Source organism: Helianthus annuus, chromosome 15 (genome assembly GCF_002127325.2).
Source record: "Helianthus annuus cultivar XRQ/B chromosome 15, HanXRQr2.0-SUNRISE, whole genome shotgun sequence".
Lineage (NCBI taxonomy): Eukaryota > Viridiplantae > Streptophyta > Magnoliopsida > Asterales > Asteraceae > Helianthus > Helianthus annuus.
The window spans coordinates 158,883,288-158,955,376 of NC_035447.2; the positions used below are offsets into that span (position 1 = coordinate 158,883,288).

At 37.7% G+C, this 72,089-nt stretch overlaps 1 protein-coding gene and 2 long non-coding RNA genes across 16 annotated transcripts; 1 reads left to right on the forward strand and 2 right to left on the reverse strand.

Annotated features, from left to right (window-relative positions):
* Positions 1-25,580: 25,580 nt before the first annotated feature.
* LOC110912831 lies at positions 25,581-29,065 on the forward strand. Of its 13 annotated transcripts, none has more exons than XR_004881218.1 (7): positions 25,582-26,301; positions 26,391-26,674; positions 26,744-26,842; positions 26,964-27,051; positions 27,256-28,360; positions 28,601-28,691; positions 28,872-29,065. It is a non-coding gene; the product is annotated as an uncharacterized LOC110912831 (long non-coding RNA). The 13 variants fall into 13 exon arrangements; XR_004881221.1 differs by having other exon boundaries at positions 25,582-26,185; XR_004881220.1 differs by having other exon boundaries at positions 25,584-26,301; positions 26,391-26,442.
* A 2,107-nt stretch (positions 29,066-31,172) lies between these two features.
* LOC110912833 lies at positions 31,173-33,021 on the reverse strand. The gene is made up of 3 exons (XR_002578185.2): positions 32,448-33,021; positions 32,166-32,354; positions 31,173-31,896 (listed from the first exon to the last, which is right to left on the reverse strand). It is a non-coding gene; the product is annotated as an uncharacterized LOC110912833 (long non-coding RNA).
* A 968-nt stretch (positions 33,022-33,989) lies between these two features.
* Positions 33,990-40,940, reverse strand: LOC110912834 (glycylpeptide N-tetradecanoyltransferase 1). 2 transcript variants are annotated; one of them, XM_035983992.1, is made up of 3 exons: positions 40,803-40,940; positions 38,974-39,029; positions 33,990-35,469 (listed from the first exon to the last, which is right to left on the reverse strand). In XM_035983992.1, the coding sequence occupies exon 3, from the start codon at positions 35,454-35,456 to the stop codon at positions 34,176-34,178; it is 1,281 nt and encodes a 426-aa protein (XP_035839885.1). In that variant the 5' UTR covers positions 35,457-35,469; positions 38,974-39,029; positions 40,803-40,940; the 3' UTR covers positions 33,990-34,175. The 2 variants fall into 2 exon arrangements, with proteins under 2 accessions (XP_035839885.1, XP_022013339.1); XM_022157647.2 differs by lacking the exons at positions 38,974-39,029; positions 40,803-40,940 and adding an exon at positions 35,924-36,076 and having other exon boundaries at positions 33,995-35,469.
* Positions 40,941-72,089: the final 31,149 nt, after the last annotated feature.

Sequence of the window (72,089 nt, forward strand, 5' to 3'; positions counted from 1 at the left end):
GAATCCAAGATAGTGTTTGCCTGAGGAAACACTTGTGATACCCTTGTTAGAGCCTAAAGTTAACGACAAGTTGCAGTGGTCGAGGAACCTATCGAAAACAAGGACCTGGAAACCAAGGTTACTTAACTTGGTCGAATCCCAATTGCGAGAGTTCGTTGGAACTCAAGACGTGGACCGGAGTTCACGTGGGAACTTGAAGATCATATGAAGCTCAAGCACCCTAACCTGTTTGGCACTGTTGAATGGAATCCTTATGCAACTAGTGAATTTCGGGACGAAATTCCCTTTCAAGTTGGGGATGATGTGGCACCCGAGGAAGATCCACAGTCATCTTGATCTATCACTTCACACTTCTGAGTTTGCTTATCAAATTTCGGGAAGAAATTTCTTTCAAGTTGGGGATGATGTGACAATCCGCATATTTTTCCAGAAACCTTTCATCGTGTTTATCCTTTTTGTCTTGCGTTCTAGGTTACGTGAATATTATACATTTGGTTATAAGTGAATGGTTACGCGTTATGTGTTATGTGAATATGATATGTATATGTTTATTTGTATCTCGTCGCACCAAACCATTTGGGCCGTACACTACACCTGAACTATACTTTATTCACGGGCCAAACCTCCTCCTTGTGGTAATTAGGAGCTCTCGGCCCAAACCTCCTTCGAAGCCCAAGAGGGGGCCCGGCTCGCATATGTGACAACGTATACACACCCATAATTGAGAATGTCTCTTATTATCTTTCAAACACACACCAAACCCTAGCTTTTCCTCCCTCTCAAGCGACCCGGCGGTAGCCTTGGTGTCTCTCGAAGAATCCCTCTTGTTCCTACCTTGTTTCTCGGTTAGTATGATCCTATCATTGATTCGAATGTAATCCTTTTATTATTCATGTGTTCGGTTTCATGTTGATGTGCTAGAATTGTATGTTAGTAGGGTTCTTGATGTAATGGTGATCAATAGTTTGAACTGAATGATTGGTTAGGGAACTAACTTATGCGAATAATGAAACCATAAACTATGGCCATGAGAATCAATGATAAAGTTGTAATCAAAAGGGTTTGGATTTCGGCTGAGGATTTGTGATATTAGGATGGTTATAACCAGTGTCGTAAAAGTCGGATTCCAAGGCCGAGTACTCGGCGACTACTCGGTACTCGGAACCTAACCTTGGAGAGTTACTACAAGTCGTTCTTTATAAGTCGGAGGCGGTCAAACTCGGCCTACTCGATGACTACTCGGAATACTCGGCCAACTACTCGGAATACTCGGGAAAATACTTGGTGGGAACCTTAGAATACTCAACGACTACTCGGATTACTCGGACAACTACTCGGCCTACTCGGCGACTACTCGGGATTATGCTAATTTTGACATGAGTTATGCTAATTTTGACATGAATAATGATAGTTTTGACATGAATTAAGCTTATTTTGTGTCACGACCCCCGACCCCATCTAGCCGGAATCGGTGTCGTGAGCAGTCCAGTGGTACCGGTGATTATTTTTTTAAAACATTGCAGCGGGAATTTCATCAGGACCGTGAGTTAGGAAAAATATCAGAGTTTAGAAACACCGGATTTTATTTAAAAAGATGGAATAAATTCCATGTTTTACAAAGGTAGCTTTTAAATAAAAACAATATTTCTTAATTTGAAAATAAGCCACTTCTTGAAGTCCTTCAGTGTCAGATCCAATCCTTACTTCAATCTATTGTAATTACCTGAAACGCGTTTTAAAAAGATTTTGTCAGCGGGAAATACTGAGTGAATTATTCATTTTACTGAAAACAACACATTTGTTATAATTCACAGTGGTAAGATCTTTTACAATGTTTCTGATATCAACCAACTACCCACAGTACTTTACCACTCGACCCATTGGCCCATACGTCCAATGGTGTCTGTGATTATGGTCATATCACCCAATGGCTGCCCCAATGGTGAAGATTATCAAGTAATGTGCACAATACCCCACATACCGGCTGTAATTTGGTGATTCACATAAACTTAATCACTGTGAGTTATAATTCTGAAAATAATTTGGAGTATTGTAAAACAGTTGATAAAAAGAGAATAACTCACAATTCAGCATGCAGGATTGAGTTAACAAACTTCTTGATTCTACTTTTCCCGATAATTAAGCATGTACTTTATTATTCTGGATCTTCTGATGATTTAATAGTTTGTTTGATTGTAAGGGTGTAGTTGGGAGTGTTTTTGGTAGTTTAACAGAATAGAATACGTATTGGTGTAAAACCCAAATCAAACCTTAACGGTAGTCATGAGATTCGAACCTTAACGAATTTCATAAAAACCGGGTTAATGATCAATACAGTTTTTACGATAATTCACGAGATCAAATTCTCACAATGAATGACAAAGTGCAATACTTCAACTCATTTATCGTATTAACGACAAACGACAAAGTATAGTACTTTAACTCATTATCGAATTATCGACAACGACAAAGTACAATGCTTCAACTCATTATCGAATTATCGACAACGACAAAGCATAACCCAATGTGGGCGGCACTTAAACATTCTTTGGATATATTGATCGCTCGGAAACTGAATCGTAATAGCGATCGAGTGATTATTGGTTAGAACACCAACGTATAGAGAGAAGAAGAAGAGAAATGAGCAAAGAAAAATGAATCCTAAGCTTCTTATTTATAGCAAGCAAGCAGGCAGCTCAATTCCTTTTTCTGTTCGATGTGGGATTCAAGTGACGTGCTTGCTAGCTAGCTTGACGTGCTAGCTAGCTAGCTTAGTTATTTTATCTCAGCTGCTTAACTCGTTTTTCTTGTATAACTTTTAAAATATGACGTTTTATAAAACGACGAATATGTCAATAGAACGAGCATATTTTTATCTACGTTTTAACCTAAGTTTCATTAAAAACGGAGTAAGGAAAAAAAATATATTTTATTATTAATATTAAACGTTCTTATACGACCTCATATATATCTATTTTTAATAGACCTTACTTAGCTTAATTAATCTTGTTAGCTTAATTAATATTGATTAACTGATTAATTAATCATACTAAACTTAATTAGGGTTCCCTTATTGCATAATTATCATACTAAATATTAATTTTTTGTGAGGGTTGTTACATCCTCCCCACCTTAATAAAAATCTCGTCCTCGAGATTTGAACTATGATATTTTCTTGGGGTTATGTTTTTCTTTTAATTAAGAGGAATAATGTAGCGTTGAATGGAATCAAAAGATATTTTGAGGGGTATGGACATTTAAAAAAATAAAAATGATTTGTTAATGATGATCCGAAAATCAGTATTGTTTACTTAAATGGTAATGGACAACAGGATTTAGTGTATTGTAATCTGAGTACATAATTGTACCAAGAATATGACAAATCAAACGAATGACTCATGAATAGGGTTTAACACAGGCTACAGCTCTATTCGGATGCTACAAGGTGTTTGTAATGATTGAAAGAATTCAATAATGATCGAACAAATTCACCGTTGTTCGAAATTGAGAGTTTCAAGGAAGTGAATTTGGATATTTCAAAAGATGAAATGTTTAAACGAATGAGATGAAATGGTATAGTTTTTCAAGGTGATTGGGTTCAAGCCAAAAGATATATGATCTGTAGATTCTTAAAATGAATGTGAAGAACTTTTTGGAATTAGTAAAATTCTTTGTCAGAAGAAAACTTACCTTGATTGGTACCTAAGGAAGACTTAGAATTGACGGGTTCAAAAGGAAATAAAAGCATAAAAATGATTTGTCAAACAGTAAATTATGATAATGGAAATTCTATGTGTTGAGATGAGTGAATTGCAAAGATACACCAAAGGACAATAGAGTTAGTGTATTAGAGTTCCAAATTGTTTTAAATGGTGAAATAATGTGATAGTACCTACTATTAGTGACTATATTTTTCATGCTATGTCCTAGAGATGGAAATATAATAAAAATAAGTTGTTTTGACATGATTAACCATTATATTATATTTTGTAAAGCCAATGTAATATATATTATTTGTTTCGCATTTTTTACTATATGTAAATGGTTACTACTTTCAAATAAATATTATTTTAGTATTTATTATACTATGTAAAATAACTTATATTTATTATGTAATATAGATTACAAAATACTATAGTGAAGTTATTACATTTACAAAATATTTTAGTATTATGATGTTGTAAAAGAATCACTATTATTTATAACTTTTAAATGAAAGTTGTGAATAAAAGGGGTAAAAGTATTTGTAAAATATTTTATATAACACTGGGTCAATTCTATGTGATTACTTATTTTTATTTTGAAACCATATAGCGTTGTAAAATGTAGTTACAAATGTTGTGGTGACTATTCTTTATGTATTACAATGTTCTTCTATCCCAGTGTAGTCGCTGACTACTATATTATTCTTATATGGTTATTTTCTTGCTAGAGTGTTATAGTACAAAATATGTGATACATAATTATTTGTATAATTTTATTCGTCCCTCTAATTCTGGTATTGTTTTATAAAAATATGTCTTTTCTTTTTAGTACAAAGTAAAATATTTTTATATATAATTAAAATTTACTAAATAAGTATGATGACTTAACTAACTAGTCGTTATCACGGCGGATATTGGTTAGTGTTGCCTTGTTTAAGCATAGGTGGCCAGTCCATGCCTAACTAAGGCTAGGCTATTCAATACATGCCCCTGATAATAACTTTAGTATCTGAAAATAATACTAATACTATTATTATTAATATATTATTACTAATAATAAAACTAATATTAATTACCAATAATAAATGCATAAACTTAAATGAGAATATACTTTAAACAAAATTTTATACGTAAAAATATAATTTCTTTACCTTAATGGTTTTAACAAAAATTTTTTTAATTACAGAAATACTTTATTGTAAGTTTCTATATATAATCAATTAAGTTTATACAATGTTTTTCGATTAATGAAAGGTAAGAAATATCACGAAAGGCTCGATTGGTTGTAAGGACTACGGAATGAAATGGTGGAGCATTATTATAGCACATAATTGTGTTAAGATTGCTTTTATAAAATAACTCAATAAAGCGGATTCAATATATATAAATAATTAAATCTTAGATTAGCGCAATCTTCAATTTTGTGAAAATGTCATCACAAAGTGATCGTGATCAAAGAGATGATTTGATGAATTAGAAGACTAAACAAGCATATTATGGTTTTAAGAGAATTGAAGTGCTTGTTAGGATTATTTTGAATATGATGGTTTCAATCCATCATATGGGACTTTGAATTGAGTACGTATTGCGAGCAAGTTAACTGGGTTTGGATAAAACGAGTTTTAATAAGAAAGTTCAAACATGATCACAAAGAAACCATGTATCCCTTTCAAAAGAAAATCGAGTTTTTCAATAAATTCATTGATTCGATATTAAAGAGTCATTGCTTTGTAAAAACGCGGTTTACAATGCAAAGATCAAGTATAGCGGAACGATATTTGAACTTTTGATAAAACAATAAATTGAAATGATGCCTTCCTAGGGTCTTATAACTCAAATGAACCACATGCGCAACAAATAGTGCATGTGTATCGTGTGGATTTACCAAGAAACGAAATGGATCAATATTTGCTATTATGAAAGAATTCTTTATGGTATGATGACCATTAAAAGAACAAGAAAGTCAACTTATTATAGGCAGAAGTTAGAATTGCAACGAAAGAAATATAAGAACTTCTTATCTGAAATTTTGTGTGATAACTATTTGTTAAATAATATTATCAGAGAATGTCGAATGAAGTGAAATGAAATCAGGGATTTGCAAAAATATATGACTTCTTTTGTAGTGCTAATAATTATGACTCAAGTTAGACTATGCACCGATGTTTGTGAAATATTGTTCCAACGTATCTCAGCGACATTTTGATCGTTTGTAAGATCATGTGGCAAAGTGCCGATTTTTGATTTAGGAGTTCTTTTACTGATGGAATTAGTGTAGGTATCATCGTGCCTAATTTATATTTTTCAAAGATCTTGCCTTTGGAAGTCGTGTGTGATAAACTTCGACATCTGTGGATGTATAATTTAAGTTTCATGTGTTTTCTTGTGCATTAGCACAACTTTAGATGGTTCTTACTTGCGTTCATAATTTATGGCGTTAATAATTTATGGTAACGCATTGGTAATTCTTATATTTTTGATGGTGTTCCAACTTATAGAGTTTCCACTGTTTATGTTGACGCTCGAGTTACGAGGTAGATGATTAAACGAAATAATGATTGACATCGATGTAGGTAAGAGATTCTTGTTAAAGGAATCTAGATTTATTATTGACACATATACTTGTGCTTTATTCTTAATTATCAATTGTTATGGCTTTTGGATTTTCTTATAGATATACATATCTATATAATCATACATTTCACATGCTGTAATATACATACCTTTCATAGGGTTAAATGTATATAATAGATTCATATTTCCAAAAACCAGTCAGATATTTGGGCATGATACTATTTAGGGAAATCTTGTCACTTGTTTGACATTTTATATACCTCATCTTACCCGGTTCGCGCCGGAGAGGTAACCTCAGTATATCCGGACAAGCTGGAGAGTCTGCTACTCTATACCCAGTTTTGCCGGAGAAAATTTCCTATTTCCCATAAATAGTATCTTTTTCAAAAAGTGCCTCTTTTTATTAGGGCTTTAATCCAGAATCAAGGAAAGTTATATTTCCATAATATATTTTTATTCTTGACCAAATAATATCAATAAGCAAGAATAAATAACAATTAAGTACTATTGCCTGCTAACCGTCATACCAGTATTCATTACATTATACTTATATAAGTAATTTACGTTAAAGTTTATTTTAAGGCAAAATTCTTAAGTTCAAGTCTAAATATCATTCAGAATGTTATCAGATAATATTAAGTTTCTAATTCTCCGTTTAAACTTAGGTATTATTATAACACCTATTTGCGTAAACAAGTGGCTTAGCGTATACTAAGGCATCTTTTCTTATGTTCAAGTCTAAATGCTATCAGATGTGCTACCAGTTAAGTTAATAGTAATCTCCTAACTCTTTTATTTAAGCTTAAGTATTGTTATCACAACACTTATAGGCTTAAAGCAGTGGCTTAGCTCTGATACCACCTTCTGTCACGACCCCCGACCCCATCTAGCCGGAATCAGTGCCGTGAGCAGTCCAGTGGTACCGGTGATTATTTTTTTAAAACATTGCAGCGGAGATTTCATCAGGACCGTGAGTTAGGAAAAATATCAGAGTTTAGAAACACCGGATTTTATTTAAAAAGATGGAATAAATTCCATGTTTTACAAAGGTAGCTTTTAAATAAAAACAATATTTCTTAATTTGAAAATAAGCCACTTCTTGAAGTCCTTCAGTGTCGGATCCAATCCTTACTTCAATCTATTGTAATTACCTGAAACGCGTTTTAAAAAGATTTTGTCAGCGGGAAATACTGAGTGAATTATTCATTTTACTGAAAACGACACATTTGTTATAATTCACAGTGGTAAGATCTTTTACAATGTTTCTGATATCAACCAACTACCCACAGTACTTTACCACTCGACCCATTGGCCCATACGTCCAATGGTGTCTGTGATTATGGTCATATCACCCAATGGCTGCCCCAATGGTGAAGATTATCAAGTAATGTGCACAATACCCCACATACCGGCTGTAATTTGGTGATTCACATAAACTTAATCACTGTAAGTTATAATTCTGAAAATAATTTGGAGTATTGTAAAACAGTTGATAAAAAGAGAATAACTCACAATTCAGCATGCAGGATTGAGTTAACAAACTTCTTGATTCTACTTTTCCCGATAATTAAGCATGTACTTTATTATTCTGGATCTTCTGATGATTTAATAGTTTGTTTGATTGTAAGGGTGTAGTTGGGAGTGTTTTTGGTAGTTTAACAGAATAGAATACGTATTGGTGTAAAACCCAAATCAAACCTTAACGGTAGTCATGAGATTCGAACCTTAACGAATTTCATAAAAACCGGGTTAATGATCAATACAGCTTTTACGATAATTCACGAGATCAAATTCTCACAATGAATGACAAAGTGCAATACTTCAACTCATTTATCGTATTAACGACAAACGACAAAGTATAGTACTTCAACTCATTATCGAATTATCGACAACGACAAAGTACAATGCTTCAACTCATTATCGAATTATCGACAACGACAAAGCATAACCCAATGTGGGCGGCACTTAAACATTCTTTGGATATATTGATCGCTCGGAAACTGAATCGTAATAGCGATCGAGTGATTATTGGTTAGAACACCAACGTATAGAGAGAAGAAGAAGAGAAATGAGCAAAGAAAAATGAATCCTAAGCTTCTTATTTATAGCAAGCAAGCAGGCAGCTCAATTCCTTTTTCTGTTCGATGTGGGATTCAAGTGACGTGCTTGCTAGCTAGCTTGACGTGCTAGCTAGCTAGCTTAGTTATTTTATTTCAGCTGCTTAACTCGTTTTTCTTGTATAACTTTTAAAATATGACGTTTTATAAAACGACGAATATGTCAATAGAACGAGCATATTTTTATCTACGTTTTAACCTAAGTTTCATTAAAAACGGAGTAAGGAAAAAAAATAATATATTTTATTATTAATATTAAACGTTCTTATACGACCTCATATATATCTATTTTTAATAGACCTTACTTAGCTTAATTAATCTTGTTAGCTTAATTAATATTGATTAACTGATTAATTAATCATACTAAACTTAATTAGGGTTTCCTTATTGCATAATTATCATACTAAATATTAATTTTTTGTGAGGGTTGTTACATTTTGACACATATAAAATATCCAATAATTAATTTCTTTATATTTAACATGTCCGAGTACTCTCCGAGTACTCCCCGAGTACTCCCAACTCCCCACTCGGCCGACTAGGGAGCGCCTAGCGACTTCTGCAACACTGGTTATAACTAGGGTTTGATAAACAATATGCCACTGAACTAAAATGTGATTTACAAATATGTTTGTTGATTGAATTGTTGTAAGTAGGATGGCAGGATAAAGTACTCGTTATTTCTGACTATACAAATAGTTTGTGTCGATGATGACCTCTATGAATTATGAATGACTGAATACATGGAGATAGTTAGGGTTGCAACGATGAACTGTTGAGACAGCGACGAACCATCCCCCCTGATGAAAAATTGGTCGACGAAACTCTTTGATTCTTCGTCGACACATTCCCGACGAAACATGGTATTTCGTCGACACGTTCTCGACGAAACATGGTATTTCATCGACACATTCTCGACGAAACATGGTATTTTGTTGCATGAGGTTGTTCACCGAGATTGTTCACATGTGGTTTGATGTTTTGTCCCTTCTGGTTATGTTGATTGGCATGTGTTGTGATTTTCTGTTTAAGGCATATGGTAGTGTAAACTAATTGTGAGGATCTTGACCCGACTCGTATAGGTAGCCAATCCAATTGTTAGATGTTACCTTGATAACTGAGCATCTGATATGCAATTCGAGATAATCATGTGATAAGTACAAACTATGTGCGATAAGTAACTTGTATTGATCAATGTGAATCAACTAATGTGAATAACCAACTCAACTGTTGAATGCTAATATATGTTATGCACGTGGGACGTGGTCTTGTGTGCATGCTAATTGTTTAACATGTGTTATTGGCTGATGTATACTATATGCAAAGTGTCGATTATGTGATTTAAGGACATGCGAAACTTATTGTGATGATAATCGTACTAGGACTTGGTTGATCAACGTGAAACAAAGTAATATAACATACCGAGCAATCTCAGGTGAGTTCACTTCTCTCAAAACAAGCATGCGTCCGGTGGGGACAATCAAACTGACAAAACTTGTAAACAGATTTTCGTAAACCCATATCCTTGTAGGGGATATGAGGCGGTTTTCAAATACCCACATCCTTGTAGGGGATGTGAGGCGGATTTCACAAACGCATATCCTTGCAGGGGATATGCAACGGTTTTTAGTAAGCGTTGATGTTGGATAATACACTCACTTTCTATCACTTAAGTCCCATCATACCACCAGGTTAGTGGCTTGTAGGGCAACAGGGTTATTAGTTGATAGCGCTATTAGGTTTGGCACCCTCATGACGTACCTGGATATGACGGGCGTGAACTAATAACTTTAAATCATGACCAATGTTTGATAGAGCATTGGAGAAGGGCAAAAAGGGCCGTCTGCGATATCGAGTTATTATCAACATAACATAACATGAATCAGTAATCGGTAACGAACGGTTTAACAAATCAGTGAACTCACCAGTGTTGTCTGATACACGTTTTTCTGCATGCTTGCAAGCCTTTAGGTACATGTTGTTGGGACTTGCTGTCTGGGATGCTGGAGTGGTCATGGATCAAGTTACAAGCAGTCATAAGACAAGTTTAATGGCTTTTATACAATTGGGTTATGAAACTCTTAAATAATGTAGTATGCTTCCGCTGAAATGCAAACAATGTTTTGTAATGAATATTTTAATAAATGAAGGTTTTATTTGAATTAATATTATGAGTTCAACGTGATTGGTAGCTGGATCCTGGTACGTCACATGCCTCGTGGGGTTTCCCACATGTGGTATTTTGGGGGTGTGACAGTTATGGTACCATAGGATCTGACAAATCCCGTTATCGGACTGCAGCCATGGTTATGTATAGGGGTTATATGGGTAACGACTGAACATGATGATTGTTAACTTACCCTTTGGTGGTTTGTTAATACGAGTTGAACGATGGACAAGTTACGAAGGTTTGAATGCATTCCACGAGAAGACCAAAAGTAGTTTTCACAATTAAAACGAGAACGATTTGAAAGTTTGAACGATTGAATGATTTGAACGATTAGAACGATTTAAACAAGTTAAATGAATTGAACGAATGATTGGTTTTTGCTTTGTGATTAAATAACGGGACGGGTGTAATGTGATAAAAGCATGGTAGATACGCCGATGGTACTTCTTATATATAACTGCTTTCATCATATTACATTCCATAGCATTATTTAGTTCACTTGGATGAACGATTTTAAACTATGTCACGCAACGATGTTTACTAAACGATATAAACCATACGAGTTTTACTACGAGAACGATTTACAATTTGGTTTACTGAAACAAATGTTTTGGGTTAAGATTCATGGCAACGAGATTTTATAAACTATAACCATCTAATTTTGAATTGGTTAATCATATTACAATACAAATATTTTACAAAACCAAGGTGTTCTAATATCGATTAATGAAGTTGTACGGGTTATTTCAACATGTAAACGAGCCATGAATCTGACACTCTCACAAAACCTATGTGCTCGCCGGCATTTTTATGCTGACTTTATTTTCACGTATGTTTCAGGTGGTGTTGAATGATGTTGATTGCGACTAGGATGCATGCTCACTTAGGACCGGACGAGGCCTTAGTGACTTAATAACGATGATAGTCGATATGTGAACTTCTTTCTTTTTATTTTAAGACAATGTAAATATTAAATAACTAAATAAAACGAAACTTTTGAATCCATGGTTGTGAAATAGTAATTCTGTCGCTCCACTCCCTGACGTTTCCGCCGTGGTTTCGTTGTTTTACGCAGTCGGGGTGTGACAGAAGAGTTGGTATTAGAGCTCATGGATATAGGGAATTAGGTTATTAGTAATGCTTTGACCTAGACTATAACTTTTCTAGGACCCTAACGCGAGTTTTCTTACGTTTAGATTTTTAAAACAATATCGTCACCTATCTTTAGGTGACAACCACAACGAGAACAAAATAACAAATCCACTTTGAAAATCGATCATCTATTCCTAGATGATTTATTATAAGGTTTTGAACCTTCAAAGTTTTCAAAATCTCGTCAAAGTATGGGTCTAGATAATGAATCTACAAGTGGACGAAACATTACACTTCGTGGAGAAGCCTGTCGAGATCATGGATCGAGAAACCAAGAAGCTCAGACGCTTACGCATTCCCATTGTGAACGTTCGCTGGGAAGGCAAACGAGGCGTGGAGTTCACCTGGGAACTCGAAAGTTACATGACGGCGAAGTATCCACAATTGTTTGTTACACCTACGACCTAATTTCAGGACGAAATTCCCTAAGTGGGGGAGGCTGTAACAACCCGCGTTTTGAAAGTCAAAGTACAAGTCAAAGTCAAAGTCAAAGTCAAAGTCAAAGGAAGAAAATATTGCTAATTGCGATCTGTCACTCCTTGCTTAATTATTGATTGTACCCTTTGACTTGTAATCGAATTCTTTAATTTGTGTACTTTGGTTGTATTATGTGGAGTATCTATAATAATTGTAGTTTAATCGATGTTTAATCGCTAATCTATTTATCGCTAATCGCATTGCAATCGCATTCGCAACTTGAATTATAGGTTCCGTATATTATTTTACGTGTGTGTGCTATTTATGTGTTACTTGTGCATGTTTATTATATATATTTGTGGTGATTAATCGAAAACGCAATCGCAACTCTATCGCAACGCAATCACATCGCGAACTGTAAACGCAAGGTTAATTATGTTGTGTGTTAGTTATGTTATTTGTGTGACTATTATTTAAACCTATCGCATCGCTTAATCGACACTCGGTTAAACGCATCGCAACGCTCAACGCACGAAACAAAATATTAAAACTCAACTCGCCGGAGCTCTTCGATCGAATGGTCATCCATCCGGATGACCATCCGATCGGATGGCCATCCGATCGGACTGCCCTCCGATCCGTCACCTGCACCACCTTTCACTCTCCTTCACCTATAAATAGCACCTGTCACATCACTTGAACAGTGATGTGACTGCTCTTGTGCGACCCTTCGACTTCTCAGCCTATTTTCTCTCGATTTCTCGCGATTCTTGTAAGTTTTCAACTCAAATCTTGTACTTCTATCATCTACACACACTTCTTTATCTTTTTCACCTTTGAATCTTACTTTTAACCATGAAATCGGCTAATTTGAGGTGTTCTAGGATGATGCCATCATGGGGTTCTTATGAACTTCAAAATTTGACCTCATTTCACCAAGAACAACTCAGATCTAAGAGATTTCAACATGATTAAACACTGATTTCACCTAAATCTAACAATTTTCAAAATTAGAAGGATTGAAAGATGTTTTCATAACTTTTCTTTCAACTCTTTTACACTCTTGCACTCAAAACTGGTAGAATCGGAGCTCATTCAGGCCTTCCACTCTTTCTCCAGTGATGTGTCGGTCTGAGATCTGTTTCCTATCGACGAGATAACCGACTTAGCGGGTTGAACATGAACAACCATCAAGAACAGTTAACTGACCAGATGGGGTGATTCCCATCCGATCAGATAACTTGGACTTGGTGGAGTTCCCGCTGTTCAATACGTTGTCATACCGTCTCGATCAGACCGCTAACTTTTCAAACTTAGCAAAATATTTCAAGTTTCAAACGATAAGGTTGTTCAACAGATTGTCGTCCGATCGGATTGCCATCCGATCGAACGACAATCCGATCGGATGACTTATGGTCCCAAACACTTAAACTTTTTACACATTTTCAATACCTATCAAAATCCAGCGAATGGACATCCGATCGGACGACCATCCGATCGAATGACCATCCTGCTGTGAACTTGTTCTTGTAAGATGTCTCGCTGGACGCATCGCCATCCGATCGAACGGCCATCCGACCGGACGACCTGAAAGGTAGAGATACTTATATGTTTTTTTAAATGCTACAACGAAAACTTCAAAACCATCATACACAAACACATCCATCCCAAACGAATGACAATCCGACCAAATGGCCATCCGACCGGATGACCATCCATCCGGATTGTCATCCGATCGAACGACCATCCGTCCGGATTGTCATCCGATCGAATGACCGTTCGTCACTCAGATCACACGACACCGTTTAACGCACTGTTCATCACTTAAGCTATCGTTCTGTAGGCTAACTTTCCAACGCTCCTTTCAATCCTATCCAAGGCTGTGTTATTTAGCTAACACAATCTGTGAGTATACTGAACCCTTTTTGCTTTATGCACTTTTGGGTGTTACATACGTTACTTATTCAAATCACAATCGACGCGCAATTCAAACACTTTTATACGCTGACCGTTATTGCATGTTATACGTGTTATTCGATGAATGCTTGTATGTTATGTTTACACAGTGATTGTTGCCTGACACCTTAGCAACGATAGTACTATAGTTTGGACTCAGCACCTGTCGTGGACAGGGGTTGTTAAGGGCTTTACTTCACGTGTCACAGTGGTGATATGTGTTGCGTATTCTACAACTCGCAGTCACGTCTGTGCATATTTCATTTTCGATAACCTACTAGCTTCACTTTACTACATGTTACATGCCGGTTATGCGTAAAACGATTTCGCTATCTATTATACTATTAAACTTGTATGATCACCTTTACACTATGTGTATTGACCTCTATTTTAACGTATGTGACAGGTATTTAGGATGCTGTGCTTTGCCTTGCTTTTGTGGAATCAAGCTAGGAGAGAGAATCTAGAAACAAATTGAATAAATTCTGAGTTGTCGAAACAATTTATTTGTCTACAAGATATTATGTCTGTATTAACTGATTTGCTATGTATGTTATGGTGTGGGACGTAACTTTAAATATTTGGTAAAATTAGTTGTTATGGATTTCTCCTGGACAATCTGTTTCGCTCAGTGCCTCACCCCGATGTTTCCGCCATCGGTTGGGGTGTGACATCTCGGATGTGAACAAAGCCCTTATGACTTCTCATATTTGGAGTATTATTACTAATCGAGAGTCCCTTTGGTTGCAATGGATTCACTCCTATAAATTAAAAGGGAGAAGCTTATGGGATGTGCCATACCGTGGCAACTTGAGTTGGGGATGGAGAAAGCTTTTATCTATCGAAGCATTGTTCGGCCATATGTATGGAAGTCAGTTAATAGTGGGATTCAAACAAATGCTTGGAGCGATAATTGGTGTTCATGCAGCCCATTCGAGATTTTATCACCCCAAGAGCTATAGCTAATGCTGGTTTTAATCTTCGTACAACGGTTACTGAGCTTATCGGAGATAATGGTCAATGGAAATGGCCTCAGGCTTGGTATGATTTACATCCGGTTCTCATTAACGTTCGAACTCCTTAGCTAGTTCCTGATACAGATGATCAGCTTAATTGGAAGGACTTAGATGGTAAAGTCTGCCAATTTGGTTCTTGGGAAGCGTGGAATTACATTCGGAATCGAGAAAGTAAGGTGGTTTGGGTCAATATGGTATAGTTCACCCAGTGCATTCCTAGACACTCTTTCCATCTATGGCTGGTGATTTTAAAACAAACGGAAGACTCAGGATCGAATGGCTACATGGGAAGCGGGAAGTGCAACAAATTTAAACCTCATGTGTTGTCCTCTTTGCAGGTATAACCGAGATTCCAGAGACCATCTCTTCTTTCAATGCTCGTTTGCTTCTAAAGTATGGAACACTGCAAAAAAATGGTGGACATGGGGAGCGTTTCGGATACATGGAATTCTATTATGATGTGGATGGAGCAAAACTCAAGCACAAAGAAGCTAGACCACATTGTTTGCAAACTTGTAGTTGTTGTTTCTACGTATTTTATATGGCAAGAAATGAATAACCGTTTATTCTCTCAAACCCATCAGAGTGCACACATTCTATCCCAGGTGATTATAAGTACGGTGCGGCTTAGACTTATGGGGTTTCAGGTTGGTAGAGATCCGAAGCACAAGAAGCACTTGGAGAGATGGAAGATCCCTCTGAAGAACATGGGAAATGGACCGGGTTAATGATTGTATAGTTTTTTTTATAGTTTTTAGTGAATAGTGATCGGGGCTTTGCTTTGTGTTGGTCGTTTGTTAGGCTGTGTTTTTGTCGGGTTTTGTTTGCTTTATTCCTAGTCTTGGTATGCCAAGTCTAGTAGTGTGTGTCAATGTACCAAGTCTAGTAGTGTGTGTCAATGTTTTGTCACACCCTGTATTTTTTGGTTGATTTATAAAATTTTACCGGGATAACCCTTTACCCAAAAAAAAAAAGTTTTAGCCCAAATTTGGTTTTTGCTGTTAACTTAAATTAAGTGAACCAAACCAAAAATCGTTAATCTAACTGAATAAACTAAAGTGATTAACTGAAAATCGATTGGTTAATAAAATACCGGTGACTTTGATTTCGGCTTCAGTTGAGAATAATAACCAAACCATACACAACACAATGAAATGGATTACCCGATTAGTTTACGTATATCTATCACACTACAATAAATATTATATAAATAGTATCAAAATGCGATAGTTAATCCAAATAAAGATGACCGTAAAAATAAAACATGTTATGTCATTCTCCATCATTATCTTGATATTAAGTTGACAGGTGGGATTGTGATTGGACTTGTGAGTAAACAAGCAGAAGTGAAACGGTTATCTGTGACACCGGACGGCGGTGGGAAAAAAATGGCTTACCCGCAGTCTGCTATTGCCACCGGAAAATCACTGTTATTGCTTGCTCCATCTCATTCTCCTCCAATTTCCAGGTATCTCTTACTACAGATTGTATTGTATTGTATTGTGTATCATGATTTCAATACGCAAATGTGATTTAGGGTTTGATGATTTTTACATCGATTATGAATGACCAAACGGACACATGTTATTTCAAATTGGTTATCTTAAATCTGAAACTAAGCCATTTCATGTACACTCTCTCGTCTCTTTCTTTCTACAGAACAAATATAAGCTTCAAATGTTATTCAACTCAGTCACCATTATCAATTTCAACCAAGGATGCAGCAGCAGCAGCTAAACATGTGCTTGCTGCTGGCCTTGCTGCTTGCTTCATGCTTCTGTCCCCATCAAATCAGGTTGCTGCCTTATTTCTTGAAACTTTGTTTCTATCTATCTCTGATTTTACTTTAGTAGAATAATATAGAAATTCATGACCATACCACCCATTCTGCAGGTTTTGGCAATTGAACTGTCACATAATAGTTTGTGCCAAATTGCAAGTGCCTCTAACAATGTTCCAACTCTTGAGGCTTCAAATTTGATGATGATGAGAGGCATGACAGCAAGAAACTTCGATCCTGTAAGATACTCAGGAAGGTGGTATGAAGTTGCTTCGCTTAAAGGTGGATTCGCCGGTCAAGGTCAAGGAGATTGCCACTGCACCCAGGTAGATAGATTCTGAGGCTAAATTTGGAAATTAACAAGTTTTATACTAGATTATTGTTATTGCAGGGAGTATATACAATTGATATGAAAACACCAGCAATCCAGGTGGATACATTTTGTGTTCATGGAGGGCCTGACGGTTATATCACAGGTATAAGGGGTAATGTTCAGTGTCTTTCAGAGGAAGAAACAGAGAAAACCGAAACTGATTTAGAAAGAAAAGAGATGATTAAAGAAAAGTGTTACCTCAGGTTTCCCACACTACCCTTCATTCCTAAAGAACCGTATGATGTGCTTGATACTGACTATGACAATTTTGCCCTTGTTTCTGGAGCAAAAGATAAGAGCTTTATTCAGGTACACCTAATGTAATGCACTTGCATGAAATCATTGAACTCTACAACTACGAGATATATATTATTGTTGATTAGAGGTGGTAAAACAAATGGGAGGACAGGTTGGTTAACGGGTCAAAAAGTATAGTATTAAATACTAATAATCTATGTTTCTTGCATAAAATGATGCACAAGGTTGTCAGCGTCTGAATACACTTTAGGTGACTGTCTACATGTTTGGCCCATATCCCTTCTTATAGCTATGTTTTTCTATTTTAGTGGTTTGACAGTTGAAGTTTTAAATTTTTGGAATGGTCGGCCTCATTAGCAAGACAGGGAGCCATTATATTTGTTTGTCTATAACAATTTTTCACTTGCAAATATTTATTTGTTAATGGATATTCTCACGTCTCAACAAGGTTGTTCTTGATTATTATTATTATATATACAGTTGAAGATTATTGACTGCAGACAAGATGTGTTTATTTTTATAGAGTTAATTACAAAAATAGTCCCTGTGCTTTGTGAAACCGAACATCAACATGAAACCGAACTATTTGTGAGTCATGTTGATGTGCTAGAATATTGTATTTTTGTCATTTAATCACTTACCCCCCCCCCCCCCCCCAAAAAAAAAAAAAAAAAAAAAAAAAAAAAAAAAAAAAAAAAAACACTTGTTTCCTCCGTCCCTCTCCCTCCAACTGGTGTTACATGATACACAAACGAGGGATAGAATCTTTCCTCATCATTGACTCTCTAATCCAACATTTGGAAAACCTCACCCTCGTTTCCTAGTTTGCAATCGGATTGAATATGTCGGTCGGCAGCTGGTAATGGTTTTCAATAGGCTTGAATTTATCGATCTGATTCCACCACCCTCCCTGTTTCAAATGGATGTTTCCAGTAAATCTATAAAATGCTAAAGGGTTGAATGCGGTTGTTCAACAACCGCTGATATTGTACTTCATGGTTAGAGGAAAGGATTGTGGTGGTTATTGAGCTGGGTTTTCCATGGTCGGAGATGACAAAACATGAGAACATAGGGAGTGATTGCTGGATATGCGTAGATTGTGGATTTTTGTCGTTTCAATTATGAAGTTAAAGGGGATAAATGACAAAAATGGCCTGATGTGCAAAGGACATATAGGGACTTAACAACCCTTTTCTAACATCGTTAAACAGGGACGAATCTTGTTTTTGACGGAGAAATTTGTGACAATCCTTGGCATTTCGTTTAAAATGGACCATATGTGCAAATTTCACAAGTTTTCTTTTTCTTTTTCTTTTTTTTTTTTTTGGTATCTTATAAATTTGACAAATAGTTAAGAGTTGATGGATGGGTTGGGCAACAGGTAACAACAAAGTGGTGTCTAATATGGATTGCAAAAGCTACTGTTTTAATTATAATCTTTTCTTTTAAATATAATGATTTTGAAGGCTTTATGCATAGAAAATACACTCTTGGTGACTTTCACCTATTTCCTATTAAGTTATTTTTTGACCCATATGACGAGTTAAGAGATTAAAAATTATAACACTTTCTTTAAGTCTATGGGCTCGATGTTTTCAGATTTACTCAAGGACGCCGAATCCCGGGACAGAATTTATAGAAAAATACAAGCTTGTGTTGGCAGATTTTGGGTATGATGCGAGCAAAATTAAAGACACCCCACAAGACTGCGAGGTGTCGGATAGCCGATTAGCTGCAATGATGTCGATGAATGGAATGCAACAAGCTTTAACCAACCAGTTTCCTGATCTGGAACTAAAGTCTGCTGTTGAGTTCAATCCCTTCACAAGTGTATTTGACACCTTTAAGAAGCTTGTGCAGCTATATTTCAAGTAGTAGTAAAGGGTTTCGTTTTGTATTAGAGTGTGTGGATTTGCCAAATATATGTCTTGACATCAGTATATAGACGTGGTTGCAAAATTTACTATTGATTTGAGTAAACTCCTTTCTTGTTTTCACATGAAAAAGTTCATTTGATAATAATACATATAAAGTAGTCCTAACAAGATCTGGATAAGTTTGATGATCGTCATGTCTTGTATAGTCGCACAGATGGTTCTTGTGCTTTGTTATATTACTGTTTTGAGGTCAAGTTATTCTACAAAGGCTCCTAATTGTAAGAAGTGTAAGAATGATTTATAGAGTGACAAGTGTCTAATAACCTAAAATTAAACTCACTACATCACCATCCAAAACCTAAACACCCACCCCACCACCACTCAAAAACCTAAACCCCCCACTCCCCCCCCCCCCCCACAAAAAAAAAAAAAAATCTAAAAAAAAAACTAAACACCCACCCCCCACCACCACCACCACCCAAAACCTAAACCCCCACCCCTTCGGCAAAAAAAAAAAAAAAAAGTTGGGGGTGGGTGATGGGGGAGGGGGTGGGAGTTTAGGTTTTTGGTGGTGGTGGATGTTTAAGTTTTTTTTTTTTTTTTTTTTTTTTTTGTGTGTGTAGTGGGTTTTTTTAGGAGCCTTTGTACCCTTCTTACAATTAGGATCCTTTGTATTTGATCCTAATCCTACTGTTTTGGTCTCTAAATTTCAAAAATCGCCCATTTAGACAAATAGTTTCGAAAACATAACATGCTAAAAAAAGAAAAAAACTACCCCTTAATTTCAAAGCACAAGAGGTTGGTATTAGAGCATCTCCAAAGATGGTCAAAGTCGAAAATCCAAATCCAAATCTTGCCACATTATTCCAAACCTTACTTATTCCAAACCTACGTTTTCCTCTAACGCTAAATTACTCCAAAGTTACACATCATGGGCATGTTTGGCTAAGCTTTTTGACTTCTCCTTCTTAAGAAGTCACAATTTGTGACTTCTCCTTTTCTCCTTCTTGAAGACAAAAAAAAAAGCTTGAAAAGTCCTTTTCCTATTTGTGTTTGGCTAAGCTTTTCTCATTTTCCTGACTTCTCAATAATGTTTGGTTAAGCTTCTCCTTCTCAAAAGGACTTTTAGCTCTATATAAGTCAATAAGTCATTTTGAAAAGGAATCCCAAACACCCACCATACCCCACTTTTACACACATAAAAAAAAAGAAGTCATGTGGTCCCTACTAAATCATATCGGACGGGCTTGGCACACCAAACCGGATGACTAAAGTCAAAGTCCTCGTGGTATGAGTTTGGAATTGAAGTTTGGATTCCAAACTTGATGTGTCATCTCCCATTGAATATGCTTTTAGCAATCAACAAAAAGTTGTTAAATCTCAAAACTAGTTGTTAGGGTGAACGGAGTGGTAGCGGAAAGTAGGGGCGGTGAGTTGGGTTACCATGCGGTAACACCGTCGCCGTCACCTGCTTACCACAAGGTGAGTGATGAAAACGGTAAGCTGGAGGGTGTGGTTGGAGCCCCCTAGGGGCTTTATCAGGACACGTAAGCAACACGTAGGATCTACGTCAGCCAGGGGGCTTTATAACGCCCCCTTTAACTTGCACAGTGTGGGATGAAACCCCCTATTAAACAAAATAAAAAAAAATTGATTGGATGACATGTTGTGAGCCCCACCTGAACACATTCATTTACCTCGTTACCATGGTAGTGCTTCAACCATGGCGCCCCCTATTGAATATGATGGTATGGATGATGGCGGAGGGGTGGCCCTATAGATGGCTGAGGTGGAGGGATGGTGCCTCCCACACCCTCCAACCTAACAAGTTACCGCATGGGGGAGTGAATTTTTTGACACTTTGAACAATTATAACAGCTATAATGTTTGAGTGGATTCCACCCCTTAAGTTTTTGTGCAAGAGTGGACTTAGAGAAGGGAGTTGACATGGCAAGAGATGATTGGGTGGATGGAAAGTTTACATCTCCATAAGAGATGACCACTTTTTGTTGAAAGATAATATTCACACATTCGGTATCATAAAAAAGAAACATACGAATTTCTTACAAAACTGATTAAATAGTATGGATGTCGGGTTTTTAATAATCAATACATGGGTATCACTAATCCTTATCTTTTATTATTATTATTACTATTATTATTATTGTTATTATCATTATCATTATTATATGTTAAAAGATAGAGCTTATAATGATAACTAAGATTTATTAATCCATTCCACATGTCGGGTTTTTATTGTTATAACTTTTTTTTATTTCTAACACTTGTTTTTTATATAACTTTGTTAGTTCTGAATACTTAATTAATTGTTTGTGCAATAATTGATGTGTTCTATCTATACCAATTAAATCAACGTTCGAATACAATAAAATATATATCTCATCTACTCCTTTCACACTTTTCTTTTTTCCTCTTTGTACCCCTTTTACTATTTCCCTTTTTTTTTATTTTGACTAATTGATTTCTTTTAATGTTTTCTTCACTTGTTTTGCTTGTGTTTTTAATTTTTTAAGCTCAACGGAGTATAGTAATCTTCCCATTCATTTTGCCTCCCTTTATATAAATAAACTTCTAATATATAAATCTGTCACACGTATTACTCTCGGATGCCTTCTCATCATTAATTTTCCTTATGTCTCTCTTATTAAATATTAATTAAATAACAATATTAAATTATAATATTTATGTTTTTCTTTCCTAATAAATAACATATCAAATCATAATTTTCCCGTTACTCTCTTATTTATTTAATTTTTTCAAATATTTCCTTTATTGTATCCACTTATTAATAGATATGTAATTTAATATTTTATTGATCCAACCTCGTTTAATACATGTGTTTTAATCTAATAATAAATAACCAAAACAAGGAAAACATGTTATAATAAGTAAATAATACATCAAAGTTCATTTTTAAAGACATGTTTTGACTAACGATGGCAAAAATACCTGAGTCCGTCGGGTATACCCGAAACCCGACACAAATGGGACGGGTATACCCGATACCTGACGGGTATTGGGCCGGGTATGAGATTAGTTTTAAAAAATTTCGTGGGTATGGGTCGGGTATGGGATTAGGTGATACCCAACCCGATTACCGGAAACCACATACCCGTTTACCCGATCACATACCCGATTTTTTAATATATATTTTTATTTTCCATTAACCCTTGTTTATTAGTGATTTATTTTAGTATGTTCATAACGTGAAAAAAATAAATTTCCTTTTAGTATATGCATTTGATAATAGTATTTATATTTTGTATGTTGTGAAGTATATAGATGTAAGTGTATAAGTATTATAAAGTTATTATTAATTTATGATGTTCTATAAATAAAATAATATAATAATTACGATAGTAAAAAATATATTTAGAAATCCCAACGTATATATCTTTTAACAAACTAATAGGTATACCCGATACCCGACGGGTAATTACCCGACAAATATCCGACGAGTATTGGGTCGGGTATAGGACGCGATTTTATAACCGGGTATGGGTATGGGATTACCAATACCCGACCCGACCCGACCCATTGTCATCCCTAGTTTTGACGATTGTGTGTGTTAACTGATTAAATTATATTTTATTCAACTTGTGTAATACATGGTTTTATTCAGCCCGTGCAATCATGGGTTTTTTATAGATATAATTTTTTATTACTTAATATAGAAACTTACATTTATTCAACTCGTGTAACACACGAGGTTCTAACCTAGTTATCTTATAAAATTACGAAAATCTATACTATATATAATGCATAACACAATGGTATTTAAGATAATTACATCATAGAAACGAGTATTTTATTCCATTACATCTAAAATAGAGCTGATCAACATTGCAACATAAACAATCGAAATTATCCATATCTGAACTTCCCCCAAATCATACACTTCCTGACCACATGTGAAAAGAGAAATCTTGTTTTTTCTTCAATGATTCTTGATCTCTATTGTACCTTTTAGTAGGATTTGAACCTAAATGAATTCTGACCATCTGTCAGAGAAAAAAATAAGAACTAATCTTGTATGATAGTTGAACTAATAAAATTAAAATTAGGATATGAATTGAAACATGGTTTGGATTAAATGGAACCGAAGTTGACAAAAGTATATACAAAAATCCAGGTTGTTATGATCAATTTAGTTAACCATTGATGAAATTGGAAAATTACTTTTTGTTTTTTTTTTTTTTTATTATCAAGGGTGTTATGATCAATTTAGTCAAGCCTAACATAAAATTTAACTGAAGTTAGTTTTAAACTTTACACAACCTACAAAACTGAAACCAGATAACTTAAACTTCGAACTTTTGAAACTTTGACCATAAAATTGTGACATGGGCCCAATCACGAGGACCATTTATGCAACTAACTCTAGTTTATTAAAAAGATTTGTGTGCTGTCAAAGGAATTAGAAATTGCAAAATAACTAATGTATAACTAAACTCTTCCAAATAATTTGAAATGTGTGATACATTTGGTTGAAGAAACATTCATACTTGTTTATAAAATTGTTAAAGATGAAATGTTGAGGCGGTGGTGCAAAGACGTCAAACGGGCATTGGCGGACCCAAGCTTTGGCTTGGGTGGGCGGGCGCCCCCTTGAAAAAAAAATTTAGTGTATTTTCGAGTTAAAAATCTCGACTGCACCCCTTGAAAATTTGGTTGAACCCTTCGTTCGCACCCCCAAAAAATAATTTTTGGGTCCGCCACTGCAAACGGCATTATGTTTGGTGGTGGTGAGGGTAGCGACAATGGTGGAGGTCGTGGCGATAGCTGAGGGAGACCTAATTTCTTTGGGTGAACTCTTTCCCAAGTTTGAATGAATGTTGAAATCTTTTGATAATATCCTTTACAAGAAGAAATTTAAGGGATTGTCTAAAAATTTTGTTTTTGATTTTGTTTAAAATATTTAACTAACGGAAGTTACCTGTTGAATTTATATTCCAGTTGCATTAATTATGAAAACAAAACAGTAAAAAATAAAATTTGGATACGAAGTCCATCGAATTGCAATGAATCTAAAAATCTAAGAGTCAAGTGTATCAAAACGTACTAAGCTTGACACTTATTGTAACTGTATATAGAAATTAACGACTCAACTGTTAACAACTCGCATTTCATGTAACAAAACAAACCTCCCAACAGTTACCTTTTAATATAGTTGAAAACCAAAACTAGTTGGTAAAAATGTGACATGTTTAAATCATCATCTTTGTCCTCCTGGTCATCCTCAAACGTCAAAAACTTGCTGCCTAAATTGTGATTTGATTTGTGAAATGTTTTTACAGTTTTGTGACGTGATAGGGTAGCTAAAGTGACACAAAAATTACTAACAACGTAAATATAATATAACAAGGCCGTGCTGTGAAAATGAATGACAGTAGAAGGGTTACTTCTTAAAAAGAAAAAGATTACGCAGAAGCCACTAAATATCAGAGCCAGGTTTCGATCCTGGGACCTGTGGGTTATGGGCCCACCACGCTTCCGCTGCGCCACTCTGATTTTTAATATAGAAATTAAACTAAACTACAGGAATATAAATTCAAGTATAAACTGATCATTCATGGACATCAAAACACTTAAACTCTCTATTTTTAATATAGAAATTAAATTGAGTAAATTGTCATTTTAGTCCCTGAGGTTTGGTCTAAATTGTCATTTTAATCCAAATAGTTTATTTTCTCCTCTGGCCCCTGACTTTTCCTTTTCTTGTCATTTTGATCACATTGCCTAACTCAGTTTAAAAATCTGGTTATAAACAGGGGTATTTTTGGCATAAATGTTGTGTAGTGATAACCAGGGGTAGTTTACAACTTTACAACATAATTTATAAACCTTATAATAATTTAATGCCAAAAATACCCCTGATTATAACCTGGTTTTTAGACTAAGTTAAGAAATGTGATCAAAATGACAAGAAAAAGGAAAAGTCAGGGACCTAGAGGAGAAAAAAACTATTTGGACTAAAATGACAATTTAGACAAAAACTCATGGACTAAAATGACAATTTACTCATTTAAATTAAAATGTAAAAATTTGTTTTGGTTTTTATATTGTTTGAAATTTTTTATTTATAATTATTATTATTATTATTATTATTATTATTATTATTATTATTATTTTATTATTATTATTAAGACTGTGGAAATGAACAGTGTTTGTGTACGTGGTTTGTTACAATTTTCCCTTGAAACACGTGTCCTCATGTTTACACCTTACTTCTAAACAGTTTTACTTCAGATGAGAGAGAACCGGAAGAGAGAAAAGGGAGAGAAGAGAGAGGGGCGGTGACCGGAGGGCCACTGTCGTCGCACCACCACCACGGTCACCATCTCCGATTTCTTTTTAGGGGTTTTTTCCTCAGAAAATAGAGAAAGGAAAGAGGGAAGGAGAAGATGGAGGGTGGAGGGTCACCACTGTTACACCACCACCACGGTTACCATCTGGCGTCTCTGTTTTGTGGGGGGTGACCTCCATACGAACCTGGGCTCTCTCGACGGTCGGGAAATGAACAGCGTTTATCTTCGTGGTTTGTTCCGATTGACTTATTTAGGCAGTCATCTCCCCTGTGTCTTCCTGCTTTGGTCATTGGAAACGATGCCACTGAGACGACGATTGGTTTCTTAGGGTTTTGCTTTGGCATCGTCTTTTGTCTGCTGTTGGTTCCTATGCCTTCATTGGTTAGGTTTTTTGTCTTGGCTTCAAGGATTTGACTAAAAATTGATGAGCATGTAGCCTTGGCGTGACCAGGATGATGGATGGTATGTTTTTACTTGCAGCCATGGACTTCTATTTGGCTTTAGAACTCTGAGCCTGGGATGGGAAGTGCAACCATCTTTTGTTGTTTATGATTTTTCAAGTTAAAAAAAAAAATAGAGTAAGATTAGAGTGGTTGTATTCTATTAATTTTTTACTTATATTATTGTTCAAGTCGTTGTATTCTCTTATTTACTTACGAGTTTCCAGGGAGCTAATCGTTTTGTGGTTGCTTGCTTGCTGATGAACTAATCGTTTTGTGGTAATGTTATTGATCTAATTGGGGTTTGTTTGATTGGTTTAAGATAAAGTGGGGAAGAGTGGGTCAAAAAACGTTCAAATATTGACAATGCGAGATTGCCAAAGATCAATAGGGTTTCGCAGCCGAGTAATGTGATTGATCTGTTTTGTTGTTTTCCGTCCTTTTGGTTACAAAAGGGAAGCACAGTGACAAATATTGATAACTAAAAAAATCTGAAAATGTGTCTATACATGTGAGAACGTTAGTGCCTTATACTGGACAATATAGATATTTTTGTGGATAACTTAGATGTGCATTGCAGGAATTGATGTCTTTTACACGATCTTATATGGTTCTGGAAGGATTTCCTGACAGTGTTGGCCCTTTGTACCTGTCGTACATGACATGGAGAGCTTTAATGGTATACTATTTGAATTAGGAGGAAAAATCTATGTGATACTATGTAACGTGGTGTTATATGCCAGCATCTCCATTACTCTGTTGAAGATCGATTAACTATTATGTATGTATCTTTGATGTAGCACTTCTTTGGGGGAGCAATGGGTGTCTTCACAACGCAAGCACTTCTACACTCTGTTAAAAGCCAAGCTATGCCATGTGTTGGTTAAGGTAATGGTGAATGACAAGCAATACCTTTTGGTTTTGATCGATCTTTGAACTAGGGCTTCAGATCTTTATGAATGTTATCTAATTGCAATTTGGCTTTCTAATACTTGATATATCATTATATGAAAATGATACTACTTTTCCTTGTCAAGTTTTGATGTCGAAACGTGTCATGAAGTGTTATAAGCTTGAGATTTTAAATTGTAGCAAGGATGGTGTGATCATAGAGGAACATAGCAAGATGTTAAAGCCAAGATTCAAATAAGGCAAGGAGGTGCCTTTAAACGTGAATGGGCGCTAGCATATGATCTTGCTCAAGAGGTAATGAATCCTTACATTAGGGGTGTGAATTTCTGACGCGACCTGAAAACACGACATGAGCCTAACACGAAATTCGCGGGTTTGGGTTTAGTCTAAACGGGTTCGGGTCAGTTTCAGGTTGAACCCGCCAACCCGTTTAGCTAAACAGGTCAGGTTCGGGTCAACCCGGTCGGGTTGGCGGGTTGACCCGTTTAACCCATTTCTATAATATTATATTTTTTACAATATGTTTTATGTTATAAATTAAATTTGGTGTGTATTTTATGCTATACTTATAACTTAAAAATATAAATTGACATAAGATTTTACGATTCTAATGTAATTTTATTATCTAATTTGTGTTTTTTTAGTAGATGTTAATTTTAATATATTAATTTGCTGAAAAAAATTTGGGTTGAACGGGTCGGGTCGGGTTCGGGTCAGCCTGCGAATATTTGGGTCAGGTTCGGGTTCATATGTATGAAACGATTTTCGAGTTCAGGTCGGGTTTGTGTTCGTCTAAAATTTTCGGGTTCGGGTCAGGGTTTTTCTTCGTTTAATACTTTCTCGAGATTCTGTATTTTTTTATTTTAAAGTCGGGAACATGCATTGAAGGATCAATGTTGTGAGATTCCAGACATTGTTTTACAGATTTTAGATCAAATAACTGCTGCTTCATTTCCTCCAACCTAAATTAAAAAAAACCACAAACGCCAATTTTAGAACATTTTACTCAAAAGGCTATAGTATTATTAACAAGAAACTTGCAAAGGCTTTGGTTAGACCTGTCATCCGTGTTCCTTTAATGTCGTCTCTTGCATTTTGGATAACATCTATAGATATGTGCTTTATAGTAGTCTAGGGGTTCACTGGTGTTCTACAGAATTCTAGAAGATTTGGATCCAGAAAACCTGAATTTCTACGTGTTGAAGGGCTTGGTGAATTTTACAGGGACGAACTTCTTAAGATCGACAGTGGGGACGGTGTATGATTACTGATCGTGGACATTTTGGTGAGTGGCTTGCTGTTAGTTGTTATCATCCCATGTTTTGTGGAAAAAATATATAAGATTACAAATGAGAAGACCAAGTTGTTGTCTTTGTTTTAGAAGTTTGGAACAGATTGTTATAACTAGACACAATCGCATAGCAAAAGAATGATCTTAAATTAATTTTCCATCCGATCTCTTTTCTTTTCATTTTGCAAAAGCATGCCACTTCATTTAAAATTGACACTCACTAAAATGTTGCAGTTCTTTTCAACATATGCGTGCCTTGAGTCGAATCCCATCTGATGATGCAAAACGGCTTGAATTCAAGCTCTCATTCTACAAGATACTGCAGGTAAGTCTTTTTTCTTTATGTAATGTAAATTACAACTTTGCCCCTGTACATGTGATTGTATGTTATATAAGCTTTTTTAGCAAGCAGTTCTGGTTATCCATTAATTAAAGTTGAGCTCTCTCTAGCGTGTGTAATGAATTTAAGTGTTTCTGAGGTTAATCGGTTTGCTAAAATATACAGGTGAAGGCACTAGCGACACAAAGAAGACCAGGTACCCGGATGCATGAAGAAAAAAAATTTTGTGATCTATGTATGAATAGAAGACTATGTTCGGACTTCTATAATTCTCTTAATATGTCACATTGAGACACGTCAACAACTTTTAGTATCAACTTCGTTACTATAAGTGAAATGTTCAAACCGATAACAATTCAGTTTAGCGCGCCGCAACGCGGGCGTGGGTATCAACCTAGTTAGTAACAAAAACATAATTTGTATGATATAGTTTTGTTGATTAAAAATAAGCCATAATCAAATTTTTCATGTTCATTAAACAATCAAATATGTTATGTTATAAACTAAACTGGTAACCGGCTCTTTTGGCTCATGTTCATTAAACAATCAAATATGTTATGTTATAAACTAAACTGGTAACCGGCTCTTTTGGCGATGACATGTGCTTCCGTGCACAATTTCTTTTTGACATCTTTTGTATTTTGATTACAAAATTTGTTAATAACTTGCGTTCGCATCCTAGAAAAAGTTGTATAAGGTATCAAAATGGGTTATAAACCTATTTGACCCGTTTAGTCCATCCCCTTTTCTTTTTAGTCCATTTTTATTTTGTACCCATATGACCCGTTTTCTTTCTATCTATTTTGCATTTATCCATTTGACCTGTTTGAGATAATACACAACAAATTAGACCAATTCCTAAGTAAACAGTTTGAAATCATCACTTCTCCATTTTATGATTACATTGTGTGTGTCTTGATGCTAGTTTGACAGGGGCTTGACCTTCCTGATATTTTAGTCGAAGTTGAAACACCTGTAGTGGTGGATCCAAAAAGTTCTTTCAGTGGGTTCGTTTTGGTAGATCCTCACTATTTTTTTTTTTCCAAATAATACAAAGTTCTCACTAGTTTTTTTTCCAAACCGAGTGGGTTCATGTGAACCCACAAAACAAGGCTGGATCCGCCACTTGGTTCATCTTTGCTGAATTATTGACTATACCTGAACAAGATGACTGGATATACACTGCGGAGAGTCAACATCGTGCGTTGCTTTGTTGAAATGTACGAAGAAGCACGACTCTTTGGAGATCTTGCAAGCCAAAGAGTTCACAGTACCATGGATGCACAACATACACACACACATATTATCTTTTGAAGTTATGTAGATAAAAGATCCTTACACGCTCAAAGGATGAGACGGGTGAACACCAGTTAGGATGAGACGGGTGAACACCGGTGTGTCTCGTGGCTGTTAGTGGTGATCAAAGGAGGAAGAACGCGACTGTTCGGTTGTTAGTTGCGGGTTTGCGCAGCTAGTATACAACCAGTGATAACAGTAGATGGTGAGAACGGGTAACTTGATCAGATTGTTCGTGATAAGAGTAGACCGGCGTGTTGCGTGGAAAGCGAGAAGAAAGGATCCGTCAAAGCAGGTGACTTTGGATTCGTCTCGTTTAACAAGGTGAGAAAACGGAAGAAGCGGGTGGCTTGTTTTCTTTGTCGGTGGAGAGCCTCTTGAACAAGGGTAATCGAAGAAAGGTAAAGGAAATTACACGGTGTTAACATTATGGTGTTGGAGTTCAAATCGGGTGACTTGGATGTGGCCGAGGAAAGATCGTTAATCCATGATGAGTCAAGATGTGAATGAACGGTTACAACGGGATGCCATGTTACAAATGTAGAGAGTTTTGATTCGGGTTGAACCGAGAAGACTTTGGACATGATCAGTGGAAGTCGGGTGTCCTGGATAGGTCGTGACGGTTCGGGATGAAAATAATGATGGTTCGAGAGAAGACGGTGATTCGGATGTCGCGAACGAGTGGTATGAACAAACCGATTAAAGGGGTGATTGTTGGGTTTAATCGGTTCGTTTACGTGTCACAGTCTAGTTCGTTCGTATCTTATTTGAGCTTGCATGGAATAAGTTAAAGCTGCATGGTTATGATTCACGTGAGATGCAAATTTAGACTATTTGGCATTAGTAGTTTTATATTTAGGATTATTTAATTAGGTGAGAATTGGTATTTAGTTTGACCGATTTGTGTGGAGATAGTTGTTGGGGGGAATGCACGTTGGAAGAGAGGGTCATGCTATCTACCTGGTCTTTAGGAGATTTAGTGGGTTTTATTGTTTTTTGTTCCTACGTCGTCGTGTTTGTATGGCTATATATTGGCCTTTTTGTTTAATGAATATTGTACCATATTTCATTTTGAATACAACATCTCTCATTCTTCTTTTGCATATTTGTTTCTTCTTCACTTACACATACGTGAGTTTGTGTGTGTTGTGAGAGTGTTGAGTGGGCCTGAAACCAAAATCATTGAGAATACAGATGCTAGATTTAGAATCAAATTGAAGTTCTACTTAATCATATGGTCCCCTACCCATGCACAAGTATGGAATGATAATACATAATAATAATTCATTCCATTCACACATGGTAACCAAACAAGACATGAAATGATAATGATCCATTGCATTCCCTCGTCCATCCATTACCTCGCCCATTCAATTCCTTCGTCCATTCCATTATCTCATACCAAACAGAACCTTGATACAAATCAAAATAAAACTTTTACATGCCTGCTAGAGTAAAAGTGCGGCTTTATATTCTTTTAGTTGTTCTTGCAGGGACAAAGTTGTTTGTGAGAGTGACTGCTTCTCTATGTCCATTCTAATTCCAGCAGCAGAAAGCATCTCTTGAACCGCTTGAACCAACTCATGGGCCAATACACGACCATGCTCAAGTTCTTTAATTAGTTGTCGCCGTCAAAAGTCATATCCAAATTAATAATTCTGTATTCGGTACCACATTGTAAAAGAATTTACTAAATAAGAAGTTAGTCAAACTTATCTAAAACCTCATCTTCGTCAAAAGATTTCACAAAAGTGAGTGCTGTCTTGAGCCCAATCCCTTGGACACCTTTTAGATCATAATCGTTTCCAACCAAAAAGGCAACGGCTATCAAGTGGTTTCTTTTTAGCCCTAACCCAGCTTCGATATCTGACATATGATAGCACTCAAATGCTTCCTGTATTTCACATGCAAATTTTAGTCAATTTAAAATAATTTTTTCCTCAGAATGGTCGGATTCAGGTTACATTACATCTATAACGGGCCAAACACGTATCACTATATATCCAGCTTAAAAGGAAACATGTCGTATTCAGGTTTATATCAAGAGCGAACATAAACAGGGAAATAAAGTCAACATAAACAGTCAGATATTTGGATCAAGACGGTAATAAGAGAAAACATAAACAGTCAAATAAAGTCAACATTTTGTGAAAAAAAACTTACAAGTTCATAAGCTTGGCGTGCAAGAAGGACCTTCTCAGTACACAGGTTTAACACGTTATCTTGATTTGCTTCAATCTCTCTCTCTTCCTCTTCTCAAAAAAGATAGTCGCATTTGTACATTAAACTGAAAAGACGCCTTTTGGATAAGCCTCTTCAACATACTTGGAAATTTCAGCATCCAAAGCACATCTGCAAAGTATATATTACATCTGTAAGTCAGCTATGTAGTCACATTCTACAAAGTTTGTTTAAAACTAAAGGATATCTAGAGAAAAATATTACCTGAGATTGAGTAAAGTTTACATGAGTTATGATAACTCACTCGAACGAACATAACAAAAACAATGATACACCTCGTCAGAGAACTACGTACTACACCAACACGTCGGAGGTGGATTCGGAGTTCACGGCGGCGGCCGGAGACTCTGCGGCGTCGGTGTTGGAGGCCATGGGAGCTGAGCTCCGTTACAAATCCGAAGCACATCTCCAACCACAAAACCTTGAAACCGAAACTAGGGTTTCAGAAACCGAAAAATTGAACAAATTACAGATATATATACACATAAACAGATCAAATTCGAGAAATTAAGATGTAGAAACATATATTACACGCTTGAATTTAGAGAATTTGAGCTTTTACTGAAACCCTAAATTCTCGAATTGTATGTGTATGTAAGAGAGAGTAACTGATTGATTGAAGAGAGGTTATGAATAATCATGTACGTTATATATGTATATGGTTTGAATTTGGAATTTTGAATATGGGCAGACGTTTTGATTGCAGAGGTTTGAATTGTGTATAGATTGAATTTTGAATATGGGCAGAGGTTTGATGGCGGAGGTTTGAATTTTAAATGATTTTAAATTAAGATTTATGATGCAATAATGACATAAGAAAGACATTGTTTGACAGCCTCTATGGCTGACACCTCAGCTTTTCTTATGTCAGCGGCATTTGCCCTTTTATAGAAAGTATAGATAGATAACTCAGGTCGCATCCATCTCCTAGCATTTGTTTACATCTCCTAGTTTTAAGATTAACCGGTTATCATTTATTTCACTCTTATTACAAATAACTTTCAATATATGATATATTTCTCTTATAAGTTTTAATGTGAATTTCTTTTATAAAATTTTGACTATACCACCGTGAAGTTCTTATATCTTTGTATGTGTCTAGTTCATGTTCAATCTAGTTTTAAAGATTTCAAAAAGACCCGTAGAGAACAACTTTAAGAATATTATATATAAGTTATATATTTTTAATAACGTTTGACATACTTTTACTTTTGTTGATTATACAAAATTTAGTTTACTTATCCTTTTTTACATGATCGACCCGATTTGCCCGATCCGAACCCGACCAAAAAAGATTATTATATAACTATAGATAAATGACCCTAAAATTTTTCGCACCCCAGTAAAAAAATTATGGGTCCGCGTATTGACACCAAGAAATAAAAAAGAAATCAGGTGAAACACCAAAAAAAGGAAAGAATCAGAGTTAGAATAGCTGACTGAGTTACTTGAATGTCAAAGGATTTGGCGATCTGTCATTTCGAATGTCAGCCACTCAGGAATAACAATCTACGATCGAATCTACTCAAATTAAGGATTCAGCAAAATCTTCAATAACTTAAAAGATACGTGGGTTTTCAAGATCCTAATGGGGCCTTCCCTTTTCTGATCAAGCACATAGTTCCTCGCTGTATTTTTAAAACTCATTTTTATGCTTGAGCTCGGACTCGAACTTGGAAAATGTCTGCTGAAAGAGCTTGAGCTAAAGCCATTTGCAAAATGCAACAGCAGTTCAAACTTAATAAAATTCCAAAAATTATGTAATTTAAAATACCTAAGCAGACAATCCATGTTGCCCTGCCTTTCAAAACCAGATATAGATATAAGAAACAAATATGGAAATTCAAGTCTAAAACATATAAGGAAAGGTGTTTATGGAAATATCAGAGTACATAGATAAACATTGATCAAAACCCATAACCGACCTTGGAACTACAAGAGTACAAGCCCGAGCTCCGATGCTCTTAAGATATGTTTAATTCTGTAATTATAAAGATAATAGTGCAGCTTACCATCACCCGGCCCAAATTTCAACTCCTTCAAGAAGCTTTCATTATGCATTAAATCCAATGCATTGAAAACATCAAAACCCTTGTGTTTTGCCACGATAAGAGCATCATTCATCAACTGAAGCAAAGGCGTCTTGGTTGAAACGTTATAGTAAGAATAAGCCGCCTTCAGAATCGAGTGAGTCGGGTGGCCAAGAATCGATGATGGCAGTGTGTAAAAGCTGCAGAAATCCGTTATTTTGTGGTTTTCGGGGCTTTCAACCACATAACTGTCAACAACTTCATCTTTTGGGAGAACCCAATGCTCCACATCAAGTTCATCAAGATCAGGTGCAACCACAAACTGCATTAAGTAAGCCCTAAGCAATCGGGTCACTGCAGGCACATCACGGAGCTCCATTTTTCTGAACCCGGGTGTAGCGGGCTGATCGGGTAGTTTAAAAAGCTTCAATGTCCTACTCATAGTCATCCGTGGGCCAAGCCTTGAAAACCCGACATCAATGAGTTTTTTTGGATTTAAAGATCTGTGCCAGTATTGGCAAGAAGTTATTGGTGTGGGAAGAACCACCCCCGCTGTATATGCAGCTTGCCAGATATTTTCCAAGTGAACCCTTCTTGTGACCTCTTTGATCATGACAGGGGCCAATCTTTTTGACCTGAGTTTCTTATGAACACACAAGAAGTTAACCTCTGCCATGCTAACAACATCTGTACGAACTCGGATTCTTGCAGGAATGCCGGTTATGAAAGCAACAAGCTTTTTTGAACTTTTGACGCGAACCCCAATGTGCCATGTTTTGTAGTAGCCAGGAGGGTGTAGGGCCCACCGCAGAAACTCTTTAGAGTAATTAAACCTGAACATGTTTTCATCATCTTCCACATAATTGTTTGAGAGGAGGTTATAAACCTCAGCACATGTGTCTTCAGAGTTGATATCACAAGTAACCCATTCATAGAGGTTTGGAAGGTTATAGGGCTCTTGTTTGACTTCAGAGATGGGTGTTGGAGGTTCAATGGGGCCTTCGGGTAAGCTTGTATCATTTAGATCCTTAAACTGCCCAACGGGTTGTGTTTCCCAAAATTTGTGCCTTTGTGAAAGAGTGAGTGTGTCTTGAATCTCTCTTGACAACTCCTCCTCGATCTCCAAAGGCCGCGAAGGGTTTTGATCTTTGGTATCATCATTCACTGAAGCATTTTCTGCCATTGCCAATCCAACCCTAAATACAACTTTAAGATATCAACATCAAAATTATACACTCTACTTTCATCATCATCTAAGCATAATTAGTTAGCCAAAATCAAGTGCATCTTTCTCTGTCACAGCTAGAAAAACAAATGACAACATAATTTCAGTATTATTTATTTATTATGTATGTATGTACTTGGCACAGTTACTCAAAATCAAGTGCATCACAAGAAAAACATGAATAATTACACTAGCATAACGGACACAGTTAGTCATGATCAAGTGCATCTTTCTATATTAGATACAGTTAGTCAAAATCAAAAAGTATAATATCCTAATACGGAATACTACTGCTGATATTACTTGGAATAATTTGTAACAACTAATAGAGGCGGCGTACGAAGGAAGGATCAAAATAACCTAAGTATGTATACAGATTCCGGAATCCAGATCAAAGTGTTTGTTTGAAAAGGAAATAGAGTTACCGGATTACGGCAGCCGACCTAGAGGATGGATGGATATATGACTGACTGACTGACTGACTATACGATGATAGCACAGCAAGCAAGGGTATGTATATTCATTCGTAAGTAACTTCGGCCGGCTATTTGGTTTCCCGGCCCAACCACTTTGGGCCGCTTCTAGACTCACTACACTGCCAAAGGTTTGATTTAACTATTAGATATCGAGGGTGAGTGAAGATAAAAATAGAAAGTTTATTTTGGCTAGAATGGATAAAAAGCAATAGGATTATAATATGTAATATGTTGTAAAATTTGAAAATAAATGGAAAAGGTATTCTAGTTAATTTTATTCAATCTTCTACCTTCTTCTTTCTCTATAACTTCAAAACTTATCATTTTCTGATAGGAATCATGTTCTAGTTTCTAGTCTAAATGTCATTTGTCTATTCTATGAGGGGGGTAAGTGTGACATCTGTGCCTCCACGGCCATCAAACAAATACCAAATCAATGAAATATTGTGTTTCATACTTGGGATTTGTATAAATACGTGTATTATTTGCACATATCAATTCTCGTTCGATTTCGAGCTCTAAATCGCTTTCTGGAGAGTTATATGCGAACCGATGCGTAAACGTAATCAGTTTAATGCGACAAACACTCCGGAACAGTGACATGGGCTTAACATACCTTAAATAACCTTTACATAACTTAGAAATAAGTTTTGGAGGGTTTGGTGTGTCGAAATCAAGTTTATTCACTTACAGGGACTAATTCGACAAACTACGAAAGTATGCCGATTTGTATTGTAACGAACATTCCGGAACTTGATCATAAGTTAAAAATACCCTAAATATCCTTTAAATAGATTAGAAATAGGCTTTGAGGGGTTTGGTATGCTAAAATAAACTTTTTGGTCAATTAGTGACTAAAAGCGTTAAAAAGTGCATAAGTTTGCATTTTCGCGCATATCTTACGTTCTGAATATATCCGGGCATCCAAAAATTTATGTAATCATTAAAATATATTAGTTTAGTGATTGGCATGATAAAATTCCATTCGTCGCGTAATTTAGATCGTTTTTCGCGTCCGTTCGTGTTTCGTCGTAATTAACCGAACAATGCAACCGTACGACCACACGAACCGACATCCGAGATGTTTTTGAGCATATTTTAAGTTCCCTATACTTTAACTTCATTTTAGAGCCTTGAAATGGGGTTAACGGTGCTTAAACGTGTCTAAAATGCATCGAAAACCAAGTTTTAGGCTTGCAGGGGCCAAAAGTGTCAATCTGCCAAAGATGCTAGGAGGGGCACGTAAGCCATGCCCTATTCCTACGCGGGGCGTGAAAGACCTTCAGTACAGAAACATTGAATCTGGCTTTCCAGCCTGTTTTTGATGGTTTTGTTCATGGTTTTTCAATACCATTTGATGGATTTTGCTTGTTTTTAGTGTTCCCATGGTATTGTAAACCTTGTGCCCACATGTAAGGTCAAGATCAAAGCACGATTTGCGAGAAACGATCCTAACGGTTCTCCGAAATCTATATAAACCCACTTGTTTCACTTCATTCTGCACACTCTTGGTCTGAATTGCTCTAAGTTGAAGCTCAAAACTTCATACCTGAGTATTTTGGATCAAGATCTTCCTAGCTTGGACCCTTTGTAAGTTTCTTTCGTGCTTTTATGCGTTTTTAAGCGTAAAAGTCAAACAGTGTTTGACTTTCTGCTTTGACCAGTCTTCGGTCAACACAAAGTTCGTTTGAACTTTGCAACGTGAACGTAATCACGATGGTCATAGTCCCTTGTGACTATACCTACTGATTACCACGTTGATTAGGTATAGTGACGAGTCATAGTTTCGGTCAAAATGCGTATTTTGCAACCAAACTATTCTTGGGTATCAAAACCGTTTGTTTTGATATCAAACTTGTTTTCTAACTTCGTTAAACATGTTTTAACATGTTTAGCTTGTCACTTTTAGTTTAGTGCTTATGTAGGGTGTAAGATAAGCGGTCTAAACAACCGCTTAGACTTTTGAACCCGACCCGTTTGGTCGATCATTAGGATCCAACCAAACATATTTTGTGACCATAGTTGTATAGGGAATAACCTTCCGAGGTTATACCTTATGGTCACTTCGTTTAGTTAGTGGTATGATAGGTAATTTATATGCCTTAGGAAAATGACCAAAATGCCCTTTTTACGCATAAATTCATTTTAAGCATATGTAACCTAAATTTTTATATCTAAACTGATTAGGTAACATTATTAGACATGTTTAAGGCATATAATATTTATCATAGGACTAATTAGGCGGTCCGAACGCGTTTCACGCGAACGACGCGTTGAAGTAGCGTAAGCTACCTAAACGAGTCGTAATGGGTCGTAAGTGTCACACCCTGCTAGTTGCGGAAGCGTGTTGCGTGTGACGTAAGAAAGGTAATCATTGCATCCAATCATGTATCACCGGCTCAAGACTTGTTTCCTGAAATACATGTAGTTTTAAAAAGTCAACAAAAGTTGAGCGAGTTCATGCGTTTTGTATGAGTTCCAATAAACTTGTAAACATTTGAGAGATTCCTTTGAAAACAAGTATGTAAAGCGTCTATGAATAGATCAATTAATGTTTTGCAAGGACATTAATATATGTGAAAACATAGGGAGTACCCAACCCAAGTGGGCTATTATTAATGTCGAATCCCCTCGACTGTGTCGAATCCCCTCGACTGTGTCGAATCACCTCGACTGTGTCGAATCACCTCGACTGTGTCAAATCACCTTGACGGTGTCAAATCCCCTTGACCGTTGTCGAATCACCTCGACTGGGACACAAAAGCACTCTAAGTAGTCATAAATAGACCAGGAGTGGGGCTCGGCCGTACCCGTTAGATCTAACCTTTGTCCATGTTTCTTATGAGAGTTATTGGCATTTCAGTTTCAGCCTATGCTCACATGATCTAATAGTTCATTTCATAGCCAAATCATACCATTGAAACATATGTAACATGTATTTCACCCCCGAGAGTTATAAATTCGAAAACAGTTAAGAGAAAAGGGGGACATGAACTCACAAGTTTGCGTTCCGTGTACTATGATATCGAAGTGAGCGTCCGTACGTGTCAAAAACCTACATGTGTACTAATCTCGTTAGACACTAGGTCTTTCGGACCTCGTACAAGTTGTTCATCTTGAATTCTTTATAATGTTCTCGTTTGTCATCTTTGGAACAACTTTGTATTTTAGAGCGTTGATAGTTTACTCGCTCGATTGTTATGTACATACATGTATTCTATACGTATTGAATTATAGGTGAACGGGCTTCACCCTTCATATGTCTTCGTGCCGCGCACACGTGTAATTGAGCCCTTGCTCATGCCATTGGGCCGAGCCCATGTCATCTATGTTATCGTATCTAAACCATGTTTTAATGTTATTGGGCCGAGCCCATGTTTTATTGTTATTGGGCCGAGCCATGTTATATTGTCATTGGGCCCTAGCCCATGTATTAAGGAATTTGGGCCTAGCCCATTACTAGCTTTGATAAGCCCAATTCTAACCTTATGAGTCCATTAACATGATCTTGCAATTTTTACCAAAATGTTACCAAGTAGTAAACTTTAAATAAGTTCATTTTTCCTATGAAAAATACTTGGTAATTTGTATAGTTTTCGGATTCTTGTTATCGATCGTTTAGATATGTGCTCGTTTTAATGTCTAAAATATGTTATTTTAGACTCGACTTTGTAGTAACTTGTTCACGATGTCGATACGCCCAATTTGTTGTCGTCAAGTGTTATGTATTTCCATTTTGGCCATTTTATTTAATTGTCCGGTTTACTAGCATTTCTTGGACCATGTAGGAACATGTATGTGTATTCATTTTGAACACCCTATAGGTATCTAATACATACACATATAGCACATATTACATGCACTTGACAAGTTTCCAAAAAAAAAATATATATATATATATATATAATAATTTTTTTACCAAAAATATATATACATATATGGTTACATTTTTAACCATTTATTTTTGTAAAAGAATAAGTTTAAGTCCATAAAACTTATTGAATATTTAAGACTTAAATATTCTCATTAGTGTTTCCAAAATGACGTTTATGACCACTAATCGCGTTTAACATTGTTAATCACCCTTTAACCCCTTTTTTATTGCGATTAGATTCTTAGAAAAATTCGCCATAGTTTCCCCTAAACTATGACGTTTCCCACGTTTTCAAAACGCGTTTAAATCATCAATCAATTTTCCAAATCATCATCAATTCAAAACAAGTTCCAAAACATAACTTTTAAGCATGGTATCCACACAACCATCTTCAAATCTTCATGAACTTGTTTATATATATTTGACAAGTTTCCAAAAGAAAATATTTATGTTCTTGTGATCATCCCTTTTTCATTCTTTTGTATAACTTGCTTATATATATATTTTCTAAAACCACTAAAATAAATATATTTTTAGGTTCATCCACAAGTTCCATATTTTTATATAACCTTGTTTAGGTTATATCACAAGTTCACTAGTTTAAAAGTCATGCTTACAAGTTCATTAATGTCCTTATACATTTCTAAAATCATTTCCATTTTTACAAATGAAGTTCATGAAGTTGAAGATGATGATCTTGCTTAATGTAAACAAATTCATGTTTAGATCATATTATTAAACATAATATGGCAAGAGAATTTTAATTAACATAATCTACACTACGGCAAACATCAAGATCAACAAGAATACTATATATTTAGTTATATTATCTTGTTTATTTTTAGAGTGTTTTTTTTTTTAGTATTCTTTTAGTGAGTTTCAAGATGATTTCCCTTGTACTCATATAAACTATATAAAATATTAACCATAAAAAAATAGGTTGAATGGTCTTACTACTAGCACAATGGCTAGGGTAGAAACTAGTGAAGAAGATGAACAAGTTGGGAAGATTCTTGAAGTTCCAAAGCTCCTACAAAGCACCCATGGCTTACAACTCCCTAGATAATCTTCTATGCATGAGTGAAGCTTGGATTAAGTATGTTATGAAAAAGAAAATGAGAGTATGTGAGGGTGGTGTATGTGCCGTAAGTTAGGAGGAAATGAGGGAGCTTCCTTGTAATGATGGTAGGAATGGAGTGTAAGATTGTAATAATATTCATGTGTTACAAAGTCAAGATTCAAGATCTCTAGGCCATGCTTTCCTACCATAACTTTTTTTACTTACCAACATCACAAATGGTGGATTTGGGGACCCACTTTTGCCGTGAACATGAGGGATAAATGTACATATATATTATTATTTTTTTTACTTTACATATAACATGTGCTAGTTTTTTTTTTAGATATTCATGTTGTTATCTATGTCCTTGTATGATTAGTAAGATAACCATGTTTAAGATGTTAAACTAGGCCTAACTAGTTCACCAGAATAGTTATTATTAGTTTTGGATGGTAAAAATACCACTAGTTCGCTCATCGGTTTGATACCAGGTGGTATACGAAAGGTACTATATAATACCGGGAACTATGGTTCTATTTTACCATCGATGATATGGCGTTTATTTAGATACTTACGACACCAAAATATGGTTAACTAGTTCGCTAGACTAGTGTAAGAGGCTATCGGGTAACGAAATCCTTGGCGGTTCGTCAATCAGACACTTTCTGCCCAAGTTATGCACCGTTCGTCATAGTACCAGACGCGCGATGCCTTTTATGCATTTTTTTATATCCTCGAAATGTTTTAAGGCACTTGTCATCATCTAATAATAATTTTTGGAGTCGCGGAAACGCTAAATTATTAGTTCAGACGAGTTAGAATTGTTTTATTTTTGGCCGAAACGGACATTTTTGCAATTAGGGCGTTATACTAGAAGGTCTTGTATCTTTGCAAGATATGCTTTCGTATTATTGTTTTCTTATTATAATGGACTCAGTTATGTTATCCGTGTGTCGTTTTTCAGTGTTTCGTTCTGTTTTCACGGTTTTGCTGGCATGAATAGTGTAACCGTGAATAGTGCACGCAACACTTTTTACCAACACTTTTAGGAAATTGTTTGACTGGTTTTGAAATATGACGAAAACCAGCATATGTTTCAGCTTTGTTTTCTTGTCCTAACACTGATATCCAGTGTACGACACAGTTACGTAATTAAATTACGTTAAATGCATGAGATTTAGGAATATAAATAGTGATTAGATTGTACGGAATTACCAGTTATTTGCCAGTTGTCACATTCTCCCCCTGTTAAAGAGAATTTCGTCCCGAAATTCAAGTTGAGCCAACCTTTGCAGCAGTCCTCTCTAACAGGTGGGGATATTTTGCCTTAATCTGATCTTCACGTTCCCATGTGTACTCGAGTCCGTGACGTGAATTCCAGCGGATCTTGATTAGTTCGATACGACTTCTCCTTGTCTTGTGGACTTTCCGGTCCATAACCTCAACAGGTTCTTCGGTAACTGGAGCGTGTCGTCTACATGAATTTCATCCGCTGGGATGATAACTGTCTCAACGGTCGGACTTTTCTTGAGATTCGACACATGAAATGTGTTGTGTACATTCCTGAGTTCTTCTGGCAGTTTCAACTTGTACACGACGGTACCGATCTTTCCTAGAATCTCGAATGGCCCAATGTATCTCGGGTTTAGTTTTCCGCGTTTCCCGAATCTAGCTACGCCTTTCCAAGGCGAGACTTTCGGTAAGACTTTGTCTCCAACCTCGAAGGATAATGGTTTACGTCTTTAGTCCGCGTAGCTCTTTTTGTCTGTCACGAGCCGCTTTGATATGGTCTCGTATCTTTGCTATCTTTTTAGTAGTCTCTTGGACTAGTTCAGGGCCAATGAGTTGTTTGTCTCTGACTTCCGCGAAACACAGCGGATGATCGGTACTTCTGTCTGTATAGTGCTTTGTATGGGACGGCTTTGATGCTTGTGTGATAACTGTTATTATAGGAAAACTCTACCAGAGGTAAATGAGTGTCCCAGTTTCTGCCCAATTCCATCACACAGGCACAAAACATGACTTCCAACGTTTGGATGGTTCGCTCGCTTTGTCCGTTGGTTTGCGGATGAAATGTTGTACTTAGATCCAGACGAGATCCAAGGGATTCTTGAAATGATTGCCATATTCTTGACACAAAGCGACCATCCCGATCCGAGATTATTGAAATAGGCACGCCATGACGTGCCATAATCTCGTTGAGGTAGATTTCAGCTAACTTCGCGGTACTGTCTTTTTCACGAATAGGTAAGTGAGCCGACTTGGTTAATCGATCAACAATAACCCATATCATGTCATGACCTCAAGAGGTCCGTGGGAGTCCTGTAATGAAGTCTATTGCTATATGTTCCCATTGCCAAACGGGAATCTCAGGTTGTTGTAATAAGCCAGACGGCTTCTGATATTCGGCCTTGACCTTTGCACAAGTTAGGCATTTCCCGACATAGGTCGCAATATCTCCCTTGAGTTTAGGCCACTAATAGTATTCCTTTACATCCTGATACATCTTATCAGATTCGGGATGTATTGAATATTTTGACTTATGTGCTTCATCCAACACTAAGTCTCGCAATCCGCCAAAGTAAGGAATCCCGATTCTTCCCATGAAGTACCCTGTGCCATCTTTGATCTCTTCCAGTTGTTTCTCTAATCCTCGCAATGATTCTGCTTGAATGTTCTCTAGCTTTAGAGCTTCTAGTTGTGCATCGTGCACACGAGTAGTGAAGTTCATCTGAATGGTTAACTCTAAAGCTCGTACTCGTAAAGTTTTGACTCTTTCCTTCCGGCTCAAAGTGTCTGCCACAACGTTCGCTTTTCCCGGATGGTACCTGATTTCGCAGTCATAATCATTCAACAATTCTACCTATCGCCGCTGGCGCATGTTTAATTCTTTTTTTTTATTGAATATATGTTGAAGAATTTTATGATCAGTGAATATGGTACCCTTAATGCCATAAAGATGGTGATGCCAAGTCTTTAAAGCGAATACCACTGCGTCCAACTCTAGGTCGTGAGTGGCGTTGTTTTTCTCATGAACTTTCAATTGTCATGACATGTACACGATGAATTTTTCACATTACATTAACACACAACCCAAGCCTTGGTGCGATGCATCACAATACACCACAAAGTCATCGGTACCGTCCAGGAGTGATAAGATTGGCGCTTGGCATAGTTTATCTTTGAGCGTTTGGAATGCCATTTCTTGTTTTTCACCCCAATCGAACTTTATCCTATTGAGTGAGTGAGGTTAGCGGTTGAGAAATGTTAAAAAAAATTCTCAATGAGTCTTCGATAGTATCCCGCTAAACCTAGAAATTGTCTTACTTCCGTTGGGGTCTTGGGAACGTTTCACTTCTTTATGGCTTCTATCTTAGCTGGGTCCACATGTATTCCATTCTCATTCACAACGTGACCGAGAAATTGGACCTCGCTAATCCAAAATTCGCATTTTGAGAACTTGGCATACAATTGTTCTTTCTTAAGTAGCTCTAGAATAGTTCTCAAGTGTTGTTCATGTTCCGCCTTGGTTCGTGAGTATATTAAAATGTCATCAATGAATACGATCATGAACTTGTCTAGATATGGCTTAGATACCCGATTCCTCAAATCCATGAATATGGCGGGAGCGTTTGTTAAGCCAAAGGGCATAACAAGGAACTAGTAATGCCCATAGCGAGTCCTGAACGCTATCATAGGAATGCTTTCCTCTTGGATCCTCAGCTGATGGTGTTCGGATCTTAGATCAAATTTGGAATAGAAGCTAGAACCATGTAACTGATCGAACAAGTCGTCAATCCTTGGTAAAGGATACCGGTTCTTTATGGTTAACTTGTTCAGTTCTCGGTAATCTATACACATTCGAAAGGTTCCGTCTTTCTTCTTGACAAATAGCACCGGAGCTCCCCAAGGTGAGAAACTCGGTCTATTGAATCCTTTGTTAAACAATTCCTGAAACTGAATAAATAATTCATGCATCTCCGAGGTTGCGAGTCTATATGAAGCTTTCGCCACCGGTGCAGCTCCTGGCACAAGATAGATATGGGATTCAACTTGTCGTTGAGGAGGCAGTCCCGACAAGTCTTCTGGAAAGACTTCAGGGTATCCCCTTACCACGGGTATGTCCTCCACTTTGCGCTCCTCAGCCTTCTTGTCAGCCACACGGGCAAGAAGGGCGATGCTTCCTTTTTCTCAGACACCTTCAAGCCTTCATGCAGTTAATAATTTGCAGTGGCGTGTCTTGATTCTCCCCGGGCACCAAAAAATGTTCTCTCGTCGGACAGGGGGATGTGAATGATCTTCTCTTGACATTTGATTTTGGCTCGATTATCGGATAACTAGTCTATGTCAAAAACTACATCGTAGCAACCCAATTGAATGAGTGAAAGGTCGATATTAAATTTTCGCACTCGAAGTTCGAGTGTGCATCCATTAATGTCTTATCTAAACTCAACTAATTTATCGTCGGCCAATCCTATGGAATGAGGGGATGTCTAGCTTACCTGACTCTAGACCAAGTATATTTTGGATTCTAGGGGGATGGAACTAATGCCAACACCGGTATCAAACCAAAATGGATGCAACGGGTCAGTTGGTAGGAAAGGATCGATGACCCTTAATGACTTCACATGGCTCCGCTAATTCCCCATTAGTTAACTTGATAGGATAAGGCATGTCTAACCTACATGACTCTAATTCTTGTATAGGCTTAATATCTAGAGACACTAAGTTAGGCTGACGTTGGTATCCAGAGGATTGAATCATGCTGGTTGTAGAGTAGAACGTACCCATGTCAACATTGGGATTTCGTGGAGTATTCATAGTTCTAACCGTACACACGCTTATTCCCTTGCTTGATTCGTCCTTAAACATCCATGATTGTAGTGATCTCATTTCTACAGTTAAGATCTCCTTGTCCTTTCTTGAGTATATCTAACTCATTAGTTTCCGTCTTATGCCCAGTCTCACCAGACTGCTACACTTGGCACTTTTACAAGTGCCCTCATGGTGAAAGTTTCACTTATCTCATTCAGGATTTTGACAAGTTATTAGCGTACTTCTTGTTATCAGCTTTGTATCTCAGGGCTAAACCCCAAATGTAGCGCTCAATGTGTTTGAATTCGGGTGTTATCCAGTATGCAACAATCCTTGAGAGATCGTAGAGGCGTCGGGGGTAACCAACAACATTGGTTCTAATCATGATCGAGTCCTAGAGTTTGGTTCCCAACCTTGGAATTTTCCCGCTTTCTACTCCTCTCGCGTAAGATCCTTGAGTTCTTCCAACGACAACCTCTTTGTTGTCTTACTCTCTATAGTTTGTACTTGAGGATTCCACCAAGTTAACGTCTCCTTCAACAGAAGGCTATTAGTTTACCAAATCGTTTACTTAGAAGTACATTTACTAGCACGGTTAACTGACTTCCTTGTCTTTACTTAGTGGATATGACTTACCACACCTCCCATATCAATAAGGTTTTGCGGCATATGATCCGGGAAAGCCTTAGGATTAAAATCAGGTGTGATTGCATCTCCATATGTGGCATTGCCACTCGTTCTCGTCCCATCGGGATTTGAACCACTTGAGCTACCAGTACCATCCTTACCATCATTAGTGTCGACTCAACAACCCCATGTTGTCCAATTTCCACAACCTTATGTTGTTCCATAAAAACTCTAGTTCGTCTTTAATAGTAGGGCGTTGATTAACTGCCCCTTTTTGGGCATAGATTTTCTTTTCAGTGCCATGTTATTTTGATGCATAGTATCAAAGAGTCTAGACTTGTATTCGGACAGATATAGCTTACCATGCGCCTAAGAATTTAGAATGTAATTGGTCATGGAAACCTCAAGACCACATTGTTCATGTATGTTCGAACAATGGTAACATGAATAAACGCAACCCAAAATGCATAGTACCTCTTGCGTGTATTGACCATATACCTATGTGGGAAAAGAGGTAATTCATTGAGGAGGAGAAACCAAACGGTCGTCTCCATCCATACAATATGTATTCTCTACTTCATGGACCTTGATCATCCCAAGTAGGAAAATCCTTCGTCGCGCTACCCGTGTGACGAATACATTGATATCCCTTGAGCTCCACGAGTTCCAACAAAATTGTTATAACTTTCGTAGATGTCGAATAAAATACAATGAAGGGGTTGTAGCATGGTTCATGCCATATCATCCCTTGGAATAAGACAAACGTCAAACGACGGAGTTTAATGTAATCATTTCCAATAACTAAGATAAGGTGTCATAGACACCAAGGAACCAAACCATGTTCAAGAATTCCGAGAATGTTGAGGAAAATCCTCCATGAGTGGCTAACAAGCTTTGTTTGCTCTCGATGACTAGTATCAAACGACTCGTGTTATAGATCAAATGTTAAGTTTGGAAAATACGTGTGGTCTTCCTGCATCGTAGAATGTTATAGTAACCATTCCGGTTAGCATTCTACTAGATAGAAACTTGAACAACTTAAGAATTTCTAATGGATAGTGATCGCTAGCTTGACCCGCAGAGCCCACCAGGATTCCCCATGCACTACAAGTTGTTATTACGTGGGCCCCCGTAATAATAAATTATCTTGCATGGTCACCCTTGCATTCTCTCGTTCAAGCAGACGATCAGTCAGAGAGAGGACACTATTGTCTTTATACCTTCAACATAGAAGGGACCTTCGTGATAGTCCACATGCTAACACCTGTTGTCATTATTCGTGAAAGGGCACAACGTTAGACGGAATAGAAATATAGAGAATCCGCAACAATAGCAACCGGAGGGGCACCTTTAAGATGAGTACTTCATCTTCCTGGTCTGGACGAGAGTGTCATCAATCACGATTAGTATGAGCCTTAGGGGCCTCGTCCCACTAGTAAAGTTGTTGTCCAAGGCCGCCACCTCTGCCTCGTCACCACTACTGAAGCCAGACTTGTAATCATCCGAGGGAAAACAACTATCTTCCACGGGATCAATGCTTTAGGGTCTCGCTTGGGGACCATGTCCGCCATAAGCTTCGTAATAGACGCGAGGTCATCATTCTCATCACTTGAGTCAAGTGTAATAGTAGAATTCATAGGCGAAGGTATTTTCGTTCATGGTAAAATATTCCGTACAACATATATATATATATATATACACATAATCACTAAATCTCGTGTTGTTTTTGTTCTCATGTTTCGCATGTACTTCCTAATGTTTCGAGTCTATTCCTTATAGACAAACCATGTATTTATCCATATCCGTTACTTATGATTGAGCTCGTGTGATAGATCCTCATGTTATCGTGACACAATGAAAACCTTTTGTCATTTTGTCATACTTTTGAAATCATTTTTGTAGTGTTATCAAGTTTGTTTTCATGTGAGAGCCCATAGTGATTGTAGACCAAACTTTAATAAAAGTTTTTCCCCGGTTCACTACAATCGGAGCTCTGATACCAATCTGTCACACCCTGCTAGTTGCGGAAGCGTGTTGCGTGTGACGTAAGAAAGGTAATCATTGCATCCAATCATGTATCACCGGCTCAAGACTTGTTTCCTGAAATACATGTAGTTTTAAAAAGTCAACAAAAGTTGAGCGAGTTCATGCGTTTTGTATGAGTTCCAATAAACTTGTAAACATTTGAGAGATTCCTTTGAAAACAAGTATGTAAAGCGTCTATGAATAGATCAATTAATGTTTTGCAAGGACATTAATATATGTGAAAACATAGGGAGTACCCAACCCAAGTGGGCTATTATTAATGTCGAATCCCCTCGACTGTGTCGAATCCCCTCGACTGTGTCGAATCACCTCGACTGTGTCGAATCACCTCGACTGTGTCAAATCACCTTGACGGTGTCAAATCCCCTTGACCGTTGTCGAATCACCTCGACTGGGACACAAAAGCACTCTAAGTAGTCATAAATAGACCAGGAGTGGGGCTCGGCCGTACCCGTTAGATCTAACCTTTGTCCATGTTTCTTATGAGAGTTATTGGCATTTCAGTTTCAGCCTATGCTCACATGATCTAATAGTTCATTTCATAGCCAAATCATACCATTGAAACATATGTAACATGTATTTCACCCCCGAGAGTTATAAATTCAAAAACAGTTAAGAGAAAAGGGGGACATGAACTCACAAGTTTGCGTTCCGTGTACTATGATATCGAAGTGAGCGTCCGTACGTGTCAAAAACCTACATGTGTACTAATCTCGTTAGACACTAGGTCTTTCGGACCTCGTACAAGTTGTTCATCTTGAATTCTTTATAATGTTCTCGTTTGTCATCTTTGGAACAACTTTGTATTTTAGAGCGTTGATAGTTTACTCGCTCGATTGTTATGTACATACATGTATTCTATACGTATTGAATTATAGGTGAACGGGCTTCACCCTTCATATGTCTTCGTGCCGCGCACACGTGTAATTGAGCCCTTGCTCATGCCATTGGGCCGAGCCCATGTCATCTATGTTATCGTATCTAAACCATGTTTTAATGTTATTGGGCCGAGCCCATGTTTTATTGTTATTGGGCCGAGCCATGTTATATTGTCATTGGGCCCTAGCCCATGTATTAAGGAATTTGGGCCTAGCCCATTACTAGCTTTGATAAGCCCAATTCTAACCTTATGAGTCCATTAACATGATCTTGCAATTTTTACCAAAATGTTACCAAGTAGTAAACTTTAAATAAGTTCATTTTTCCTATGAAAAATACTTGGTAATTTGTATAGTTTTCGGATTCTTGTTATCGATCGTTTAGATATGTGCTCGTTTTAATGTCTAAAATATGTTATTTTAGACTCGACTTTGTAGTAACTTGTTCACGATGTCGATACGCCCAATTTGTTGTCGTCAAGTGTTATGTATTTCCATTTTGGCCATTTTATTTAATTGTCCGGTTTACTAGCATTTCTTGGACCATGTAGGAACATGTATGTGTATTCATTTTGAACACCCTATAGGTATCTAATACATACACATATAGCACATATTACATGCACTTGACAAGTTTCCAAAAAAAAAATATATATATATATATATAATAATTTTTTTACCAAAAATATATATACATATATGGTTACATTTTTAACCATTTATTTTTGTAAAAGAATAAGTTTAAGTCCATAAAACTTATTGAATATTTAAGACTTAAATATTCTCATTAGTGTTTCCAAAATGACGTTTATGACCACTAATCGCGTTTAACATTGTTAATCACCCTTTAACCCCTTTTTTATTGCGATTAGATTCTTAGAAAAATTCGCCATAGTTTCCCCTAAACTATGACGTTTCCCACGTTTTCAAAACGCGTTTAAATCATCAATCAATTTTCCAAATCATCATCAATTCAAAACAAGTTCCAAAACATAACTTTTAAGCATGGTATCCACACAACCATCTTCAAATCTTCATGAACTTGTTTATATATATTTGACAAGTTTCCAAAAGAAAATATTTATGTTCTTGTGATCATCCCTTTTTCATTCTTTTGTATAACTTGCTTATATATATATTTTCTAAAACCACTAAAATAAATATATTTTTAGGTTCATCCACAAGTTCCATATTTTTATATAACCTTGTTTAGGTTATATCACAAGTTCACTAGTTTAAAAGTCATGCTTACAAGTTCATTAATGTCCTTATACATTTCTAAAATCATTTCCATTTTTACAAATGAAGTTCATGAAGTTGAAGATGATGATCTTGCTTAATGTAAACAAATTCATGTTTAGATCATATTATTAAACATAATATGGCAAGAGAATTTTAATTAACATAATCTACACTACGGCAAACATCAAGATCAACAAGAATACTATATATTTAGTTATATTATCTTGTTTATTTTTAGAGTGTTTTTTTTTAGTATTCTTTTAGTGAGTTTCAAGATGATTTCCCTTGTACTCATATAAACTATATAAAATATTAACCATAAAAAAATAGGTTGAATGGTCTTACTACTAGCACAATGGCTAGGGTAGAAACTAGTGAAGAAGATGAACAAGTTGGGAAGATTCTTGAAGTTCCAAAGCTCCTACAAAGCACCCATGGCTTACAACTCCCTAGATAATCTTCTATGCATGAGTGAAGCTTGGATTAAGTATGTTATGAAAAAGAAAATGAGAGTATGTGAGGGTGGTGTATGTGCCGTAAGTTAGGAGGAAATGAGGGAGCTTCCTTGTAATGATGGTAGGAATGGAGTGTAAGATTGTAATAATATTCATGTGTTACAAAGTCAAGATTCAAGATCTCTAGGCCATGCTTTCCTACCATAACTTTTTTTACTTACCAACATCACAAATGGTGGATTTGGGGACCCACTTTTGCCGTGAACATGAGGGATAAATGTACATATATATTATTATTTTTTTTACTTTACATATAACATGTGCTAGTTTTTTTTTTAGATATTCATGTTGTTATCTATGTCCTTGTATGATTAGTAAGATAACCATGTTTAAGATGTTAAACTAGGCCTGACTAGTTCACCAGAATAGTTATTATTAGTTTTGGATGGTAAAAATACCACTAGTTCGCTCATCGGTTTGATACCAGGTGGTATACGAAAGGTACTATATAATACCGGGAACTATGGTTCTATTTTACCATCGATGATATGGCGTTTATTTAGATACTTACGACACCAAAATATGGTTAACTAGTTCGCTAGACTAGTGTAAGAGGCTATCGGGTAACGAAATCCTTGGCGGTTCGTCAATCAGACACTTTCTGCCCAAGTTATGCACCGTTCGTCATAGTACCAGACGCGCGATGCCTTTTATGCATTTTTTTATATCCTCGAAATGTTTTAAGGCACTTGTCATCATCTAATAATAATTTTTGGAGTCGCGGAAACGCTAAATTATTAGTTCAGACGAGTTAGAATTGTTTTATTTTTGGCCGAAACGGACATTTTTGCAATTAGGGCGTTATACTAGAAGGTCTTGTATCTTTGCAAGATATGCTTTCGTATTATTGTTTTCTTATTATAATGGACTCAGTTATGTTATCCGTGTGTCGTTTTTCAGTGTTTCGTTCTGTTTTCACGGTTTTGCTGGCATGAATAGTGTAACCGTGAATAGTGCACGCAACACTTTTTACCAACACTTTTAGGACATTGTTTGACTGGTTTTGAAATATGACGAAAACCAGCATATGTTTCAGCTTTGTTTTCTTGTCCTAACACTGATATCCAGTGTACGACACAGTTACGTAATTAAATTACGTTAAATGCATGAGATTTAGGAATATAAATAGTGATTAGATTGTACGGAATTACCAGTTATTTGCCAGTTGTCACAGTAAGCACTTAGGTTAGGTTTCGATTTAGTATGAAGGCCTTGTTAAACCATATCATATGAGTTCCAATACTCATTTGGATTTACGAGACCTCGTTCTATCCGATTTAAGTCTGGTTTATTAACATAGTTACTTATATTAGGTGCCGATTGATTTCCGTGATCCCTTTAGCTTTGCTTGGTTGTTATTCAAGACTTCTAAGCATTCTTATGTGAGTACATAGTTCCCCTATTTTACTGTTTTCGATTGTTTTGGGGTGATTCATATGTGTTAAATGATTTCGATGTTTTTAACGATGGTTTCAAAAATGATTAAAATGGTTTATATTAAATTAATAACGATTTCGATAATGTGAACAAACTTGTTGGTTGTAATTACATAACAAATAACATTCATTAATTTTGGCCGAACCGACCAGTATTAGGTTATGGTACCATAGGATCTGACAAATCCTGTTATCAGACTGCACCCATGGTTATGTGTGGGGGTTATGTGGGTAACGACTGAATCTGTGATTGTTAATTTACCCTTTGGTGGTTTATTAATGCGTGATTGGCGATAGGCGAGTTGCGAAGGTTTGGATGTTATTAGCGAGGCGACCAAAAGTAGTTTTCACAATTAAAACGAGAATGATTTAAACGATTAAAACGATTTTAACGAGTTAAACGAGTTGGATAAACGACTGGTTTTTTGGGTTGTGATTAGATAATGGGGCGGGTGTAATGTGATAAAAGTATGGTAGATACGCCGCTGGTACTTCTTATATATAAGTGTTTTTATCATATTACATTCTGTGGCATTATTTAGTTCACTTGGTTAAACGATTTTAAAACGATGTCACATAACGATGTTTTCGAAAGGATATAAACCATACGAGTTTTATTAATGAGATGATTTACAAATTTGGTTTTCTTGAATAAATGTTTTGGGTTAAGAATCATGGCTACGAGAACTTACAAATTATAACCAACTTGATTTGAGTTGGTTAATTATGTTGCAATTCTATACATTTTTCAAAACAAGGTATTTAACTTTTGACTCTTGTAGTCTAATGAGGTATTGCAACATGTAAACTAGCCATGAATCCGACACTCTCATAAAACCTATGTGCTCGCCAACATTTCTTGCTGACTTTGTTTTTACATATGTTTCAGGTGTTGTTGAATGATGTTGATTGCTAGGATGCATGCTCACTTAGGACTGGACGAGGCCTTAGTGACTTAATAACAATGATAGACTATGTTTAACTTGTTTGTTTAAATTTCAAGACAATGTAAATGGTTAATCTTTAAATAAAATAAAACTTCAAATTTCCGTGTGTTATGAAACAATGATTCTGTTACAACACTCCTGTAACACCTCGAAATTTTGTGTCCAATAATGTGTTAACACGTGTCATGAGTTTACACGTGGCATTAAATATTAAATAAAGGACTAAAGTTGACAAACCTTGAAAGTATGTAAATTCAAGGGTTATAAATGTCAACAAAGGGTAAATATATTGTATAGTAACCCTAAACGATGCTCGTACCTTCAAACGAATAAATCATGGATCGTACGGAGCGAAACGCGGAAGAAAGTGAGATATTACAAGCTACAGGGGTTAACTGTGTCAACATGTTTAATTATACCTCTGAGTGACCCTTTGACGAACCCGAGGCTTTGTAACAGTAAAATAAACTCGCTAGAATATACTATATAAATTTCGCGAAGTTCCGTTTTAAAACGAGAAAGTTATGATCAAATTCGTACGAGAGGGGTTAAAAGCGTCAACAATGAAAGCTAAGGCTTTTCGGATAGTAATTAAACTAACCGAGGACTTAATAATGCGAGTAAAGGTCACGAGGCCCTTAACGGTAAATAATCGAGGGCCAAATCGCAAAGTTACCCCTTCGAAACCGAAAGGTCAGGTTAATGATTACAAAAGATTTGAAAATCTTGGAAATCAGGCCTCAGGCTGCCCGCCTGAGTGAAATAAGCAAGTTAATGCGGGCCGCGAGCCACCTGTGGATACGTTTCCTGACATGAAGATTCAGGCGGCCCGCGTGCATGTAGCCTGAATCTAATGCGGACCGCGTACAAGTCCCAGATGCAGAATTCTTGGACAGACTTGCTGTTTGAAGTTGTGAACGATCATTTGAGCAATAAATGAAGCATGGACGCCCTCTACATGACCCCTAGCACCCAGGGCCACCTGCTGAACATCCATGATGCCTTGTAGGTTGATGTGTAATGATCTTAAGTCCATTTTTTCACTATAAAAGGCACCACATTGTGCAGAAGTGAAACACACCTCAAAACCTGCCTTCTGATCATTCTTGGAGCTCTCAAGCATTCCTCTATCATTATTAGTCGTGCACCAAGCTTCTGTAAGTTGCCTAACCCTTTGTGGTTTCGTGTTTCCATAGTTTTAGCCTAAAAGTCAATCCGTCGTAATTAACGATTGACTTTGCGATAAATCACGAATGGTCCAGTGATTTGTCGAATCAAAGATAGTTATATGATGGTAATCATGTGGGCATTAAACCCCTAAAAGGGCACCCTCTGATTCCCACTCTAACTAGTCCGAATGTCGAGTCAAACATACTTAGAAAAAGTCAATAGAAATGTCATTTTGCGATTTCTTGCATAATCTGTAATGTAGATGATATGTGACCTGTTTGAACACTCATAAAACATGATAATAAGTATATAAACTAGTCTAAGCTTGTTTGATCCGACCATTTTCTGTTTAGACCCGGTTCGGAGCCGAAAGTCGCAAAAGTTTGACTTTTGCATTGACTTCAGTTCTGACCCGTTAAAGTTTGATTTAGATATGCCTTAGGACTCTCTTAGGACCAGGTTACATGATGGTATAACCCTCTGTGGCCGGTTCGTTGTTTGTCCGAGTCTTTTACACATTTCCGTTAAATGCTTAAAAGTTGACCGTAACGCCCTTTTTATATTAAAACGAGAATTTCGGACATGTGAAAGGATCGTAACCTTGGTTACTGATTTATAAGCATGTCCCTAAAATTTCATGTCAGTCCAAGGTCCAGAATAGGAGTTATGCTAAATAGCGCAAATTTCGAAACTTTAGTAATTAAATAGCGCAATTAGCATAACGCCTATCTAAACCCGGATTTCGACACCAAACCTTTTACGCACTGATGTAAAATAATATTTTGGGATTTTTAAATATTTTTAATTATTTTTAACCTGCTCATAACCTGCGGTTATGGCAACGGTTCGGTAAATACCGAATATACCCTTTTCGGCCATAACTTGAGTTCTACAAGGTCTTTTGACCCGATTCCAGTTGCTACTGATTTTCATTAATAAATAAACTATTTTTGACTTTATAAACTGTTCGGGAAACTCATATTTCCTGTAGAACTCTAAAACCTCTTTTATAATCTTTAAAAAGACCGAAATACCCCTACGGGGCATAATATGAACTTAAACTCGTTACGGGCATTATGGAAGGTATCCTACTGATACCACAATCTATTTAAAGCATGTTGACTTAGGAAAATAGTGTAGGACTCTTACGGTTACCCGTTGCGCCTTTTGCGCGCACGGTTCGGCTTATGTAACTAGTTTACATAAATTAGCCGAAACGGGTCAAACCATATTGTTTTGACCCCAAAATCCTGAGTATGATTATTATACCCATATAAAACAAGTCTTCAAACTTGTTGGGTCAAAATCACACTCCATTCATGGTTTTCGCCTTTCACGCGATTAAACCGTAACTATCCATTAAAACTGACCGGTCTAAGCTACGGCTAAATTAAAGACCCGTTAGGATTCTAATAGGTTAATTTAAACCTTCGTTCCAAAATAGGGGACCAGTAAAAGCTATCTGCAATTTATTTCAATTAAGGAATTATACTTGCAAAGGTAAATACTTTTAACTTATTTTCCGTTATACGGGCTTGGGTTACGGTATCTAAAATACCGCTTGGTCGGGCAATTGACCCCAACTCATTTGTAGTTGGGTATTATCAATGTGACCCGTTTAAAAACTTGTTTTGTTGGCTTTACGCCTTTGGGGGCTTAATGACCATGCCCCGGATATCCTTGGCAGCATTTACGAATGGCCACGACCTTGACATCCCGGTGTAGGCGTACACCCGGCATTATGTCCATGACTATAAAAGTGTAGCCTTTGGTTACCCGCCACGGTTTTATGCTATGTGGTGTGTCTATTAAACTTTAACCCGGCACGACCCGGGCGACCGAACGCATAGTAACCTGTAATTCTTTACAAGATTTAATTATAAATTATCCCAAGTTATAAAGAGTTTGTTCCTTGAGCATTTAAACCAATTTTATTAAACATTTTACAAAAGTGTCAGTTGAATGTTTTTACCAGTGTAAACTGACGTATTTTCCCCAAAAAGACTAAATGCAGGTACTATGCGTAATTGGCTGGGATTTCTCCTTAGCATCATTAGAAGTCTCGCAAGCTTAAGATGCCTGAAGTCTGTTGAACAATATTTTATTATTATTCGATCCCCTGTGGATTTTATTTCAACAATGGTGATACTTTGATATTACACTTACGTTGAAATATATATTTATCTTTATGCTTCCGCTGTGCATTCCTATAATTGTGTGGTTTGACTATATTGTTGCCAACTACGTCACGGTAATCCCCCACCGGGCCCACCGGTGAGACACGTGGAAATCGGGGTGTGACAGGTTGGTATCAGAGCCAACACTGAGTGAATTAAACACTAACCTTTGTGTTTAATCTCAGTTACATAATTGCACATACTTGAGTCTAGACAAGAACATAGGACAAATTCGAATTGTTATTCCAGTTTGTCTTTTTATTGTTTAGTGTTATTTAAAGTTTTGAAAGCAGGAATATGCCACATGCAATCAGACGAGGAAGAGGAGGAAGAGGCAGAGGAACGATCATTACTCACAATGATCACGAGGCTGGACCTTCGAACATGCGAGCTCCTTCCAGTACAAGAAGTGAGGAACCACAGAGACGAAGAAGAAACCTTTTTGAACCTGCGAGACATTCTACCTCGCATAGCTCAACACCCTCATACCGCCATTGTTTCGGACCAGATTCGGAAAACAATCCCAATAACCCTCAACCATCCTTTATACCTCTTCAGCGATCTGCTTCGCACCGTTCTTATGGCGATCCTTCACCTTTCTTCATAGGACAGTTTAACCCGGCGGATTATGTCCAAGAGCCAATAGGGTATAACCCTTTAGGACCAGAGGATCACTTTTCTGAGGATAATGCAGTGGATATGGACGAGGATACAGATCCCGTCAAGCCTGCACGGGGTACTCCCAATCATCCGATCGAGATCTCCGATGGGTCATCCTTCCATGGAACGCCCTATCAAGGTCCCGATAGCTACCAGGCGAGGTTTGACCAATGTAATTGGTACTTTACACCTTCACATCATTTCTCGCCTAATGATCAACAGCAACAACATGATCCTTCTGAGGATTCGCGGTTTGTGGCAGTTACGACACTGCCACCGCCACCGGTTCAATCAGTAATTCCAGATCCCCCAAGGCGTAGAAGATCAGGCTCACAGATGTCTACCCAAGGAGGGGAATTTCATTTCAGCACTCCTCGCCACTCGAGTGCTAGTCACTTTCCGTCAGTACCTGAAGAAGAACCACAATTAGGGGAACCTTCTGGTCACCCTGCAGAGGTGAATTCTGCACCAGTTGCACCACCTCCGCCACCATTCGGATATGACAATCCGATACCAGCGTACGGCGCTTCCACGGCATACAACCCGTTTGAGCAGCCGACTCATACGCACTACAACTATAACTATGATGCCGACCCATATGTGGTAGCGGCTAATTATAATGCCCTCCATGGAACCTCTTGGAGACCAGATTACTCAGCTCATGGGTATCCTATACCTCCTAGACCTCCGGTTCAGCAACCGGCGCAGCAGCCACGTTTTTCTCCACCGGAGCAAGAAGAAATACTCCACCGTATAAACCGTGTGGAATGAGACTTCGAACAAGAACGCAAGAGTAATCGTGGATTTCTCAAGGGCCTAGCAAACCTACTAAAAGGGAGGAAGAAACGAGACCATTAGTCTCCTTATGTAATGTTGTATTTGCAATTTAGTCCCTGCGTGGAAATTTATCGTATTTCAGTCACTACGTGGACTTATCTTTTAGTCCCTGCGCGGACATCTATCTTGTATTTGGTCCCTGCGTGGACTTGTTTTGCTATAAACCTCTGCGTAGGTAGTTATTTATTTAAAAGTCCCGCTTAGGGCAGCATGTAATCGTATTTGAAGTTTATGGAATGTTATGTTATAAATTTCATTTTTGTTATCACTATATATGAAATAAATCAAAAATCATGCCTTTTAAATTTAAATCTGCCTAAATAAAGAATCTTAAGAGTGAAACCTAGCCAGGTGTCTTTATAAGATTCGGCCAAGATGGTAAGACCTGATTAAAAGATTCAGATTCCCTGTTAACCTCTGTAATCATGTTAACATGTATGGCAGATGTGATTCGTTAAAATCGCACGCGTCATTCTTGTATAAGAATCCTTTTAAGGATTCCAAAGCCCAAATTAATGATTTATAAGTCATGGGTTAAATCATCAATAAAGATGATCATTTATTAAACATCTATTAGAGATGTAGTGCCTACGGGCCAAACTTATTAAACATCCATTAGTGATGTCGTGCCTACGGGCCATAATGATTGTCATATAAGACAAAAGACAGTGGTGGTCTATGACTCCCTGTCAGAAAGGGTAAAAGAACTACGGTTCAAACCTTCGTACCTTGATTCTCTGTAATCTCGTGACTAGGCTTTTATGCCACTAGCAATATTGTTTGTAATTAGGATAAGTATGTTCAAATCCTAAATAAAAGTGAGTAACAAATTAACCAGATATGGTCTCTGTTACCATGGTTAACGAATTGCCATAAAAGACAATTCCATAATAAGCTCCTAAATAAAAATTTTCGTTATCTTCTGTAACAGATTCAAGTTACCATGGCTGATCCTAGTGGGGAAAATAGCCACTCGAAAGAAGACGAATATGATAACGCCCAGGTTCATTTGACGGGCGCAGAACTGAAAGCTCTTGTCGACAATGCTGTTAAGGCAGCTCTGGATCGACAATACGAGGAATATACTGAATCTCGGAGCAGAACCATATCCAAACCACACTCCAAGCCGAAAACCCACTCAAAGTCACACAGCAAACCGCTGTCCAAGCCTAAAAAGGACGATGATAATCACTCGTCCAATGAAAACAGTGTCCGTCAAGAGAGAGTGTATACTGATGCGTCTCGCGCCAGGGGCTGTACCTACAAGTATTTTGTATCTTGTAAACTCCGAGACTTCACTGGGGAGAAAGGCGCAGTCGACTGCATGACGTGGCTAGACGAGATGGACACCGTGGTGGACATCAGCGGCTGTGCAGAAAGAGATGTGGTAAAGTATGTGTCACAATCATTCAAGGGCGAGGCCCTGGCTTGGTGGAGGGCATTGGTTCAGGCCTCGGGAAAGGCTGTTCTATACAGCATGACATGGAAGGAATTTATTTCTCTCATCAAGGAGAATTACTGCCCTCAACATGAGGTTGAAAAGATAGAGACTGACTTCCTGTCCTTGGTGATGACAAACCTTGACTGCCAAGCTTACCTAACGAGCTTCAACACGATGTGCCAGTTGGTTCCATATCTGGTAACCCCGGAGCCAAAGAGAATCGCTCGTTTCATCGGTGGGTTAGCCCCCGAAATAAAGGCAAGCGTGAAGGCCTCTCGGCCAGCAACCTTTCGATCTGTAGCCGATATATCTTTGTCCCTTACTCTGGATGCGGTCCGACAAAGATCGCTAAGGAACAAAGAAGCTGAAAAGAGAAAGCGTGAAGATGAAACTTCACGGAGGTCGAGCAAGAAACACCGTGGAAACGGTGATAACAAGAGGGGGTCGGAGTCAAGGAAGGATGGGCAACAGTCTGGTGAGAAGCCCAAGTGCAAGACTTGCAAGAGACATCACTTTGGAAAGTGTAGGCTCGAATCAAACTCGCAGACTCAGTCGAAGTCGTATGCTTGCGGGTTGTGCAAGTCCAAGGACCATAACTGCCCTAAATATGCCAAGAAGCCTGAAGAGGCCAAGAAGACCAATGCAAGAGTCTTCAGAATGGAGGCGAAAGAAGCAGTGCTGGATGATAACGTGATCACAGGTACTTTTCTCGTAAATGATATCTTTGCAAGAGTACTTTTTGATTCGGGCGCTGATAAGTCTTTCGTAGATCATAAATTTTGCAAATTGCTGAATATGCCTGTCAAAACCTTAAATGTGAATTACGAGGTAGAGCTAGCAGATGGCACCATAGAAACCGTCTCCACTGTGTTAGATGGATGTGTGATATCCATTAAGAACCACTCTTTTCCTCTATCTCTACTTCCCTTTAAATTGGCCGGTTTTGACCTAGTGTTGGGTATGGACTGGTTATCTCACAACTAGGCCCAAATCGTCTGCAACAGAAAGCAAGTGGTGATAAAAACTCTGTCTGGTGAATCACTTACCATTCGGGGAGATACCCAGTACGGATTGCCTGAGCAAGTGACTATGCTCAAGGCTTCAAAATGTCTAAAGAAGGGTTGTGTCATCTACATGGCACATGTGATTATTGAAGAGCCTAAACCGAAGATAAAAGACATTCCCGTCATTTCGGAATATCCAAAAGTTTTCCCTGAAGATCTACCTGGTTTGCCACCAGATAGGCAAGTGGAATTCAGGATCGATATCATCCCTGGAGCAGCACCTATTGTAGAGCACCTTACAGGCTAGCACCAACCGAAATGAAGGAGTTGAGGACCCAGCTGGATGAACTGCTAGCTAAAGGTTTCATCAAACCTAGTTCGTCTCCCTGGGGAGCACCTGTCCTGTTTGTTAAGAAGAAGGACGGATCGATGCGTCTGTGCATCGATTATCGCGAGCTTAATAAGGTCACGATAAAGAATAGATATCTCTTGCCTAGGATCGACGATTTGTTCGATCAGTTACAAGGGGCAAGTTATTTTTCGAAGATTGACTTGAGGTCAGGCTACCATCAACTGAAAGTCAGAGATGAAGACGTACATAAAACCGCATTTAGGACTCGTTACGGTCACTACGAGTTCCTAGTGATGCCTTTTGGGCTCACTAATGCGCCGACTGCATTCATGGATCTCATGAATCGCGTTTGCAAGCCGTACTTAGATAAATTCGTCATCTTTTTCATCGACGACATTCTTATCTACTCGAAGAACCGAGCTGATCATGAGAAACACCTTCGTTGTATTCTCAAGCTCCTGCATCATGAGAAACTCTATGCCAAATTCTCTAAGTGCGAATTCTGGCTTCGAGAAGTCCAGTTTCTTGGACATGTCGTCAGCGAGCGAGGTATCTAGGTGGATCCCGCTAAAGTAGAAGCTGTCATGAATTGGCAAGAGCCAAAGACGCCTACAGAGATTCGTAGTTTCCTGGGGTTAGCAGGATATTACAGGCGTTTCATTGAAAATTTTTCAAGGATTGCTGCGCCCTTAACTTCCTTGACCAAGAAGAAAGTAAAGTTCGTTTGGGGCCCTAAGCAGCAAGACTCCTTTGATATTCTGAAGCAAAAGCTGAGCAACGCTCCTGTGCTGACATTACTTGAAGGTACCGAAGAGTTCGTAGTTTACTGCGACGCATCACACACTGGCATGGGATGTGTGCTCATGCAGAAAGGCAAAGTTATTACCTATGCTTCGAGACAGTTAAAGGTGCATGAGAAGAATTACACCACCCATGACTTGGAGCTGGGTGCCGTTGTGTTCGCACTAAAACTGTGGAGGCATTACCTGTATGGTATCAAGTTTGTGATCTATTCGGATCATAAGAGCCTTCAACATCTGTTTAATCAGAAGGAGTTAAACATGAGGCAACGCCGTTGGAAGGAAACTTTAAATGATTATGATTGTGAAATCAGATATCATCCTGGCAAGGCGAATGTAGTCGCTGATGCCTTAAGTAGGAAGGAGAGGGTGAAACCGATCCGAATCAATGCCAAGAGCATTGAAGTGAAGAATAATTTAATTGAAAGGTTGTTAGCTGCACAGCAAGAAGCTGTGTTGGAAGCTAACTATCCTCAAGAGAAGCTGGGAGTAACTGAGGTGCAGTTAACTCTTAGCAAGGACGGAATATTATGATTGAATGGACGAATATGGGTTCCGGTTTATGGAGGACTACGAGATGTTATCCTCCAGGAAGCCCATAGTTCCAAATATTCTGTTCACCCAGGAGCTGATAAGATGTATCAGGATCTAAAGGCAAATTATTGGTGGATAGGCTTGAAAAAGTCTGTAGCCGCTTATGTAGCAAAATGCTTAACTTGTGCGCAAGTCAAGGCTGAGCATCAAAAGCCATCTGGCTTGCTACAACAGCCTGAACTTCCTGAATGGAAGTGGGAATGTGTAACTATGTATTTTATTACCAAGTTACCCAAGACGAGGAAAGGAAATGACACTATATGGGTTATCATTGATAGGCTGACTAAGTCAGCGCATTTCTTACCCATCAAGGAGACTTATAGCTCCGATATGTTAGCCCAGTTATACGTTGATAAGATTGTAGCCTTGCATGGCATACCTGTGTCTATTATCTCTGACCGGGATACTAGATACACGTTGCATTTCTGGAAGAGTTTCCAGCAATCTTTGGGCACATGTTTGAATTTTAGTACGGCTTACCATCCTCAGACAGACGATCAGAGTGAGCGTACTATTCAGACGTTGGAAGACATGCTACGTGCATGTGCAATCGATTTGGGTGGTAGTTGGGATAAGAACCTACCATTAATCGAATTCTCCTACAACAATAGCTACCATACCAGCATTAAGGCTGCGCCTTTCGAGGCATTATACGGTAGAAAGTGTAGATCGCCTGTTTGTTGGGCGGAAGTTGGAGATGTCCAGTTATCAGGACCGGAGATAGTCTTCGAGATGACGGACAAGATTGTCCAGATTCGAGACCGTCTCAAAGCTGCCCGAGATAGGCAGAAGAGTTACGCGGATCCAAAGCGTAAAGATTTTCACTTCGAAGTAGGTGAAAAAGTGTTACTTAAAGTATCACCCTGGAAGGGGGTGATGCGTTTCGGTAAGAAAGGCAAACTAAGCCCGAGATACATAGGACCTTTCGAGGTTATCGAACGTGTCAGGTCCGTTGCCTATAAGCTAAACTTACCGGAGGAGCTCAATGGAATTCACAATGTGTTCCACATTTGCAATCTGAAAAAGCGCTTCGCTGACGAATCACTGGTAATACCCCATACAGATGTGCATATAGATGAGAGCTTAAAATTTGTGGAAAAACCTTTGTCGATTGAAGATCGACAGGTGAAGAAGCTTCGAAGGAAGCATGTACCTATTGTTAAGGTCAAATGGGATGCCCGAAGAGGTCCCGAATTCACGTGGGAGGTTGAAGCCACGATGAAAGAAAAATACCCTTATTTGTTTGAGTAAATCTCGGGTCGAGATTTATTTTAAGGGGGTGAGGATGTAACACCTCGAAATTTTGTGTCCAATAATGTGTTAACACGTGTCATGAGTTTACACGTGGCATTAAATATTAAATAAAGGACTAAAGTTGACAAACCTTGAAAGTATGTAAATTCGAGGGTTATAAATGTCATCAAAGGGTAAATATACTGTATAGTAACCCTAAACGATGCTCGTACCTTCAAACGAATAAATCATGGATCGTACGGAGCGAAACGCGGAAGAAAGTGAGAGATTACAAGCTACATGGGGTTAACTGTGTCAACATGTTTAATTATACCTCTGAGTGACCCTTTGACGAACCCGAGGCTTTGTAACAGTAAAATAAACTCGCTAGAATATACTATGTAAATTTCGCGAATTTCGGTTTTAAAACGAGAAAGTTATGATCAAATTCATACGAGAGGGGTTAAAAGCGTCAACAATGAAAGCTAAGGCTTTTCGGATAGTAATTAAACTAATCGGGGACTTAATAATGCGAGTAAAGGTCACGAGGCCCTTAACGGTAAATAATCGAGGGCCAAATCGCAAAGTTACCCCTTCGAAACCGAAAGGTCAGGTTAAAGATTACAAAAGATTTGAAAATCTTGGAAATCAGGCCTCAGGCGGCCCGCCTAAGTGAAATAAGCAAGTTAATGCGGGCCGTGAGCCACCTGTGGATACGTTTCCTGACATGAAGATTCAGGCGGCCCGCGTGCATGTAGCCTGAATCTAATGCGGGCCGCATACAAGTCCCAGATGCAGAATTCTTGGACAGACTTGCTGTTTGAAGTTGTGAACGATCATTTGAGCAATAAATGAAGCATGGGCGCCCTCTACATGACCCCTAGCACCCGGGGCCACCTGCTGAACATCCATGATGCCTTGTAGGTTGATGTGTAATGATCTTAAGTCCATTTTTTCACTATAAAAGGCACCACATTGTGCAGAAGTGAAACACACCTCAAAACCTGCCTTCTGATCATTCTTGGAGCTCTCAAGCATTCCTCTATCATTATTAGTCGTGCACCAAGCTTCTGTAAGTTGCCTAACCCTTTGTGGTTTCGTTTTTCCATAGTTTTAGCCTAAAAGTCAATCCGTCGTAATTAACGATTGACTTTGCGATAAATCACAAATGGTCCAGTGATTTGTCGAATCAAAGATAGTTATATGATGGTAATCATGTGGGCATTAAACCCCTAAAAGGGCACCCTCTGATTCCCACTCTAACTAGTCCGAATGTCGAGTCAAACGTACTTCGAAAAAGTCAACAGAAATGTCATTTTGCGATTTCTTGCATAATCTGTAATGTAGATGATATGTGACCTGTTTGAACACTCATAAAACATGATAATAAGTATATAAACTAGTCTAAGCTTGTTTGATCCGACCATTTTCTGTTTAGACCCGGTTCGGAGCCGAAAGTCACAAAAGTTTGACTTTTGCATTGACTTCAGTTCTGACCCGTTAAAGTTTGATTTAGATATGCCTTAGGACTCTCTTAGGACCAGGTTACATGATGGTATAGCCCTCTGTGACCGGTTCGTTGTTTGTCCAAGTCTTTTACACATTTCCGTTAAATGCTTAAAAGTTGATCGTAACGCCCTTTTTATATTAAAACGAGAATTTCGGACACGTGAAAGGATCGTAACCTTGGTTACTGATTTCTAAGCATGTCCCTAAAATTTCATGTCAGTCCAAGGTCCAGAATAGGAGTTATGCTAAATAGCGCAAATTTCGAAACTTTAGTAATTAAATAGCGCAATTAGCATAACGCCTATCTAAACCCGGATTTCGACACCAAACCTTTTACGCACTGATGTAAAATAATATTTTGGGATTTTTAAAGATTTTTAATTATTTTTAACCTGCTCATAACCTGCGGTTATGGCAACGGTTCGGTAAATACCGAATATACCCTTTTCGGCATAACTTGAGTTCTATAAGGTCTTTTGACCCGATTCCAGTTGCTACTGATTTTAATTAATAAATAAAGTATTTTAGACTTAATAAACTGTTCGGGAAACTCAGATTTCCTGTAGAACTCTAAAACCTCTTTTATAATCTTTAAAAAGACCGAAATACCCCTACGGGGCATAATATGAACTTAAACTCGTTACGGGCATTATGGAAGGTATCCTACTGATACCACAACCTCTTTAAAGCATGTTGACTTAGGAAAACAGTGTAGGACTCTTACGGTTACCCGTTGCGCCTTTTGCGCGCACAGTTCGGCTTATGTAACTAGTTTACATAAATTAGCCGAAACGGGTCAAACCATATTGTTTTGACCCCAAAATCCTGAGTATGATTATTATACCCATATAAAACAAGTCTTCAAACTTGTTGGGTCAAAATCACACTCCATTCACAGTTTTCGCCTTTCACGCGATTAAACCGTAACTATCCATTAAAACTGACCGGTCTAAGCTACGGCTAAATTAAAGACCCGTTAGGATTCTAATAGGTTAATTTAAACCTTCGTTCCAAAATAGGGGACCAGTAAAAGCTATCTGCAATTTATTTCAATTAAGGAATTATACTTGCAAAGGTAAATACTTTTAACTTATTTTCCGTTATACGGGCTTGGGTTACGGTATCTAAAATACCGCTTGGTCGGGCAATTGACCCCAACTCATTTGTAGTTGGGTATTATCAATGTGACCCGTTTAAAAACTTGTTTTGTTGGCTTTACGCCTTTGGGGGCTTAATGACCATGCCCCGGATATCCTTGGCAGCATTTACGAATGGCCACGACCTTGACATCCCGGTGTAGGCGTACACCCGGCATTATGTCCATGACTATAAAAGTGTAGCCTTTGGTTACCCGCCACGGTTTTATGCTATGTGGTGTGTCTATTAAACTTTAACCCGGCACGACCCGGGCGACCGAACGCATAGTAACATGTAATTCTTTACAAGATTTAATTATAAATTATCCCAAGTTATAAAGAGTTTGTGCCTTGAGCATTTAAACCAATTTTATTAAACATTTTACAAAAGTGTCAGTTGAATGTATTTACTAGTGTAAACTGACGTATTTTCCCCAAAAAGACTAAATGCAGGTACTATGCGTAATTGGCTGGGATTTCTCCTTAGCATCATTAGAAGTCTCGCAAGCTTAAGATGCCTGAAGTCTGTTGAACAATATTTTATTATTATTCGATCCCCTGTGGATTTTATTTCAACAATGGTGATACTTTGATATTACACTTACGTTGAAATATATATTTATCTTTATGCTTCCACTGTGCATTCATATAATTGTGTGGTTTGACTATATTGTTGCCAACTACGTCACGGTAATCCCCCACCGGGCCCACCAGTGAGACACATGGAAATCGGGGTGTGACAACTCCCCGACGATTCCGTCGCGATTTGTTGTTTTACGCGGTCGGGGTGTGACAGTAAATGCAAATAATATAGTATAAGTATGAGTCATTAGTTACTTGGGGAAGGGGATAAGAAAAGGGTAAGTTTGTTAGGCTCTGTTTAGAGAGAGGGCGTAGCCCTGGGAACTCTTCGGAGTTTGTTGTCGAGTCTGTAAGATCCGACTGGATCATCTTCTTCGTACCGATTTCAATTCCAATTTATATTGCCCTTAATCAGAATCGGATCTTATCATTGGTCTGACCTGCCTCACCTCTGCTCTCCATCGAATTCCAGTTCCAATTTCACCCTCTGCTTGAATTACGTTACCGATTTCCGCTTCCAGTTCAGTTTCCGATTTCTGTTCATACAATTCCTTTCAGATTCCATTTCGGACTTATTTCAATTACCGCTTCTACCTCCGTTCGATTTCTGAATCAATTTACAAATTCATTCTCGAATTTAATTTCCGACTTCATATCAATCGCTAGTTTCGATTTCATTTCCTGTTCGAGTTCGATTGCAATTTCGCTATGGAGACTGATCTGACTTCGAGATTGGATCTTCACGACCAACAGATCCATCAATTTCACGGTGATATGGCTGAAATCAATGCAACGTTGCAGGTTTTGAAACCGGATCAGGAGGAACAGAGAGAATTCCAAAAGTTTTTCCAAAATTGGATAAAACAACAGGATTCGAGTGCGGTGGTGGATTCTTCATGTGCGGATGTCCAAATCTTCGTCTTCGTCTTCACAATTGGCTGCCGTGGACTCGATATTTGGCACATCATCCATTCGTCACAGCAACTCGGTAGCTCCGGTCACTCCAATTACATCGTCAGATCTGGACGACGGTGTAAAGGATCGTTCCTCAGGTTTAACTTCTCGATCCTCGTCTTCTTTTGTCAAATTGGCTACCGTCAAATCTGAATCTGACGTTAATCTGCTTGGCCAAAAGAAATTAATAATGAAGAATGAAGATAGGGCCATGTTGGAGGATTTTAAGTGGGTGTTGGGCTCAGATACTGTATTGGGCCGGTACTTTTCAGATCTGGGCCCGTTTTGTGGGACCATTTCTCCAGCAGCTTTGTTTCCGTCTTCAACCTTACATTCGGAACCCGTTACCACCAAACACACTGAGGATGTTGCTCAGTGTTCCGCGAGCCTTGGTAATTTCAACATTCGACTAGCCAACTTACTGCCTCAGTTGTTTGAGTTGGACCCTAATCCAGAACCACCTGACCGTTATACACCTTCGATTTCAGCTCCTATTCGGGTTCCTTCAAGTCAACTATGGGTGGTGCACGAGCAGTATTGGCCTCCTGAAGACTCAACTTTGGAGATCTCAGTTTGAATTTGGAGTTCGTTAACTGATTCTAGTCTTGAGGACAAGACTGTTTTGAAGGGGGGGGGGGGAGTAATGATAAGAATCATGTTCTAGTTTCTAGTCTAAATGTCATTTGTCTATTCTAGGAGGGGGATAAGTGCAAGTAATATAGTATAAGTATGAGTCATTAGTTACTTGGGGAAGGGGATAAGAAAAGGGTAAGTTTGTTAGGCTCTGTTTAGAGAGAGGGCGTAGCCCTGGGAACAATGATAGGAATTATGTTCTAGTTTATAGTCTAAATGACATTTGTCTATTCTAGGAGGGGGATAAGTGCAAATAATATAGTATAAGTATGAGTCATTAGTTACTTGGGGAAGGGGATAAGAAAAGGGTAAGTTTGTTAGGCTTTGTTTAGAGAGAGGGCGTAGCCCTGGGAACTCTTCGGAGTTTGTTATCGAGTCTGTAAGATCCGATTAGATGATCTTCTTCGTACCAATTTCAATTCCAATTTATATTGCCCTTAATCAGAATCGGATCTTATCATTGGACAAACTTACCCTTTTCTTATCCCCTTCCCCAAGTAACTAATGACTCATACTTATACTATATTATTTGCACTTACCCCCCTCCTAGAATAGACAAATGACATTTAGACTAGAAACTAGAACATGATTCCTATCATTTTCAAAACTCGCCATCTTCAACTTTTTCTTCACTTTCTCTCTCAATAATCACTACATTAATCGATAAATGTTGAGAGAAAACACTGAGACCCTATGCTCTCTCTCCTATGGCGATCTCCTGTTCTTCTTGAAACCCTACTTTCTTCTTTGCGATCCTTTGTATAGCAGTCTGTGATTAGAGTTTTGATTCATCAGAATTCTATAACGAACTATTTAGCAATAGAGACCAATTTGGAATTAGGGTTCTTGCATTCTTTCTGCGATCGCCGCCTTAGAGTCTGATCAGAAGTCCTGATCTATTAAATTGATAGTTATTGATCGCGGTTAACTGAGATTAACTTAGCTAGATTAGTACATCAGTTAATCGATTAAGGATTGAAGATTAGTTCTAGGGTTCTAGGATTATGGTTTTTCCGGTTTCTCTTTGTCTGTGGTGCTTCTAGATTTCGTGTTTGTTTATGTGCATGGTTGATTGTTCATTTGAGTTATGGAGAGGGTGGAAGAAATTAAGCAATCTGATCGTTCAAAAGCATAAGGTAATGAGCAACCTAATTGGGGTAGTGAAGGCAGCATGGATTCTGTTTATCAAGGTACGTTGAAGAATGATGGTAGCACAATATCTTCGCGTGGAATTGGCCTGAGGGTTACGAATGTTGAAGGAAACCCGTTCCATCCTAGGAGGGGAATGTACTCTACGTCTGGTACATCAATCTTGGATGGTCTGTCTAAGATTTCTAAACCCCGTGGGAGGGCAGCCGGTTAATTTTCCCATGTTTGTTGATTTTAGTATCAAGAAGCTGTCCCAACCTATTGTAGATGGGTTGGATCCTCCATCTGATTTGTCGAATGCTAGTATAAATAAGGTGGAGGAGCAGGTTTCTTTTGCTAAGGTGGTCCTGTCCAAGAAGGAGAGTGTGAAGATCAACTTTAGGTCGATGGAGTCTTCTGAATCTATAGAGGGAGCGGATGTTGTGATCCCTATCTCATCGGTGAAGCAGGTGAGTGACAGATATGCTAACACGTTGTATGGATATTTTTTGGGTAAACGTCTTGCATTCCCTGTGGTGGATTATTTTGCAAAGCATAATTGGGTGAAGTATGGGCTGGTGAGGTTGATGATGAATGCGAAGGGGTTTTTCTTTTTCAAGTTCAAAGCTAGAGAGGGTATGGATAAACAGTTAGAAGATGGCCCCTGGATGATCAGGAATGTCCCTATAATTCTGAATGAATGGTCTCCCTCAGTCACAGTGGAGAAGGAAGATATCACATCTGTTCCGGTATGGGTTAAGATGCATGATGTGCCATTACCAGCCTTTACAGATGATGGGTTGAGTTTTCTAGCCTCGAAAACTGGAATTCCTAAGATACTTTATTCATATACTTCAACTATGTGTGCTGAATCTTGGGGGAGGAGCAGCTTTGCTAGAGCTTTAATTGAAGTCCACGCGGGAAAGGAGCTTGTGAAGAAAGTTACAGTTGCAATTCCGTCTCTAGACGGGAGAGGCCATTCTAAAGTAGAGGTTAAGGTTGAACACGATTGGGAGCCTCTTAGGTGTTCGGGGTGTTGCGTGTTTGGACATGATGATGCTTCGTGCCCAAAGAATCCAAAGCCAAATACACAAGCGGAGCAGGTGAAGACTCCTGATGGATTTGAGGACATTGGTCCGAGAAATAAAATCGGTAATAATCAAGGTCTTAAGGTAAAGAATCAGAAACAAAAATTTGTCTATCGGCCTACCTAAGATAACATCTAAATCGGCAATAAAGGAGGTCCCACCAAATCGGGTTTCCACATCCAATCCCTTTGATGTGCTGAGGGAGGCGGATGGAACCCAAGATGGTTTGAAGGCTGGTCAGGAGGGAACTTCAGGTCTGAAGAAGTCTAAAGGGAAGTTTGGAAATCGTAATGAAGTGGTTACCGATGATGTAGAGGTGGATGAATTGTTGGCTGACATTCCAAAGTTCATGGATAGCAAGGTCAATAATAACAAGTCTGAGGGTGCAAGTACACCCGGTCAAGATGGTGTCCATGGGTAGTATAGCTTCTTGGAATATAAGGAGATTGAACCGTTCCCTTAAACAAAAGGAGGTTCGACAGGTCATTAGTGAAAATCATTTGCAGGTGTGCTCAATTATGGAAACTCACGTAGACTCGTCTAATGTCTCTAATGTTTGTAGCAAAGTGTGTCAGACATGGAGTTGGGCTTCGAATGTGAACTGATGGACTCGTCTAATGACTCGCTCAATCTGATGAGGTCATTCATACCCAAATTGTGTTTAAACTTGATCGCAAATCGTTATTTTGTTCATTTGTTTATGCGGACAATAATTACCAAAAGCGGAGAAACTTGTGGACGAACTTTTATGTGTTCACTGTTCGTTTGTGCATGATAAACCATGGGCATTGATGGGCGATTTCAACGTGTCTTTATTTCTAGATGATATGTTGCATGGTGCTTCTACCCTAAGCCTAGGGATGAAGGAGTTTAAGGAGTGCGTTGAACAATTAGAGGTTTTTGATGTTAACAGTTTGGGTTTACAATTTACGTAGACAAATAAACAGCATACAGGTAGAGCTATTTACAAGAAGCTTGATAGAATTATGGGGAATGTCCATTTGATTGATGAGTTTCCAGCGGCTGTGGCTTACTTTCATCCATACCGAATTTCTGATCACACCCCATGTATTCTAAAAATGCCAAATGTGACGAGAGATAAACCAAAACCTTTTAAGTTTGTGAATCTGGTGGCGGATAAAAAAGGTTTTTTGGATGAGGTAAAATTTGTATGGAATGTTCAGCATGATGGCTTTCGGATGTTCCAAGTGGTAAAAAAACTAAAATTATTAAAAACGCCGTTTCGGAAATTATTCTTTCAGCAAGGGAATTTACATGAGAAGGTTATAAACACCAGAAAGGCATTGGATGATTGCCAACATGCTATGGATCTTGATCCGCTAAATGAAGAGCTGGTTACCCTTCATAGCAGTTTAT

Coding starts and splice junctions, on each gene's coding strand:
- LOC110912834 (XM_035983992.1), bottom strand. CDS start 35,456: ATGGCAGAAAATGCTTCAGTGAATGATGATACCAAAGATCAAAACCCT.